The 63580-nt window shown below is 40.4% G+C and overlaps 1 protein-coding gene across 1 annotated transcript; it reads right to left on the bottom strand.

Moving 5' to 3' along the window:
- Nucleotides 1–44727: 44727 nt before the first annotated feature.
- LOC118595024 (glycerol kinase-like) lies at nt 44728–46637 on the bottom strand. The gene has a single exon (XM_036205286.1). The coding sequence runs from the start codon at nt 46598–46600 to the stop codon at nt 44951–44953; it is 1650 nt and encodes a 549-aa protein (XP_036061179.1). The 5' UTR covers nt 46601–46637; the 3' UTR covers nt 44728–44950.
- Between the last annotated feature and the right edge of the window lie 16943 nt (nt 46638–63580).

The following is a 63580-nucleotide window of genomic DNA, read 5'->3' as shown; positions in this document are numbered from 1 at the left end:
GACTTTATCTACACAGGAGGCCTGAATGTTGGATAGAGTAATTCTTCCTACCTTATTGCTTTTTGAAGATTGTTTTAGCTATGTTAAGAACTGATGCCTTGCTGGGCAGTGGTGGCGCATGCCTTTAATCCCATCACTCAGGAGGCAGAGGCAGGTGGATCTCTGCAAGTTCGAGGCCAGCCTGGGCTACAGAGTGAGTTCCAGGAAAGGCTCCAAAGCTACACAAAAAAACCCTGTCTTGAAAAACAAACAAACAAACAAACAAACAAACAAACAACAAAAAAAAGAACTGATGCCTTTCCCATAAGTGCCAGGATATGTTTGTCTTGTCTCGTCTTATAAAACAAAGCAAAATTAACTGAGATAAAAAAGAAAAACCTTACTGGAATTTTCATGAGATGGTACTAAGCTTATAGATGAACTTGGAAGAATGGGTGGTTTTCTTATGGTGGTCTTCCAGTTCATGGACGCAGTCTTTCCTGTTTGTTTAGGTCGTTACTGTCTTACACCAGCATCTTGGAGCTCTTAGCACACAGCTACTGTGCACAACTCCATGAAGTTTACGGCTATTTCATCTTGTTTGGAAAAACTGATGGTGGCAATGAGATTTTAATTTTGCTTTCTGTATAACCCTTCTTTGCATACAGAATATGATGGGTGTCTCTGTGTTGATCCTGCTTTCTATGGCACTGCTGAACTTACCCATCAGCTTTAGGAGTACTTTCCGTGGATTCCTCAGGATTGTCTACACAGACAAAGATGTCATCTATGATAGTAATTGTTTTGTTCATTGCATTCTAAATGTGCATGCACTTGATTTTCCTCTTTCTCTTCTTTGTTTTACTGAAATGGCTGTCCTTCAGATCATGTGTTGATCAAAAGGGGTAAGAATGATCTCCTGATCACTTTACCATTAAACATGATGATATTGACTAGAGGTGGTCCGTGGGCAGATTTTTTTTTTTTAAATCAAGTTGAAGAAGAGTTTCCTTTATTCCTAGATTACTAATCATAATGGCTAATCTTCATAATCAGCCTGCCTGGACCTACAATCACCATGGAAACACACCTCAGGGTATTTTTAGACAGAATTAAAAGGAGAAACTAGGTGGGCATCAGTGTACATTTTTCTCTACTTTCCGATGCAGTGGAAGCAGCGTGACCAAATGCCTCATATCCTGCTGCCATGCTTTCCCTACTATTGATGGGCTGTATCCCCTTGAACTGTGAGCCAAAATAACCCCTCAGCTCACTTCTTGCCAGGCATTTGACCTTATCAATGAGAAAGAAGTAATACACCAAGGGTTTCCACTATGACTAGACATTCACTTTTGTCAATTGCTTTCTCTACATCTATTTATGATAACTTTTTTTTTTAAGCTTAGGTATATGATGGATTCTATTGGTTCTTCTCTGTGGAACTGATTCTGCATACTTAAAATAAATACCATGTGGTCGTATTATATGTGTTAGTCCGAAAACCATCATTGTGCGAAAATGCCTGAGACAGATGAGCGTAAGGGAAGAAAGGAGTTTTTGGCGTCTGATTGCAGAGGCTCCAGCCCAGATGTGTTTGGCTCCATTGATTTTAAATTTGTGGGAAGGTAAATATCATGGCCAGGAGTGTGCGGTGGAGAAAAACTATTCACTGCATCTGGGAAACAAAAGGAAAGGAAGATGAACCGGATGCCCCAATATCTCACATTATCAATGACCCAACTTCCCCATGGTGCTCTTTCTTCTAAAGAGTCTATGACTTCTGAACAGTGCCACCAATCAGAGACCAAGCCTTTAGTAAGGGTCTTTGGGAATTATTTCAGATCCAAGCTATAGAAGTATATACATAGTTTGGTTTGCTACTGGATTTAATATGTTAATATTGTGTTGATTTTCCCCCACCTAAGTTCATGAGTGGTGCTAGTCTGCAGTTCTGTATTGCTTCATTTTCTCTGTCTGATCCTGTTACCATGTCAGCTCTGCCTCCAGATGAAGAGAGAGGAAGCCTGCTTTCCTCTATGTTCTTGTAGAGGCGGCATAAAATGGTTTTAATCCTTTAAATGTTTGGTTGAATTCTCTAATGAAATCATTTGTGCCTAGATATTCCCCCCCCCCGCCTTTTTTTAGGAGCTTTCAAATTATTAATTCGGTTCCACATTCAGAAGGCCATTTCATTGGCCTAATAATTCAGCTTGGCTCAGTTTAAGAAGGTGGATTTTCAAGCCAATTTCTTCAGAGTTGTCAACTTTATGAGCATTAAAAATTGTTTGTAATATTCTTGTCCTGTTTCTCTGATGTCTTCAGGTTGTATGGTTATAGCCTCTATTTTAGACTTGATATTAGGGAACTCTGTGTTTATTTTTTTTCTTCTCTTACTAGAGATTTATCAATGTTATTGATTTTTTTTCCCAGAGAACCAGCTTTTTGTTTCATTGATTTTCTTCTGTTGTTTTCCTGTTTCCAATTTCGTGGTTTAATGCTCTTATCTTTATTATTTCTTTTCTTTGTCTCTTGTGTGTTAAAAGTTTATTTTTTAACATTTACATTTGCCTTTTAAGAGGTGTTTGTTTATGAATGGGCACCGTGATTCATCAGCATAGTCTAAACTATTTTAAATACTGAATAGTACTTGCGTGGGTTAACAACATTTTGTTTTTAGCTGTATGTCATGCCCCCCCCCCCAAATAGTTAGATACAAAATGAGAATTACTTCATTGACACATAATAAATTAAAATCCCACTTAAAATTCCACATGAAGTAATTCTGGATATTTTTAGGTATTCATTCTTAACCAAAAAAGTTACAACTCCAAACAACAACAACAACAACAAAAATCAAACATACCTGTAAATCACTACACTTAAGTATGTTGAGAGCTAGGAACATTTTATAAGAAGGCTTTCTTCCAAGGAGACACAAAGACCCTCCGAGCAGAAAGCAAACTGGGGCGAAATGAATTACCCACACAGGAAAGAGGGGATCTTTCAGCTATAATACAGTTGGAAAATTTGGGTAGAGGTCATACACGGGAGAGGATGAAAGGCAGAAACGCTTGAGTCGGAGAAGGATTGCTCCCTGAAGAGGACCACGCTGCCAAGAAGAGCTGGGCTTTGCAGCAGAACCACAGCAAAAATAAATGCAGAGAGAAAAGAAGACCCTCCTTTGAAAATATACGTGTTTTTAAGGAGGTAAAGAACAATCTTGGGAGTAAAATACTCATTAAGTACTTGTTAGGAGTTTATTAGTTCAATGTAGTTCAGTTCTACCTTCTTGCAGCATGTAATTCAGCCACTTAATGACATTTGTTGGTTCTTTTTAAAGTACATTACATTTAAAGTGGATGTTCGTCTATTACTTTTATTTTGTTTACTTAAAAAGAGATAGCAACTTTAAAAAATCATTTTTTGAAATGATATAAACCCTCAAAATTTAGACAATGCAATATTTTGTCCCAAAGACTAAATATTGGGTCAGAAGTGTGTGCTCACTGTCCATGTTCTGCTCCCCTGCAAAAGCCATTGTTTAAATAGTCCAGTTTTCAAGGTAACTCCAGATGTTAGCATGGCTAAAGTTTCTGAAGATGCCCTGTCCACTTCCACTTTGATTTCTCCTCTTCCTTAATTTCTACAGATGTAAGACTTCTTGGATATTTTGTCTTCAGGCTGTTCCTTTCTTATTCTTAAATGCCATATCCCAGTCTAGAATGTCAAGACTTCCCTTTCCTCAGCCCCCCGAAAATCTGTCTAATTCTGTTGTGTACTTGCAGGTCTCATCCTTTGAAGAGGCCATTTTCCCTTCTAGAACCTTCTCACTGCTGTGTAAACAGTTTTCTTGTCATGAACACACTATGTTGTTTTACTGCCTTCCTAGGTAGACTTGTTGCAGAAGTTTTCATGATTTCAGCACAGAGAAAGTGCTTGATGATAAGTGATGTTGAATAGAATGTTATCTGGAAATAGAAAAAGTTATTTAACGACTTTTCATTAAAGTGGTTTAAATAACATCAAATTACTCAACATTTTCGGGTTGACTTTAAAAAGTAGGTTAAACTCAGAGTAATTCATGTTTCATGACATAGGTTCAGAGCTACCAGCAAAACTTCTTAACAAAAGAATAAAATCCTAAAAATGAAATTAAGGCCTTTGCTTAAAAAGAAAACAAAGAGGCTATTAAGTACTGTTATCCAAAATACTTAAAGACTAATTCAAACCTAATAATATGATAAAAATTCATCTGCTTTTTAAAATGGCATGTAGAGGGATAGATACCTCACAAAGAAAATATATAAATACCAAATAAACACATGACAAGACATACCACTTTATAAGTCATCAGGAAAATGCAAGCTGAAACAAGATGCCACTTTACAGTTACTAGAGTTGCAAAAATGTAAACCGCTGACAGCACTGAATGCTGGCAAGGAGAGCAGGCAAAAGAAGTTTTCGATCCTTGTAAGTGGGAATGCAAAACGGAACCCTCATTTTAGAATATGTTTGGCAGCGTTTCTTCTCTATTTTATTTTTTTCCCCCCACAAAAGTAAACACACTCTCCTTTTACAATCTACCAGTCGTGTCCTCTGGTATTTATCCAAATGGGTTAGAAACTTATGTTCTCACAAAATGCTGTGTCCAGATATTTACAGCAGCTTCGTTCATGACTGCCAAAACTTAAAAGCAAGATATCCTGCAGGAGATGAATGAATAAACCGTGATATAGCCAAACAATGGAATACTCAACAGCAAAGAGAAACGAGCTGTGGAGTGATTTGGAATACATAGAGGAACCTTAAAGGCACATTACCAAACCAAAGAAAGGAGTTTGAAAAGAGTGCATACTGTTTGATTATAATGATGTGACATTCTAGAAAAGATGAAATTATGAGCATGGGGACTAGATCAATGACTGCTAGGCTAGGGAGAGCAAAAAAGGATGAAGAACTTTCTTTTTTAAGGAAAATGAAAGTGCAATTCTTTCCTGTGCTGTTGCTATAGCAGAGGGTCCATCCATGCCATTATGAATTTGTTGAAAGACTTAGAATATACCTCTTAGTGCAAGCCATGGCATTTGGGTTAATAAGAATGAGTCAGTGCAGGCGCATCAATGATGATAAAAGGACAATGCTAGTGAGGAGTGTGGACAGTGGGGAGGGATGGGAAAACTGGGAATGAAGCTACGCCCAAGGATAGCCCACTGCTTTCCTTACCCCAATGACACTCACGTTGGTGTCATTGGGTTATGACATATCCCTGGAAGATTCATATACTGAAGCTTGATCCTCAGTGTAGTGGTATGCAGAGGTTATTGGGTCATGAAGGCTCTAAATTAATGAGCTGACAAACTCATACATAGCTGAATGGTCTACGAGAAGACACAGCTTAATTAAAGAATGTTGATCCTGGAAGAAGGGTATATTATATTCTCTCTGTCTCTGTCTCTGTCTGTCTCTGTCTATCTCTCTCTGTCTCTGTCTCTGTCTCTGTCTCTGTCTCTGTCTCTCTCTCTCCTCCCTTTCTTTCTCACTCTTCCTCTCTCTGTCACCTTGCTATCCTCCCTGACTACTATGGGCCATCTCCTTTATCTCACACTTCTGCCACCAAGATATTCGTCCTTGCCTGAAGCCCAAAGCCACAGACCCACCTGACCTTGCACTGAAACCCGTGAATCCATGACCCAAAACAAAGCTTCCCTCTTTTAAGTTATTACACTGGTTGTTTTTTCTGTGGTTGTGCTAAAACCGTGACTAAGGCAACTTACAGAAGAAACAGTGTATTTGGGCTTATGGTTTCAGAGAGATGAGAGTCCTGCACAGCTGTGGAAACAGGATACAGAGACTGTGTATCCTCATCTGAGTATGAAACAGGGGGGGAGGAACTTGAAGTGGTGTGAATATGTAAACACTCAAAACTGCTACCAATGACACACTTCCCCCCAAAAAGGCCATGTGGTGATATATTGTGTCCCCCAAAATATTGTGCACTGTAGCTGAAGTTTTCTCCAGTCTTGCCTGGCTCACGGTCAAGACAAATCTCTCTCACCTGTCAGTCCCACAGCTGCTCAGACCCAACCCAGTAAACACACTGAGACTTATATTGCTTATAAACTGTATGGCCATGGCAGGCTTCTTGTTATCTAGTTCTATCTAAAATGAACCCATTTCTATTAATCTATACTTTGCCACATGGCTCGTGGCTTACCAGTATCTTACATGTTGGTACTCATGGAGGTGGCTGGGAGCATCTCCTAACTCAGCCTTCCTGTTCCCAGAATTCTCTTCTCTGCTTGTCCTGCTTATACTTCCTGCCTGGCTACTGGCCAATCAGCATTTTATTTATACAGAGCAATATCCACAGCAGTGCGCCCTAATAAAGCTTCTCTGAGGATCAGAGGAAAAAGCCAAACATAGAAGTCAGGCAATAGTAGCACACACCTTTAATCCTAGCATTCTGGTGTGGGAGCCTGTTTTTCTGGTTCCTATAGGACCCAGCAGGTCCTCATAGGATTATTGGACCACAGGCCTGAGTGCAGCTGTCTGAAATGGTCTGCTCTTGGCTGTTCTGGGGGAGGAGGTCTTTCGCTCCACCCCTTGGCGTCTCTATAAATACCCTGGGACAGAGACAGTCAGGGCTGTTGGAATAGGTTCCAGGCCCTCTCGAGGCTATCCTTTATTTTCTATCTGTTTATCTCCGCACTATAAATCCTTCTATCTAATATTTCCTGCTGCTTGCACTCAAGAAAACTCTGGGGAACTGTGGGGTTGGTGGGTAAATGCCCTGCAATCAGGAGGCAGAGATCTGTCTGGATCTCTGTAAATTCAAGGCCACACTGGGGAACAGAGCCTGGCATGGTGACACATGCCTTTAATCTCAGCACTAACCACAGAGGTCTGGAGGTCTGTACAGACAGACAGAAAGTGATGTAGCTGGGTGGAGAAAGGAAGTGAGATGCAGAACAGAAAAGCATATAAGTGTGGGTATAGGACTCTGGCTGAGGATTTCCAAGTAGTAAGAATGTGCCTGGTTTCTTTCTGCTTTTCTGATCTCTCAGATTTTACCCCAATATCTGGCTCCAGGTCTTTAGAGAGTATCTGATAATCTCTAAAGACCTCTCAACATGAAGAGTATGTTTTCATTTGGAAAAATTCAATCTTCACGATATTGCAAGTATATATGTATAAGTGTGTGTGCTCCTGAGATCAAGAACTTACTTTAAATAGCTAACTGGAGTCCTTTTCCTTCTTGGGTCATATCCTTACCTACTTAAAGTATTATACATTTCAAAACACAAAATATATAAATATTTCTATGACACAATTCTCCATTGGTTATTTACAAGTATCAAAAGTAAAACACTTGCACACAAAGGGCAGAAGCAACTTGAAAATGACTGTAGACAAGCACCTCTGAGCCTGCCATGAAGGGATGAAGATTTCCACGCGAAAAAATAGCTGCCTCCCTTTTGTAATTAGCAAGCCACACGTATTTAAGTGCTAGGTGTCTAGTTATGGTTGTCTTCACTGCTACAGTCCCCATTGAATACGGACACTGGTTCTTTGATCCTATAGGAAACCTGTAAAAAGCAACTATCAACATTAATTTGGCTGTATCACCAATGGAAATGCCATTAACACACACTGAATTGTGGATCGGGAGACAGTGAACAAGATTCAGTAAGAAAACATGGATGTGATCTCTGTGGTGTAGCTCAAGCAGGATGAATTTGCTTTCCTTTGGAGAATGTGTCCGGAATAATCCCGTTAGGCACTGTTTTAATCCCTGCTTTTATCATAAGTCAATTCACAAGGTAAGAATCCAGCTGTTAGAATGCTGAAGGGGAGAAACCGTAGGTATGGAATCCAATATTCTACATGTCAGCAGATGTTGTTGGGGAAAACAAGTACATTCCACAATTGTGACTGTGTGAGGCCATGTTTACATTCTCTCCCATGAAGAAAGAGCCACAGCATAGCTCCAGGGGGCTTCTCCCCGTAATCTGACTGTGACTCTTTCCAAGTACAACAGAGGGGGGGGGGATGATGCATTTACATGCCTTGCTATAATTGACTTTTAACTATTTTATTTCTGTGCAGACACCCTGGTAGCCTTAAGTGCTGTCAGTTACTGCCTGTGCCTGGTCTCCTGAGGTAGGAGGTAGGAGCCTCAGCCCAGACGTACACTTGCTTTTTCTCCAAAAGTTCTTCATTTGGGGCTCTATTTTTATAAATAGAACAATTCCACAAACATTCTGGGCTAGAGTTGGAAAGGAACAGTGTTCACTGCTGTGCTGGTTAGCTTGGTCAACCTGACACAAACTGAGAGTCACTCAGGAAGAGGAATTGCCTCCATCAAAATGGGCATGTCTGTGGAGCATTTTCTTGATTTCTGGTTGACTCAGGGGTGCCTGTCCAACTGTGAGTAGTGATGCCCCCGGACACATGGACTATGTAAGAAAAGTAGCTGCTTAGCAAGCCACAGAGAGCAGGGTTCTTCAGTGGCCTCTGCTTCAGTTGCTGGGTCCAGGTTCCTGCCTTGTGTTCCTGCCTTGTGTTCCTGCCTTGTCTCCCCTCAGTGAGGAACTGTGGCCTGAGCGTTCTAAGATGAAATAAACTCTTTATTCCCTAAGTTGGTTTTGGTCAGTGTTTTACCACAGAACAGAAGCCAAACCAGAACAACTGCTACCAAGGCAAGTTGCTTTCTTGCTCTTACTTTCCAGACAACACATTACCGACTTTGAGCATAAATCACAGGGATAAAAAAAAAAAAAAAAGCAAAGCAAAGAGCAAAACCCTTTTAAATCCTTGTCTAAAGGGGCCACGTCAGCAGGATTTTTACCATCTGTAAGGTGTTTCTCTCTTTACCATTCAGCCCCATCAAAGGTGTGTATCTAATTAGAGTCAGCTTAGGCCAAGGATGAGGACTGTGGTACATACAGCCAGGGTGACAACAAGGAGAGTTGCTGACGTTGACTGTGGTCAAGAGGCTGAGAGAGGCACCCATCTCAAAGTATCCACCCCCAAAGAATCCCCAAGGAGCGCCCGTTGCACAGGAGAGTCAGGAGGATTAGAGAGCAGTAGGGTCTTGGGATAAAAGGGGTGTCAGGGAGGAAGAAACGGGGAGATGGAAGGAGATATAGAGAAACAGAAAAGAAATGTGTGAGCAACATGAAGTAACCACAAGGGAGAGAACAGAACTGGAGGTAGCAAGAGGAAGGAAGTGAAGGTGGAGAAGAGGCAGAGAAGAGGAAGTGGAAAGAGGGGGGACGGGCTGTGGAGTAGGTGTTTAGGGAGGGTCCTCAGCAACCTGGCTCTAGAGCTTTGTCAGTCTTCCTGTTCTTACCGTTTTTTCCTAGAGAAGAACACATTTCAAGATGGAATGTCTCTGCTGTAGTACTTGGAAGCTACTACTCAGTCAGCAGGAGAATTGCGTTCTGGTGCTGCCACATTCCAATTAGGCTAGAAGAACACCCAGCTTCCTGGGGGTGGTTTTCCCATTAGTCTTTCCACAGCAGACTTTCAGTTGTTGCTGGATGCTTGCTCACATCAGGATTCCCCCTGACTAGGATGATTCCCACCGTTGTGACCTGAAGATGCCCTTGAACCCTGTTCACACCCTCATGTTTTTTCTTTCTAAACTGACTGACCATTTTTTTTAAAATTTTTTACATATTTACTTGACAAATAACAATAGTGTGTATTCCTAGCACACAAGGTGGTAGCGTTTTTACTTATACATTGAACACGAGGAACATGATTAGCCTTGTGCTTTCTAGATGACATATGGGGACTGTCTTTTTCTAATATTTACTTTTAAGATGTAGGCCTACTGGGAAATTTTGGAAAAGAAGTGTCCAACTATTCCCTTAGTTTCACTTATGATGTCATAAAATTTAATTTGCTTCTGTTTAACCTGCTCATAAAGTTAGGGCATGTATTTATTAGGCTCCTTATGATGTTTGGACTGCATGTGAGTTTATTGAAAACAATGAGGTTTGCAATTAGTGTGTCTTGTGATATTATCAAATTTCGTTCCCAAGGTGTTTCATTCCTATTTTCCCAAGGGAAAGTTTTAAAAATATAATACAGCATCTACTGCCTAATGTGATAAGAAGTAAATATTTTATCAATGAAAATATACCTGCTGCCTTTTCTTGTGTTAATCCCTTAGCGACACTAAGGTAATATCACTAATTACTTTTTAAAAATAGATTTATTTTATGTGTGAGTATTTTATCTGCTTGTATGTCTATGTACCACATGCATGCCTCATGCACATGACAGCCAGAAGAGGGCATAGGATCCCCTGAAAACAGAGTTATAGACAGTTGTGAGCTGCCATGTTGGCGCTAGAAATCAAACCCAGGTCTGCAAGAGTAGCCAGTGCTCTTACTCACTGAGCCAATTCCCCAGCTCCATGATATCATCCTTAAGGGGTAAATATCCACAAAAGGTAGTTTTCCAGATGATGTCATACAAATTTGCATATCTAGTTACCACATCATTAAGGGGCAACCAAGTCTTTGTCCCTTGACATTTTTCCCTTCTAACATGTTTGCTTTGTCTTATTTTTCCCTTCCAGCTTCACCTAATGCTGGCAGAAACTGCCCCTTGAGGTCCAGGGTTAAAAGACCCACAGAATCAGATCTACGGTATATGGGACTGTAGCTCTTGGTTCTTGTCTTTGTCCTATCTCTACAAAATCCTGAAGTCTCTGCCTAAGGACACCATTTCTATAGCAAAAGCTCCTGTGTCTGTTCCGATCACTGAGCTTGGCTCCTTTGGTTCCAGTTAGATGGAGATTCTGAGCAGGCAGGTGGTAGCTCTTCTGATGTCAGCATCCTCAGCTCTTGAGTGACAGCATCAGGGCTGACAAACTAAGATGTCTTTTATTCTAGGTAGGCCCTGACTACCTTGGCCGGGCACATGGCGGTCAATGGAATCCTTCACTCTTAGCAGCAGCGAGCACCAGCTGTAGAGGTGCAGCTCTTCAGAGACCTTTAGACGTGACAGCTTCCCACCGCTCTTGCAGCAAGTGAGGGCCATGGGTCTCGTCTTTGTATCTTCCAGTCTTCTGCTTTGGCTCTCTATTTTTCCTATATATCCGCTATTCTTCATCTCTCAGCTAACGTTACTCCCCTCTCTGGAGCTCTCTAGCACACCTCCTGCTTCTATTGCTTTTAACACTGCTCCCCCATTACCATTACTCACATTACTACCCCCCCCCCGCTGGTACTGCCCAGTTATAGTGGTGCTGGCACCTCTTCTTATGTCTCCAGCTCAGTTCACTCTTCCCACGATAAAAAGCCACAAGCAGGCTAGAAAAGACCATTTATGTCAAGTCTTATATTTGGTTGAACATAGCAACACAGGAAACTACCCCACAGTGTGTCTGGAGAGATGCTCGGCCGGCCCATTTATAGAACCAGAAGAGGGAGAGTGGTGTGGGTGTGGCATGCAAATTTGGAGTTGCAGTTTGCACCAATCACAGCACACCTTCCAGGTATACCAGTCACAAGTGAAAATAACTGCAGATGAGCGAGGTCACCTAGAGTTCAGCAAGGCTTGCTGTGCTAGCTCATTCAGGTCCTCCGGAACATGGTGACCCAGCCAGCCCTCTTGCAACAGTCATGGCCAGGTAGTCAAGGTTACTCTGCTCCCTGCAGCTGTGGTAGGCTTTCCTCCAAGTGTTCCTGATGCATTCAAAATCAGTACACTGCCATAGAAGAGGAGTCCTATAGGCGATCTCCTGATGGCTTAGCTATCTGAGAGAAAATGAAACATACGTGGGTATTTAAGATTAAATATATGCTATTAACGTTAGCACACTATTTAACTGCTCAACTCCCAGCTGAAGGCCTTTGGGAGAGTTGAACCATTCTACCTGCCTCCTGGCTAAACAAAAAAGGTCCCCTTTTCTCACCACCACCACTCACTTGTCAGATTGGACTCCGGTGACAGTGCATGGCAGAGCATGGCTTGGTGAGACTTCCAGAGTCAGGCCTCGGGCCAGGACTCTTCTAATATTATCTTCATCAAGTACGTCTGAAAATAAGAAATTTCTAAATCTTATGCTGTTGCTTGTGCTGTCTACTCTGTTCTTTCACAGCTATCTGCCCATAAACAGGTTTATACACACGTACGGCTCATGTGTACCATCACCAGGCATTTTGCAGCTAGCTATAATCATCAGATTTTTGTGTGTGTGTGGTCATTTTCTTCTTAATACTCTGGCCAGTCCTTTCTTTTCTGTGCGATGTCTGTGGTCAAGCAATGTAATGTGATGAGGATTAGATAATTTCCATTTTTTTTCCTTTTAATTGTGTGTGCCTCCAGGATATCTCTCTCCACAGCTATGTTTTAGCGTCTCATTTGTTTTTCTTGTCCTTGTTTTACAAGTTGGAATGTATTAATTTTAGAGAAAATTTTATGCGCTCATATTGGGAGCTCAATGTTTGCAAATGGTGTAATTATGCTATATTTTAAATAAGACTTTATTATCATTGAACTGTGGGTGTAAGTTCCAAAATGTTACATTTTCCTACTTAAATTTTTGCTTGTATAAAGAAAAGACTTTATAAAAATATGATTTAATTAAGCTTCACTTATTAGCATCAAATAGTTTTATTTTGCTTCTTGAAGAACTTAAAAATTACTGATGCTATTTTAATTCTCACTCCCATTTTCTTAGCTGTAAGGTAAAACATAATGAATCCTATTTTAATAGTTTAAAACTTTTCAGCTATTCTGCTTGGAGCCTAGCGGTTCCATAACTCTGTAATGTTTTATTATTTTCCATATGAAAATAATGAGACTCTCAGTGGAGTAGAATAGAGAGTCCACAAATAAATCAAAACCTATATAGTCAGCTAATTTTTGACAAGAGGTACCAAAAAGACATAATAGAGAAAGGATGGTTTCTTGGCACATCACTGTTGGGAAAACAGGGAATCCAAATGGCAAAGAGTGAAATTGACTCTCAAGCTCACACAGTGCACAAACTCATCTCCAAAGGATTCAAAGCCCAAGATGGGGACCTTAACATATAAAACTAAAAGAAAACATGGAGGAACAGTTAGTTAACATTGGCCCTAGCAATGATTCCTTGGTGTTCACATCTGAAATGCAAACAACAAAAGCAATGTTAAGCTGAAAGTCTTCTGCACAGCAAAGGAAACAATAAAACACATCTACAGACCCAGAGCAAATGTGTACTCAGGAGTTAATCTCCAAAATCTGTAAGGGACTCACTCTCAGAAATCAATGGCAAAATGATCTTCTGAAAATAATATCTAAGTCAGCAAAGAATCTGAGTAAAAATGTTGCCAAGTAAGGCATAAAAATGGCTAGCAGACCCAGGAGAAGATCTGCAACCTCCCCCCTCACCACAAAACACAAAGCAAACCCAGATGAGTCCCCACCTCACAGCGGTCAGCATGGCTTTACTGTCAAAAGGACAAGACCAGTGATGAGGAGCAGAAGAAAAGGGAGCCCTTGGAGACTGTCTTTGGAAACAATATGGCACAGCCATTGTGGCAGACAGGTGGGATGTTCTTTTAAAAAGTTCAAAACATGGATGTGATGGTGATCTGGCTGCCTAGGCATCCCTCATGAAGCTGTTTCTATTGTTGGAGAGGACAAACTAGCTACTCTCACCTTCTAGAATCTCTGAAGAAACTGTCAAGAGTTTAAAACAAAACTAATATAGAGCTCGGGTGTTCTTCAGATTATACACCCAAAGAGCATGCAGTCACTACCTGGCAGAGTTCCTTCATAATCTTTCAGTGTTATTCCCAATTCCCAAGATATGGAGACACTGTAAATATCCATCAGCAGATGAAAGGATACGGACATACATGTATATTGAAATAGAAGTCGTCCTGAAAGAGAAAGAGATTCTGCCTTTTGAGGCCATGTGTATGACCCTGGAAAACATGACACAGTAAAATGAACCAGACACAGAAAGAAAACTACTAGAGGATCTCATGTGTGAACTATTTTTTAAAAAAAAGTCCAAATCACACAAGCAGAGCAGAACAATGGGTACCAGAGGCCTTCCAGGGCATCTCATACTTCTGAATCCTCCATAGTCCTGCAGTCCATGAAGATGCACCGATTTTGTGTCACAGGGTCTTGTTCCTTGGCATCTGACAAGTTCAGTATGAAATTAATTAAAAAAGGCCACTCCCTGTCAGTATGAAAATGAGGAAATATATTCAGTTTTGCATATTCAGTTTTGCAAAGAGCATAAGGTCCCCGCCCCTTCTCCCCTCCCATCCGGCTGGCTGTGTGCCTCTTACTCTCCAGCGCCCATTTCAAGTGGCACCTCCACACAGAGATTTTCCTAGCTCTCCCTCCTCAATTCCCTATCCCACCAGTGTTTGCTTAAAAATTCTAATCACCGTGTTAATGTTTTCAAAAGTATGTAAGACAAAATTGTATGTCTCAATAGACATCTGCAGTGGGTCCAGAAGTAGGACACTCTCAAAGGCTCCAGAGAGGATACAGCCACAATCCTGGCATCTCCACCATACACTAGTTGGCAGGTTTTTGAATTCTATAGAGTGGTGTGTGCCTTGGGGGTCTGACTTTCTTGTTTCATTTATTACGGTGGTGTTCCATGGGGCTTATTCCTTTTTTTTTTTTTTTTGGCTGGGCAACAGCAACAGCTTTCATCATATAAATATACTATAATATAATATTCTTACCATTAATGAATAATGTTTCCAATTTAAGACTATCGCAAGTAATCCTGCTAATGAACACTTTTGTTCCTGTGTTTCAATACATTATATGTGTATATATGCATTCCTCTGGGGCATATATCTAGGAATCAATTGCTAACTTACAGAATAAGAATTTTCATATTTAATATGCACAGCACACAACTGTTCCAAAATGGTCAAATTATTCCAATCTTTCATCCAGCTGTGAGAGTCCCACACCCACACTAACACCTAATAGTGAACATTTGACGTTAAAGCCATTATAGTGGGTGTGTTATTGCCGCTCTCTATGGTTTTGACTTGCATTGTCATAATGACTAGTAAATCTCAGTCTATTTTCATACTGATCTTCCATTTGGATGCTCTCTCTTTGAACTTGCTCAAATATTTTGCCCATTTTCCTTGTGTTATCTTTCTCCTTGATTTATAAAGCACCTTTACATAGTCTGAATATGTATCCTTAGAAGAAGACACACATACTGCAAACGTCTGCTACATCCTGGCTAATGTCTCATTATACACTTTTGATAAGCAGAACCTGATTTTATGCAATTCAATTTGTAACTATTTTCTTTGTGGTTGGTACTTTTATGTTCTGTTTTAAAAGTATAGATTTACTCCTCAAGATATGCTCTTGGTCTCTCATCTAGAAATATTCATACTTCGATGTGCAACATAACTGGAATTGATGTTTGAATTTGAAATGAGATGAAAATAACATTTTCCTCACCCTAGGTTGTTATCATGATTGAAAATGGGTGCTTTCTCTCCAGTTCTGAGCAATGCCATTTTTGTGATAAATCAAAGGTCCATTTGGATGTGGGCTTGTTTTCAACTCCTCTGCAATGTTGCCTTGGTTTCTTTCTCCATTCTTCCAACACTGTATTGTTTTAGTAACTGTAGATTTATGATGTATCTTGATATCCACTCATAAATTTCCCAACCATGATCTTCTGCAGTATCATCAGGGCTCCTCTTGTCTTTTCATGTTTCCATAAACATTTTAGACAGCTTCTTTGTTTTTGAACACACACACACACACACACACACACACACACACACACGACTATTTTGAAATTCTAAACCTGACAAGAGCATTAGGATAATAAAAACGTGATGTCATCTGTGAACACATTTAGAATGTATAATAGTATTTGAGTCCTCATTATACTCATCAGATTTGTGTTTAAAAACCACATCCATGAAGGCCAGATTTCATAGTACCAGAAGGTGCTGTGCAATCTACCAAGGGAAGAAAGCAGCCAACAGTCTTACTCACCTGTAATGCCTATGGTCCACAACAATAATGAGTATGGCAAGATTTCTGAGTAATAGTGGCACTCCTATCTTGATGGTAGCCAACTGCTATCTAATTGGATTTAAGACCCATTCTACAGGAGAGAAATCATGCCAAATACCATAAACTTCGCCAACTACCTGAGACTGGTTGTGGAGGCCCATAAAGGTTCCTAGTGAGATCTGGGCTTGCTTTACCCAGCAGGGCTGCATTAGAGGATTGCTTGACCACGTGCGTGGTTACCAGGTGTTTGAAAAGGTCTGCACTTGTCTGTGCTAGGGGGTGGTCTTTTGCTCCACCCCTTGGCATTCCTATAAAAAGCCATTTAGGTGAGTCAGAAGGGGCCAGTGGATAATGATCTAGACCCTCCCAAGGCTATCCTGTGCTTCTGTGTTTTTCTCTTTCCTCTATCCTTCTATCTCTCTTATCCCTCTCTCCTCAAGAGTACCCTGGGGAGAAAAAGTGGGAGCAGGTCCCCCACAACTAGTAACATCATGGATCTTAGAGGAAAGCCTACTGCTGCTACTTCACTAAACTAGTAAATTCATGGTAAACTGTTAACGCCTAACTGCATTCTAAATAGTTAATCTTATACTCATAGGTAAGTATAGTTCTCACCCCCCCACTGAAGAAGCTTCTCTTTAAAGCGAACCTAGACCCTCTGTTGTGTGAAAAAAATTTTCCTGGGGAAACGCTGCACGCCTACTCACCACAGATAGGGAGCCCACAACGGACTAAAGTATGGATACCACCAAAGTCCAATTTGACGAACCAATGACTTTAATTGGGGTTGCTTACAGGAATGCGACTGAGGGGTTACTTACAGGGGCAGAAATGGCTCAAATGGCTGCATCACCAATGCCCACCCCGGCATGGGTGACAGGTCACTAAAGCAGGGAGCCTACAGCACTCTACACAGCCTGCTGACAGCTCCACACGTTGTTAGAGAGAGTCCTTTCTAAGTCATTCTGGTCTGAAACCTCTTCCAAGCAGCTCAGCTGGTCTCTGCTTCTTCCCGGCAGCTTTGGCTTGGGACAGTCTTCTGTGCAGCTTGGATCCTCTGAGACTCTTTGTGGCTTGGTCTGTCTGAGAGTGACTCTCAGTGATGTATTGCTTATCCTGGGAGTGAGGGTCCAAGCAAATCTGGTCCGTTTCAGGGACTTCCGGAAACTATGTTTAGTTGTTTACCTCCCTTAGAGAGCATCCCCCGCCGGAAGGAATGTTTCAATCTCCAAGGAGACGGCTAGACACATCCTCAGAGAAAGCCACAGCTGTTTAAAGTCCGGGAACAAGTGAACATGAGATACCCAGCTCCAACTGAACCATCTACGACACAACCCCCATACCGGAGGTGCAGGGAATGAAGATCAGGGAATAATGTGCAAAATGGGTCAGAAAGTTTGCAAGAGCCAGAGGGTCAGGAAGGCTGTTGTGAGACTGTGTCTCCTAAAAATGGTGGGGAAGCTATACTTATAATAACTTAATAATACAGATTCCTAAGTAAGACCTAAACAATGACATACCAGTAGACACGCTAATGTGAGAGGGACGAATCTCCCAGGGCCCCAACCCTAGACAAAGAACTACAGTCAATTAAAGGGTGCCGAGAGAGGGAGAATTAATCTCTCCCAGGGATGACCACCTGCCTAGCTGTTTATTCAATACTGAGAGGTCAGTCCTGAAATCAAATACATAATAGCAACACTAAATAGACTTGGCAGATTATGTTTATGTATTTACACACACACACATATTATGTAACAATAATAACTAAACTAAAAGTGGCCATGGATTTGAGTGAGTGGGGATGTGGGGGATGGAGAGGGGGGGGAGAACTGATGTAATTATATTTTAATTAAAAAAACACCAAAACTGTTGTCTCTAACTGACATTCATGTATGGCAAGCTACTTAACATTTCTATGTCTCTAGTCTGTATTTTGTAACCCACCTGTTCTTAGTTTTGAGGGTAAATGAAATAACTTTTATATACAGCTCCAGGAAGAGTGGTTCATAGGAGGCAATGGACCTATGGCTGGGTATTTTTGTTGTTCTTCAACAATAGCACCCTTCCATTGAACTTCCTCTACAATTCACTATTATGTGTCTATTTCCCTCGCAGCATTACGAGCTCTGTGTGGGTACCACCCTTGGATTGGACTAAGGTCAACAGCGGTCCATCCCTACAGGATGCCGGCTTTAGTGATGGATCATGCATTTCACAAATAGCAAATGTTAGATTTATTGAGGAACCCGTGGTGCCAGACAGTCTAATCGGATATGCGCACAATATCTTATCACCCTGTCAGTGACTAAGCCGTTATATTCCTTATTCGTGTTTCTTGTCCTCTGTCCTCAAAACAAGATGACTACAGTTGAGGAGGGTGGTAGGCAGGCGGGGGCTAAGGTTTGTTGGCTACGCTCCTGTTCGTCTTAGAAGGAAATGCCCCTCTGAAATGAAGGAAGGCCTTTGGGCTGATGTAGAAGAAGATGTAGGAAGAAGCGCTATTGGGATGATGTACTGACCTAGCTTTGTTTCTGTTGCTGTGATCCAACATCCCACGTGAAAAGCAAACCAAAGAGAAAGGGTCCTCCACTGTAGCTCATAACTCCAGTGTACAATCCATCATAGTAAGGGAAGTCCAAGCAGCAGAGACTCAGACGTTCTGGTCACGTCACATCTGTAGTCAGAAGCACAGAGAAAGGAATTTGGGCGTGCTGAGTTCTCAGCCAGACCTCTCTAATTCTGTGCAATCGATCACCCCCAACCAAGGAACGCTGCTGCCACCTTTAGCCCTGGTCTTCCCACATCAGTAAAGGCAATCAAGACAATCCCCACCCTCTCCCAAGGCCAACCTGATCTAGAAGGCTCTTCCTGGAGACTATTTTTTCCAGCTGATTCTACGTTGTGCCAAGTTTACAATTAAAAGTAGCATAGGGGATAGAGAAGATAAAATTTAAATTTTGATAAAAATCTTCTTTTTCTATATCAGGACTGCACAAGGATCTTGCATGTCAATAGAACATTTCCTGTAGTACACAAAACCTTTTCTGTTCTTTGCCCCCCATTTTGTGTTCCTACCCACATCTCCAATGACCTGATTGTCACAACTGTTTCCTATAATAGTTGAAGCATACACTAATATTAAACAATTCATCTAAAACATGTAATTCTAGACATAATACATGTGGAATGTGCTACTAATCTTTACATTGACAATAAAAAACACTTAATGGTAGAAATGTAAAAAGTTTTATTTTATAAATATATTTTATGACATTGCATTGTTTTCAAATTTTAAACATCTTCAACTTCACTTAAATAAAATTTGCTTTTAAAAATAAATTTATAAGCTAGGCATGGTGGTACATGACTTTAATTCCAGCATTTGGGAGGCAGAGGCAGGCAGGATCTCTGAGTTACAGGGCAGCCTGGTCTACAGAGTGAATTCCAACACAGCCAGGGCTACACAGAGAAACTCTGTCTCAAAGAAAAATTAATTTGTAAGGCTATGGAGACATCTCAGTATGTAAAGTGTTTGCCACACGAGCATGAGGGCCTGAACTCAACTCCAGAACTCATGTTTCACGGTTGTTTGTTTTGTTTTTAAAGCCCAGTACGTTAGCACATGCTTGTAATCTCAGTGTTAGAGAGACCTGGATAGATGGACAACCCATCTACCTCATCAGCCAGCCTACCTTCAGTGAGCCCCAGGTCCAGGAACACAACTTGTTTAAAAAAAATGGTGAATGTCTCCTGAGGAACAGCACTTCAGGTTGTCTTCTGGACTCCACATGTATACACACATACATGTGCATATGTGCATGAACATATGTGCACCAACATGTACATTCATACACGCAGACTGATTTATTGACATCAAGTACAGTGGCCCACGCCTACAGTGATGGTACTTGAGAGGCTGACGCAGGACAATTGCCATGAATTCAAGTCTGGCCTAAGGCACACAGTGAGTTTCAGTTCAACCTAGACTATAGAGGGGGACGCTGACTCAAAACACCTATATCAACCAACCAGACAATGCAAAGTTAAGCTATAGCTTATAAATACTAAAAAATATATAGTATAAGGACTTCCATTCATACTCTTGACGGGACTTGGCAAAAGGGAGATGGATCTCTTAATAAAATCAGAGACCAGGTTCCACTCACTTGCTACCCTAGACAAAAATGCCCCTCCAAAGGCTCAGCTGGTATACTTTCCCTGTGAAGTGAATTTCTGCCAGGCTGTTGAGCGCTTCTGAGTTGATAAGCCTTTTGCCATTCTGAAATTATACTTTTAGATGTGGTAACAACGGGGCTCTGTGTACTCCAGCTTCCAGTAGAGCCACGGCCAGCACAGAGACACTCTGCCAAATGTGTGCTTCTTCCTTCCTGACCACTTCCTTCCCCCCACCACACTGGCGATCCTTCCCAACCCATCTCCTGGGACGATCAGATTCAACAGAGCAGGAAACCTGGTAGAAAGGTTAATGCGATCGGATCTCAAACCTGGAAAGGCTTAAATTTGAGGGTTTGGTTGCTAATTTTAGTCCCAGGGTAGGATATTCACAAAGTATACTATGCCTCTGTTTAAATAATCTTCCTTAATGATGATGGAAAGGAAAAGAAATTAGTTTAAAGATGTACTGGACAGACAAGAGTTTCGTCGTCAGCGTTTTGGTGTGTGCCTATTTAGCATGTACAGACAAACATAGCCACAGAACACTCCCAGCTTAGAGGGAGAAAGACCAACACAATTTTGGATTTCTTACAAGATGAAAAAAGTATGATATAGACCTCACACTGAGTTTCTCTGGATCGGTTTAAACCATCCCCCTACCCCCCCCCCCCCCCTCCCCCCCGCCCGCCTTAGTCATGGCATTTCTCTTAAAATTCTTTTTTGCTTCCACAGTTCTTCACCCAGAAAAAAGTTTAAAATGTAATGATAATACTGCTCATCAGTTTGGTTTGAAGCATCTTACTGGGTTTCAGGGCCTCAGCCAACATTTTTTGTTCAGGTTGAGCATGTTATTGGCATCCTGGCAGATGGGACAGCACCATGGTAGATCTGTTTCCCTTATTTAGCTAAACTCTTCCAAGCACATGCTTCTAAACCAGATCCTTTCTTTTCTGTAGGATCTTAGCATACTCTGCATGGCTTCCTCTCTCAAATGTCTCCACTTGAGGGTTGTAATGGCCTCTCTGTTTTTCAACACAGCACCTTGTGCTAAGCAAGATGTGCTCACAAAGCCAATAAATAAGAAAAACAATTGCATCTCTGTTTATCAACTCAAGCTCGTTGAGTCTTATTTGCATCTGCATTTTGCCACTTAAGGCAAAATCAAGGACTGGAAGCCTGCTTATATTTATCTCTTGCCTGCCAAATGGCACTCTGCTCTATTACTCCACAAACCAGGACCAGAAAAACGAGTTTAGGTTATGATTATTTGATGACTTTATTTGGTTCTTTCATATTTCCAAGGCTTTACTTTTCATCCATAAAATTAAAAATAGAAGTGGAAGTCTTATTTGTTTTCTGAATTGAACCTTTGCTTAATTAAATCGGATTTTTACGGGCAGCACTCAAATGCATAACCTCGGGCTTCTTATCAGAGTCCTCGGGGACTCTTGCTGTCTTCAGTCCCGAGGCAGATGACTGTGGTTTGCACTTCTGTTGTTTTTTAAATATATGTCTCTTACTGTTCTTTGGAAAGTGGCCATTGTTAACATGGGGTTTCTTTCTTACTTCCAAGTTTATGGTGGCCAGATGCTCTAGAATAAATGCTTATTCAAAGCCTACTTGATTGCATTTTCTTCCACAGCTAAAGCTTTATATCTGGAAATCAGTGAGCCTAAAAACATTGCTTTCTTCTTATGAATTAAAAAAAAATAGTAATCACATGGACACCTAGGAGTCCCCCCTCCTGTGTGTGTGTGTGTGTGTGTGTGTGTGTGTGTGTGTGTTTCTCTCTCTCTCTCTCTCTCTCTCTGTCCTTGAACTCACAGAGATCCACCCGGCTCTGCCTCCTGAGTGCTGCTGGGATTAAAGGCGTGCACCACCACTGCCCGGCCCACTTTTCTGTTTTTGATAAGTATCTGTTATTGATACCTCACTGTCTTCTTTGTGAGTGCCAGTCATGTTCAGAAGAACAGGCTAGCAACTGAGGGTGGAGAAAATACCCAGGCAGTGACCCCGATCAGGAGCCAAAGTCAGGACAGGTGGTTGTAGAAGCTGAGTACAGTGTAAGGCTCCAATCACACGTTGTCCATATACAAAGTGACCTGAGCATGTAGTCAGGAGAGCAACCAGAGGTGAAGAGAGACAGCGTCAGGGGCAGACAGGTCCCATCCACAGAAAAGCAGAAACTCAAGGTTAGTGTGAGAGCTGTACTAAGTAAAAATGAAATCAGAGCTAATATTTTGGAATTACCTGCTAGACTCCTTTAAAGCAAAGTTTGCTCTCAGGGCAAGCGGGAAGAAGAGCATTCAAACAATGAAGTATGAGTAACTGCTATGGAAAGATATTAACAGAAGAAGAGAGAGGGGTTGCAGGAAAAACTGTGAAAGGCAAGGGGGAATATGAAAGAGGAATGTTTCTCTCTCGCCTCTGTCTCCTTCATTCCCTCACTTGACACCCCCCAACCTTTCTTCTCACTTTAACTTCCCGCCTTCTCCTCTAGAACAAAGCAAAGTCCTGCTCACAACCTTGGCTTCCCAATTCTGCTTAGATTAGTATAACCAAATACATCTGGCAATGGGCCTGGAGTTACTGAGGGCATGTGAAGCGTAAAAACATAAAAATCACTTAAAATATCTGGAACACAAAGTGAATCCAGTGTTCAGCCACTAAAAGAGGCCTTCAGATGGTATCCGTGTTGAAAACGAAGGTCAGGCTGTCGGTTGCTTCAGTTCACGTAGACCCAAGAGGACAACGAGCCACCATTTTGCATAAGTGGGAATCTAAGTTTTAAGAAGCAATTTCCCTAGGGATCCTCATATCTTTGCTTTCTGGGATTATAGGTCTGGGCTACTGAGCCTGGCTTTTTTCCCCTCCCAGAATCAGGTCCTCATGCCTGAGAGCCAAGCTTTACCAACCGAGTCATCTGTCCAGTGTCCCCTCCAAGAGAAGCTTTCGGCCCTCCGCTCTTGACTGCAAACCATATTGGAGACAACAGGATGCCTTAAGGTTTTTTTGTTTGTTTGTTTTTGTTTTTGTTTTTTTTTTTCGAGACAGGGTTTCTCTGTGTAGCTTTGCGCCTTTCCTGGAACTCGCTTTGTAGACCAGGCTGGCCTCGAACTCACAGAGATCTGCCTGGCTCTGCCTCCTGAGTGCTGCTGGGATTACAGGCGTGCGCCACCACCGCCCGGCGCCTTAAGGTTTCTGTTGCTGTGATAAAACACCCTGACCAAAAGCAGCTTGGGGAGGAAAGGCTTTATTTCATTTTATGCTTCCATTTCACAGTCCGTAATTGAAGAAAGTCGGGGCAGAAGTGCAAGGCAGGAACTCATGGTAAGAAGCCAGAGGCAGGAACAGAAGCAGAAGGAGAAACACTGCCTACTGGCTTGCTCCTTGTGGCGTGCTCAGCCTAAATTCTTACTCAACTCAGCAACCCCTGCACGACGGTGGAATGCCACACCCACAGTGGGCTGGACTCTTCCACATCAATCACCAATCAAGAAAAAGCCCCACAAGCTTGCCTACCAGCCAATCAAATAAAGGTATTGTTCTCAGTTGAAGTTCCCTCTTCTCAGACGACGCTAGCATGTGTTAAGTTAACGCTAAAAACTAGCCATAGGAAAAAGCCTCTGGTTCAAGACTGTCCCTCATTAAATCTCAAACAGTAAGGGATTTACCACACAATGATTGTGTAAGTAAAAGGTGAATTGATGATTTTGTGGTTTCAAGGTGTCAAAACTGTCTCTGAGGTAGTGAAAAAGATTTTTTTTCCCCCATATGGGATACTATAAGAACAAATTTTGAATTCTGAATTACATTATGGAGAAGAAACTTGATATATTTACCTTTTGAAAGACTGGTAATATGGAAATAAATTTTGTAGGTTTCATACTTACTTAGCCCTAAAAAATAAAACCAAAAGCATATATGGATAAGCCAGGAAGGATTGAAAGTATATTTTGATATTTCCTATTTTATTGAGAATATTTAAAATACCCATGATTGACAGGAATATGCTACCGGAATCCGTGCTCTTTAAAGAACAGGCCATGAATTTACAGCATTAAAATCTCCTAGGAACTTGTGAGAAATGATGAAACTTGGGAACTGAACAAAGACAGAGCAGATCAGAATCTGCATTTTTAACAGGTCCCTAGTGACTCACAAGCACATGAAGATGTGCTAGGCCACAGTCACCAAAGTCAACATAAATTAGAACATGGAAATCACCCTTTTTTTCCCCACCAACCACATACAAACTTTCCTTCACAGCATGGATTGTTGGCACAGTAAATACAACTTCAACAGCAAACCTTCTGGAACCATCCCGTGTCCCTTTATTCCTACATTCTTTTTCTGTGATGCTACTGAGAGCAGAGGCCCTCATCCTGTACAGGTTCTTCACCTATGATTTTGGAAATCTGGAGAACGGCTGCGGAAAAATAACAGAAAGCATCGATGCTGAGTGGCTCATAGAGAAAACAGTGTGGATGGTAAGGAAGAAACAGAAGAAAAGTAGCATGGCAAGGAGAAGCAGATTCCTGTATGTTTATAGGAAAACAGATCATCTAAATATAAAAATGGTACGCAGTGATATTTTATCAAATCATCTACGGAGAAATTGTGGTCTATCGAATGAGTCCCCCAAATAAAGTCCAACAACAATATAGGAGACACACTGTCATGCCAGGATGTACTGGAGGATGCTGTGCAAGTTTTGACAGCCACGGGTGAATCCACTCTGGAAGATGAGTGCAGGATTTTGGGTGAGCACTAAGGAGTAGGATTTCTTGGTTCAATGGCGAGGAAACGTTTGCTTTCATTGAAAAAGAAATTGGAAAGACAGCTTTCAAAGTGTCTGTTTTGTTTTGTCCTCCTATCAGGAACAAACAAGAGCTTCTGTTCATTCCAATGCCTGATTCAGCGGCATGACTGTTTGTCTGGGCAATGTGAGCAAATGGACCTTCTCCCTAGATAGGGCACCAATGACAGACCAGAACCAATGATCGTACTGTACTTACTTACAGGAGCGTAGATAGGGGTTACTTACAGTGGTGTGGATGACTCAAAGGCAGTTGCCACTTGGCTTTCTGTTAATTTTTTCCCTAGGAATGTGAGTTGCATAAATATTGGCACATCTGTGCTTGAGGGACTAAGACAGGATCCCCCCTTTTTATCTGGATTCCTCTTTTCTGTTCCCCCTTGACTGCTTTAGCATTTTATGAACCTGACTCACATGCTAGTCTAAATCATTCAGATCTGCCTACCTGTTAAAGTCCATGTCCCACCAACAGGCTCAGGAAAGCTACTGAAGCCCCAAAGCTGTGTGAATGAACTCCTATCTTAAACTTCCTTGCATACAATCCTGCCTGACCCAGTGAACTGGACATCAAATCCCACCTCTTGCATGCTCATTTCTTTCAACAATGCACATCTCTGTTTAGCCTTCCAGTCCTTGATGTTCATGGGGACTTAAACCAGTGATAATCAAGTTCATGCAGGCCTTTATAAGGGACTTATTTCTGCTGGATTGCTGCAGATGATTGCAGCCTTTGTCTCCAGGAGGGATGGGTACTTATATTCCTCAGCTTTTCTGCTTCTCTGCTATGTAGACTGATCCCATCGATCCCAAGTTCCATTGCTTCCTGAACCAAGCTGTGAGAAACTGTTTCATTCACTTTAATGTCTTCCTCAATTCAAGTATTTCGGAGGCAGAGCAGTCACTAATTATCATAGTTTTCTTCACCAGGCCATCATTTGCATGGTGAATCATGGATTTTTCCCTTTCTCTGCTTTAAGTGTTGGCTAGAGAGCTATCTGTTACTTGTACTTTATCCTCTGCCTCTTCATTGTCCAACTCTTCCCCTACAATCTTGGAAGTGGATCTTTAGCACACATGTAACTTGTACTCTTTCCTTTACATCTTGCCAGCTGTAAAAATGGCAAGCCAATACCTCTGTTTCATTCTCTCATGTTTCTGCATTTCCTGCCAAAATGAGGTTAATGCAGAGGATAGCATCCACACTTTCCTTTCCCATTGAAATTCCTCTCTTACACACACACACACACACACACACACACACACACACACACACACACGTTCTTTCTGAGCAGACAGCTTAGCCTCCGTTGCTTATCTTACCATCCACAATAAAGCCATATGACAGCTGTCATATGGCCCACAATCCCATCTTACATGGGATGCAATATGTCGCTAGTCCATTGCCATTTTGATGTCCCTGTGTTTATGAGGCAGAGCCCATACCACCCCGGAAGTCTCCAGAAAGACATTTGTTTTTGTGGGTCTGTTTTATTTTACTTAGCATAATGTCCTCTGGTCTCACTCATGTTACAACAAATGGGAAGACACTGTTTTTCTTTACTGCTAATAATAATTGAATAACACACACAGATACAGACACACACACACACACACACACACACAGAGAGAGAGAGACAGAGAGACAGAGAGAGACAGAGAGACAGAGAGAGACACAGAGAGAGCGAGAGCATTCATCCAGTTGGACACTTATTTCCAGATCTTGGCAGCTGTGGACGCCTGGGAATTGCAGATAGTTATAATGGTATTTATATTTTCTGGGGGTAGATACCAAAAAGAAAGCATATAGTTTTAATTTCCTAAGAAACCTTCATACTTTACTCCATAATGGTTGTACCAGGCTGCTTTTCTACTCACAGCAGACATGAGCTGTCTTTTCTCTACTTCCTGGCCAACATTTATGATTTGATTTTAGGAAACAGGCACTCTAGTCCATGTCATGTGGGGGCTCCAGAAATCTTCATTTTGCATTTACCTATGGATTAATGATAAGTACATTTCAATGCCTGTTGGCAATTGTTATTTTTTTTTTCATTGAAGACATCTCTCTTTTGCTCATTTTTAACTGGATAATTCTTTACAGTCATGTGAGTTCTTATATCTTTTGGACATTGACTGCTTATTAAATGTTTGAATTACAAATATTTTTCTCAGCCTGAGGCTACAGTTTCATTTTGTTTATCATTTATTTTGCTATGCAGAAGTTTTATGGTTGGAGTCAGTTCCATTAATGTTATTTTTCCTTTTACAATGAGTATATTTTTGGTGTTATATACAAACATGTCATTGCCAAGGCCAACGGTTAGAAGGTTTTCCCCAGTGTTGTCTTCTAAGAGTTTTGTTCTTTCTGATCTTATATTTAGTTCTTTAATCCACTTTTGAGTTTTTATATAAAGATTCAATTTCATTATTTTTCATGGGATATCCAATTTTCTCAGCAATATTTATTGAAAAAAATAACCTTTCATCATTGTGTCCTTTTCAAAAAGAGTTGTCCCTGTAAATTTGTATTTATTTGGGGGATCTCTGTCCTATTCTAGTAGCTTCTAAGTATTGATGCAGCTACCCAATGGTTTTGATTATTATGATTTTACCATGTAATTTTAATGCAATTTATATAATGTGATGCCTCTAACTTTTCTCCCCTTGAGAATGACTTTTGCTAGTCAGGGTTGTCTCTGGTTCCATAAAATTTCTGCATTTTTTTTTTCTTTCTGTTTCTGTGAAGCATGCCATTTAGGAGTTTGATTGTGACTAATATATATTATGTAATGTACATAATATAGTTAAATATATAACTACATATATTTTTATGTGCTATGAATATTTTAACAGTCTAAATTTTTTGATTCATGAGCATCAAATGACTTTCTATTTATTTGTGTCTTCTTCAATATTTTGTATCTTTCAGTGTTTACTGGTGTTTCACAATCATGATTAAATTTATCCCCAAGTTATTGATTTTGATGCTGTTGTAAGTGCCATTGTTCAGCTTGGTCCTTGTTTGTGAGCTGACCTGCTATCAAATGCTGTGCAATGATTTATGTCCTGCAATCTTAAATTCATTTTTCACATCTAATAGCTGCTGCTACTGTTGGTTTTTGGCAGAGCTTTTACACTACTGTTCATCAAAGATAATGCTATCTGTACAGAGGGATTTTATTTCTTTCTTTTAAAGGTTTTTCACCTCTTGTTTAATCTTCTTGTTTAACTGCTTTTCACAGCATTTCGAGTACTATACTGGTGAAAGGTGGCAGAAGTCACCTCAGCCATATGCCAGCTCCGGGAGAGAAAGCTTGGCATTCCTCCCACTGACTGTGATGTGAGCTGTGAGCTTTTCATAAATTTCTTTATTATGTGGAGGAAATTTCTTTCATGCCTAAACTAAATAAACCAATAAAGAGTTTTATAAAGAAAGACATTGAGCTGTAAAAATGCTTTTTTACACCAACTGATATTATTCTACATGTTTTGCCATTCAGTCAGTATGCTCTTTCATATTGCTTTGTGCATATTAAACCAGTCTGCATGCCAGGGATAAATCCCACTTGCTCATAAAACGTGAATAATAAATGTATCATTTGACTTAACTTGATATTGTTTTTATTTTCCTGTTAACACTTGCCACACAAATTAGCTGTACATTTACTTTTTGTTAAGTCTTTGTCGAGGCATCAAGATGCTATAGAATGCATTTGGAAATTGTTCTTCTATTTATTTTGAGAAAGACCTTAAATATTGAAATTTATTCTTCTAATGGTTGGTAGAGTTCAGTTGTGACGTCATATGCTCCTGGATTTTTTTCTTTGATGAGCTGATTTAATTACTCTCCATTCTCTTTGTTTGTTAGTGATCTGTTCAGGCTTCTGTTTCTTCTTGATTCAATCAAACATTTTATAAAAAAGCAACTATTTCTTTTAGGTTATCTAATGTCAGCATGTGATCATTCATAGTAATCCACCTTGATCTTTTTATTTCATAATTTGCTCACTTTCGTTTTTTATTTTTGTGTGTGTCCTTGTTTTTTAGGGTAACCACGGGCTCATGATTTTCATTTACTTTAAGAGTCCCTTGCTCTTTTTATGATTCTTTAGTCTCCATATGATTTCTCTTTTGATTATTAATCTTCCTTTCTTCTGGCAGTCTTGGGTTTACTTTGTTACATTCATTAGTTCCTTGAGGGAAACTGTCAGACTAATTATTTGGAATCTCTCTTTAATGGAGTCATTTATTACTGTAAACATGTTTTAGGACTGGTTCTGTTGTGTGCGTAAGTTCTAGCATGTATGTCATTTGCCATTTGTCACAAGAATGCTTGTATTTCCTTATGACTCATTGGTTATACAGGGGCATGTTTTACAATTACTACATTATATTAATCACTCCACATCTTGACAAAACAACTTTAAAGGAGAAAAGATTTATTTTAGCTCACAGTTTTGAGTCCACTGTGAGGAGAAGGTTATGGCCCTTTATGGTGGCCAGGAGTAGAGAGAGAAGAAATGGCTGAGTCCTGGTTTTGTTCTTCCTTCCTCTTATTCCATTGGATCTTACAGCCTATCACACTCCGGGCAAGTCTTCTTTCCTTAGTTAATTCTGTCAAGAAACACACACACCTGGAAGGATGCTTCTCTAAGTGCCTAGGTCTCTTAGTTATGATTATTGTCTCTCAATTATGATTAAACCTTATAGATGTATCTGGGGCTTTCCCAAAAATTCCTAATAGTATTGATGTCTAGTTTCATATCATCATGGTCTGAGATAATGCTATGAATGGTTTTAATCCTTGTGAATTTGTTAAGGCTTGCCTTGTGACTTTGAACAGGGTACTCCATGTGTGCTAGAGCAAAATGTACATTCTGCTATTAGTGGAGACAGTATTGTATAGACCTGTCAGGTTCATTTAATATAAACTGAAATTTCTCTAGTATTTTCTCTCTGGATTATCTAGCTATTAGAATGGTAGGTATTAGATATTAGATATTTGATATTTCAATCACTTGCTTATTGTATCACTATGCATCTTTGCCTTTATATCTGTTAGTTTCTATTATATAATTAAGTGCTCTAACTTGGCTATCAATGTATTTATTATGAAGTTTCCTTGTTATCATTGAAAATAATATTTTGACTTATTATTATTATAATTATTATTATTATTGGTGTGTGTGTGTGTGTGTGTGTGTGCGCGCGCGCACGCGCGCGCGCGCACGTCACACATGTGGATACCCATGGAAGCTAAAAAAAAAAAAAATCAGACCGCCCCTTAGATCTGGAGTTACAGGCCATTTCAAGCCAGCTGGCATGGATGTTGGGATCTGAACTCAGGGCTCCTGCTAGAGCATTACATGCTCTTAACCACTGAGACTTCTCTCTAGACCCTAAATAACAAGCTTATTTGATTTTTGTGACTTTTTAAGGAATTTTAAGCCTATGTCATAGGACACGGGTATATCCACCCCAGTCTGTTACCATCTTCATGGACACTCTTTTTCCATCCTTTCACTTTTACCTGGCACATGTCCATGAGCCATAAGTGGATGTTTTGTAGGTTATAGTTGGATCTCTATTTGCTTTGAATCCATTAAGGGGCTCTCTATACCTTAATTTCAGAATTTAATACAGCTACTGTCTTGATTATGGAGGAAGACAAACTTCACACTATCTTTGCTGTTTTGCAGTTGCTCGGTAGCTTATGTCTTTCTTGTTTGCTGTGTTGTGTGCCCGTGTGACCTGACAATTGTCCACAGCTCTGTTTTCCTCCTTTTTTTCCACCATTCATACATCTGTTGTACATCTTGTGTTGTGGTTTTCTTGTTTACATCTTATAATCTGTGATTTTAGGCTGATAACAAGTCTGCTTCTGTTTCATGCAAAAACTCTAGAATTGTATTACCCCAACATAATTTGTGTTGATGATGACACAATCTCATATATTTCTATTGAATATTTCTTAACAAGTCGGCATAGTTTTAGTTGTTTTTGACTCTTTGAGCTATCACCTCTATGCTAGAGATATATGTGACTTATGTGCTATCATTATAGTTTGGGTAGTCTTTCATCACCTGATAAATGCTCAAAAGAAATAACACAAAAGGAGAGAAGGTTTATTTGTGCCTCTTGGGTTAGTTGGATTTTGTTGCTATAGCCCTTAGGTGAGGCCAAATATCACAGTGGTTGGACTATTCACCTGCGAACCTCACAAAAGTAAGAAAAATCTTTGTGTGTGTGTGTGTGTGTGTGTGTGTGTGTCCCTTTAAGGGCAACCTTCTTCCTTCAATTAGTCCTCACCTACCACAGTTGGAGCATATGTTAGCCATCTGTTCAGATCTTTGCATTCATTGATGGATTAGTAAATTGTTAAAGACAGGGCTCTCATGATCCACACAGTTCTCAAGAGCCTCAGCTCTGAGCACTGCTTACAATCCACAAGCCTTCTCAAGACAAGTGTGGTGGACGGACACATAAACGTAAGCTGTATTCATTAGGGTGTTCTGGATTTAACTATGTGCTCAACTCTACTTATCGTATTTATCTATAATTGTATTTATTTTAACGGCAATAGCTACCACCCTTAAAACCTCACTTAGGTTTCTATTATAAGGCATGTCTAGTTGTAATGAACTCCTTTAACATTTCTGTGAAAAGTTTTAAATGTCTTTATTCCCCTTCCATTTTTGAAGGGCCATTTTTCAGGATATAGAATTTTCTAATTGGTACCTTTTCTTCTCCAGCACTTTGGGTATAGTGTCTCATTCTCTTTCTATCTTCAAGATTTCTGCTAGGAAACCTGAAGGCAGAGCTTTGCTTATTATTTGACAATTTTCAATTGATGCTTTTAGAATTATTAGACTTAGAGGGTTTTTTTTTTATATAGCTTTTGTTTGAATTTTTGCTTGTTTGTTTTGTTTTTAGGACAGGATCTTAGAGTGTAGCCTAGGATGACTTGGAACTCACTATGCAGGCCAGGATGGTTATCTCCAGGCTTTATGTCAATCTATCTGTTTCTGTATGCCCTGTTTACAGACATGAGCCACGATGCCCAGCTGTCTGACCTTTGAGAACTTAATTGCACTGTGTCTCAAAGAGGGACCTTTAAAAACAGAATCTACTTGGAACTTTATGGATCTAGTAGCTCACATCTCTCCTAAGTCTTCCGAACACTTAAATTACTTCAAGGCTGTCTATTTCATTTCCTTTTCATTTGACTCAATCATAGCAAGAGGTGTGGCTTCAAGTTCACAGATTATGAGTTCCGCTTTATCTAGACTTTTGGTAGAGTTCTGTGATTTTTTTTTTTATTTCATTCATTTATTGATTCGTCAACTCTATTATTTCTGTTTGTTTCTTATAACTATGCTTTTATGTGTTTTCTGTTGTAGATCATCGTTTTCCTCGTTTCAGGGTCTCATCTATTTTTATTCTGTTGTGTCTCATTCGGTTTCTTTAAGATCCTATTTTGAGCTCTTGCAGGCAGGCTATGACTTGTATGCCTTGGGGTTAATTGCTGGACTTTTGAGCTCCATTGGCGGATTCATAACCCTAGCTTTTTCACATTTCTTTTGTCCCTGTGTTGATGCCTGTGCATCTAGTAGGTCAGTCACCTCCTCCAAACTTTATAAAGTGGCCACTGTAGAGGAACACTCCCACCTACACTCCAGCTGAGCAGGGTGTAATGGCTGTACTTCTGTGGGGTCACATTGGTGTGGGTGACATGCGGCCACTTCAGCTGTGATCAGCGTTAGTGATGGTGGCTCCAGGTACCTCTGTGTTCTGAGTTGTTGGAGTTCCTGGTAGAGACTAATTTGCATAGATGACTAGATGAAAGGCTTAGGGATCCTGCTGTGTAGCAGGAATCTTAAAATGTCTTAATAAAGTCAAACCTGAAGCCAGGTATTAGGGTGAATGCCGGAAGATCAGAGAAGCAGAGCAAGCCACAGCCACCTCACAGTTCCTCAGCTGATCCTGTTTCCTCAGACTGGAAGCCTCTGAGTCCTTATCCAAATGAATCTCAGCTGAACTGCTGCTCCAAAGCCTGAATGCTTAACCAACCAAAAGCTTCTAGTTTCTGGTCTTCACGACTTATATACCTTTCTGCTTTCTGCCATCACTCCCTGGGATTGAAGTCTCACTTTCTGGGATTAAAGGCTTGAGTCACCATGCTTGGCTCTGTCCTTGAACACACAGAGATCCAGGTAGATCTCTGCCTCTGGAATGCTAGGATTAAAGGCGTGTGCTACCATTGTCTATCGTCTATGTTTAATATTGTGGCTCTTCTGTCTCTGACCCCAGATAAGTTTATTAGCGTGCACAATATTTCGGGGAACACAGTACCACCACACTGCTGTTACTTTGCTTCTTTCAGGTGGAAGTCTTATGTGATGGATCTGCTATGGCCCATGGTCAGTCACAGAGGCACTGAAATCTAAGAGCACAAATTCTTAACCTGGCTATAAAGCTGGACGTCTGCACTCAGGGTCTTACAAAACTACCGTACCATGTGAGGCTTGAGGCATAGGTTCAGTTTTTGAGCTATTAGTAGATGTATTCTTTCACTAAGCTGGGACATACTATTCTGTGGTACATCCCAGTAGTTTAAACCTAGAAAGTTGGGGTGTGACTGTGGTTCCGATAGTGGTGGGTCAGGAAACAGCCTGAACACAGCTGTGGGAAAGAAGGTGTCCAAGTTCCAGAAGCTAGAATCCCAGAGAGCAGAGCACATTGCAACTTCAGGAACTGGAACCAACAGAGCCCAGCAGCAGTGCAAGTCTGGGAAGGATGGGACATCACTGGACAGTGCCTGTGGACCCCAAGATGGAGGAACACGGCAGGAAGTTGGGGTGTTTAAGATGACATTTGTCAGTTGGAAGGATTGTGGAGTGGCAAGGTGATGATCTGGACCTTGGAGAATGAGGAATGGCATGGCATCGACTAAGGGGGGGTGGGGGTACCTCAGCATTGTGAACTGCGAATGTCCAGTGCAGTTCCTGACAGATAAGGCAATGAATGACTGATTGCTCAGTGAAGCTCAGCCAAGGCTGATTTCTGGGACTTGAAGGACTGCATCTGCTGGACTGTGTGGATCATCCTAACCTATCACTGATGGAGTAGAGCCATATCAGCTGCGGAGTTGGACATATAACTACTAAGACATGCCCCCCCACCTCCACCCCCACCGCCGCCACCACTGGGAGCAGGATGTTGCATCAGTTCCTAGCAGGTGGGTAGCACCTCCAGTAGTTTAAGGTTTTAGGCTCCTAAGGGTGTGTCATCACCTCAGTTTGGTTTTAAGGGGCAGGGTGTATTATCAGCTCTGCCAGTGGCCATGGACCAACCACTGGGATAGATGAGGGTATGTCATGGTTCCAAGATGGTATAGCATAGGCTATAGGGGTATGAGGAGGCTTGCCAGAGTGTTGGCTCCTTCTCTCCTGGGAGCACAGCATGTGGACTATGGAGAGTTCCCTCAGCCAGGCTCAGAGCCTTTGATGACAAGGATCTTGGAGGTTGCTGGGATCTTTTTGTTACTTTTCTCCTGCAGATCCCTCCTGCTTCAGAGCTGATCTTCACTCAGGGGAGGGAAGGAAGAGGCAAGGCCTTCCTGGGTTTCAGCAGCTAGGCTGCTACTTTTTCCAATGCTTTCTGCTGAACATCGAGATTAGATTCAGAGGTTTTGTTTAAAAAAAAAAAGAAAGATAAAAGAGAATATAGATATGAGGTAGATCAATGAATCTACTCTGAGAAAAAAGATGAAGAAATAATAGGATAAGTGGATAGATCACTGAATCTACTGTAAAAAGAAAAAGAAGAAGATATAAAAATGACAAAAGGTAGATTACTGAATCTATTATGAAAAGAAAAAATACTTTTAAAATGGAACTACTTGTTTTACATAGGAGAAGTAACAAAAATTTTTTTGTCTGAGTTTATCAAATGTTACTGGACTGGACATTGTTAATATATATAATAGAGATTTTTGTCTGAATCTGTCAAATGTTAATGGACTAGACATCATTAATGTAATCTTGACTATGTATATTGTATATACTTATTGGATATGATTTTTCTTATATTAGTTATAAGCTTTTTTAATTTTAGACAAAAACCAGGAGAAATGTGGTATTGTGTTCTCAAAAATATTGTGCAGGTAATAAATTCATCTGGGGTTAGAGAACAGACAGCCACTAGATACAGAGCCACAAATGGTGGCTAGAAAATGGGAAGAGCAAGTTATAGCAGAAGTTGGGCGGTGGTGGTGCACGCCTTTCATCCCAGCAATCACCTCTATCCCAGTATCTAATACAGGTTTTGTTTCTCTCTGAAGCCTAATGAGTCAGACCTCCACTCTGTGAATTACTTTCAGTGGTGCTGACAAAGGAAGCCAAGAGAGGAGAAGCAGAAAATGACACACTTGCTCCATTAGAACTTCACCTCATTAAAGTTTCCATACCTCAAGTTTTCAAACACATGAGTCTGGGGTGAGGGTTTTGTCATGTAAACAAACATAGTAAAGTAATTACATATCATAGATACACAGCTAAGCTGCTTCTCACAATGGTGAACAAAGGTACCCTCCACCCCTTCTATTAATCCCAGCACTTGGGAACATTGGAAACAGCCAGGCATGGTGACACACGCCTTTAATCCCAGAAAGCCAGCCTTTAATACCAGGGAGTGGAGGCAGAAAAGGAAAGATTATATAAGGTGCGAAGACCAGAACTAGAAGCATTTGGCTGGTTAAGATTTTAGGCTTTGGAGCAGCACAGTTCAGCTGAGATTCATTTGGAAGAGGACTCAGAAGCTTGCAGTCTGAGGAAACAAAACCAGCTGAGGAACTGGCAAGGTGAGGAAGCTGTGGCTTGTTCTGTCTCTCTGATCTTCCAGTATTCACCCCAATACCTGGCTCTGGGTTTGATTTTATTAATAAGAACTTTTAAGATTCCTGCTACATTCCTTTCCTTGTTTTGCTTGAAATGCAATTGTTATTTACTGTGCGTGGGAGGTTTAAAGCTTGCAATTCTCCAGACCACTGTATTTCTTTATCTTGTTTGACAATAGTGGGAATTCATTGAGGTTCTCAAAAAAGCAAAAATAGTATTATCAAATGATCTAGCTGTGTCTTTCTGGCAAACCCAAAGGATTCCAAGTCATCTTAACACTGAGACGTCTGCCCTTCATGTTTATTGCTGCATTATTCACAATAGTTAAGTAATGGACTCAACTTAGAAGTACACCATCAGAGGAAAAGGTAAAGAAATGCAGGAGAAATGCACAACAGAGACTTACTCAGCTATGAAGAATAACAAAATTATGTCATTTTCAGGAAAATGAATGAGACTGTAGGTCACTGAGTAGCAAAACAAGGCAGGTTCAGAAGACTACCACTGCATATTTTCTCTTACGTGTGGAGCCTAGATTGTACACTGAGCCATGTAAGTACACACATGGCATGAAAGTGCAGGAGTAGAAAGGGGGGGACCATTTCAGAAGAAGAAGTGGAATGAACCAGTAGAAGAGAAGAAAAGCGAGGGAAAAATGTGACCAATATGAGCAAAGCATATATCTATGTGTGGATACGTTAAATGCAATCCATTTTCTGAAATGAATATATGCTGATTTGTAAAAACTTGAAAAAGATTAAAATGCAAGAACCACTTTTTGCTCTACCTCAGCAAATTTGCTTTTCAGTGACTTCAGCTACTATGGTACTTAATTTTTTTTTTTTAATGATTCCATTTTCATTAAATGCAAAGGAAAGAACAGATAAGGCCAGTCTAGTTCTTGTATCAGCAACGGGAGAACAACTAGTGGTTGATGGTCCAATTCAACAGTGGAAATTTGTCAACATTGACCAAGCAATTGCATAACTTCATTCCTTTCTTATTTGTTGAGTGATAACATTCCTTATGACATTGCATTAAAAATTAGCCCACGGCAAGGAAATGAGGGGGGGGAGGTTGGGGGGGAGAAAGGGAACAGAGTGTTTTTCCCTCCTGCCTGAATTCTGACCAACTGGCAGAAAATACCAAGAATGTCAGCATGTTGCCCTACTCTGGCTAAAAAGCAGAATAATAACTTCCATTCTCATCTAGTCTTCAAACACCAACATAAATTATGAGAATCACACATTTTCTCTAAAAGCTTACCTTTTGTCCACCCCCTCTGCTCTGCCCACTGTGTGTGTGTGGGGGGGTGGGGGGTGGGGTTGGAGAGTGTGGTGTGTTCAAATGGTCCTTAATCATGCGCACAAGCTTCTGGAAATGAACTGTTTAAAATCACTTTTCTAACATAATTGTCACTCCACACTCCTATAATGGATTTTGGACAGTGAGCCTCCACAGTATCCCAAGCCTGCCCTAATTAGCCAGAGCCTGAAGATCAGGAGGATCTACTGTTGCCAAAGCAATAGGTGTTGCAAAGGTGTTCCTCAGGGTGGTATACAAAGAGATTTTCATGGCAACATGGTAGATTAATAATTGACTTTTCTCTCAGCTTTGGAAACAAAAAGGATTGTTTTTTCTTAATTTTTTTCTGTTACTGTTAAACTGTATTATATACATATATAATATAATGTACACACACACACACACACACACATATATATATATATGTATATATATATATGTATATATATATATATATACATATATATATATATAGAGAGAGAGAGAGAGAGAGAGCATTAGAACTCTTTTGGATCTGATTATGATTTGGATTTAGAAAATTTGTAATCCCCAAATGAAGACTATATTAAAAGAGTCAGTGCCTTCCAAAACAGCATTAATCAGATGCCTGTGTATGAATAGTTTTTTGGCTTTGCTAAGAAACTTGCTCTTACCCCATCTTTTTTAAACTTAAGCTGCACATTTTAAGAATCTTTTTTTTTTTTTTTTATCAGTCAGGGTCCTTGCAACAGACAGCTAGCACAGTCATATTGGATAGTTTGAGCATTGGTTAAGAAAAGAGAGTACTTACAAAGGTGTGGGCAGCATGTTGAGAAGTGCAATGGACAGTGCATAGGGATTCACTCCATCCTAAGCTTGAGAAGGAAGGAAAGGGCACTGTTCCTGGAACGGAGAGACTTGACTAAGGAGCCACAGTCTTCAGTGAAGGTGTATGCCTGACCTGCAGGAATTAGCCAAGAGAAAATGGAAGGAGTAGTGTTCCAACCTTATGTTTCTGTTGGGCCAGCCTCCCCAGGCCTCAGAACTCAGGGGAACCAGGGGATGCTGAAGGTAAGAGGGTCTCTTGCTCTGAAAGGGACAGCTGGACAGATCAAGCATGTCTGTAATAAATCAATGAATGTTGATTCAGTGGCGATTTTTGAAGAATCCAGCATTTCCAAAAGTTCTCTGTATGTGTAAACTGGAACCCAGGGAGAATTTACCCACAGACAATAACTCTGGGTTGGGGAAATCATGAAGTGTGAATGAATTGAAAGTTGCTGTCCTAAGATACATGCTTCACCTTCTGATCCTTGGCAGTCAGAGTCATCTACCAGAATGGTGATGACAGCCATTCACTTCTGTCATTGATTGTTGCTATTATAAAATTTATTTAGTGCATGTGAAAATATTCTGAGAACTATAATACATTTTAATTTTAATTTGCTTTGGAAAAAGTCTTTGAAGCTATGACATTTTCAACAGCTTTACAAATCAAATTTTTTTTTAACTGAAAAGAGAAGTGTGGTTGTCAAAGTCATTTGCTCATTTGATTGTTTACAAAATTTTATCTCATGCAAGAAAATAAATGCCCAGAATATATTCAAAGATTTTCCCTAGGGAATTAACAATTTCTTTCATCAGATTAAGTGCATCTTAAAAATGATGTCATATATAAAGACACTGCTTTGCTTATTAATTACAGGTATTTACCCTCAGAGAGTCTAGCCAAATCTGATGATCTGGCTTTATCTACAAAAATGCAACACAACAGATATAGAATTAGGATCTTCAGGTACTTCCAGCTCTCACACTCTAGATCTCTGAGCTAGATATGAAAAATCATGGTAGGTACCCTGGTGAGACTTGGTGACATGTACTTAGGAGACAGAACAACAGAAAAGGATTGCAGTTTAGGAGATGTTAATACAACACTCTCAGAAATGCAAGTGATTAGAAAACTGGCATGGATATGTGGATCTAGTAAAAATACTTGAAAATGTAGGTGTGAATCTGCAACAACAACAAAAAAAGAATTTTCTCAAACATACAATTCACTGGCAATAATAGACTATTTAGCTAAAAATAAACTCATAACAAATTCTACAAATCAGAAGCCATAATATCATATTCTCCAGCTAAAATTCAGTCAATTAAAATTTGAAAAACTCCCAATGGAAAGATAAAGAGAGCAAGATCAAGAAAAGGTAATCTGTCCACTTGAAAATGCAAAACCACAGAAGATGATTAAAAAGCCAGACTTCATTACTTTTTAATAAAGTAAAAATTAAATATAAATGAACCTAACTAATATGTTAGTAAAAGAAGGAAAAATATATCTAAGAAAAGAAAGAGAGACCCCACAACTCTAGGGAAGACCCCACCACAGATATCCAGTGCTTCCTCAGAGCCCTCTAGCTTCCCAACAGCACCCATCCCCTCATCTCCATATCTTGCCCCACAACTCCAACAGAAGCCCATTGCTCTACTGGAAGCCATGCTGGTACCTGGAACCCCAGAGGTCATGCCAGCATCCAAAACACCAGAGGTCACAGAGGCTGTCAAAACCCCAGGGGAGATACCATATTGGACCCAATAACTTACCAGTCACCAGGATCATGGGCCACTCAGGCCAGATGAATAGAAAAGAAATGGAAACATTTTTTTTCCAATGGAAAAAATGTCATTGGACAAAGATAAACTCAGAAATTGGCACTAAAACCTATTAATTGCTCCAAACCCAGATGCCTGGAGGACAGCATAAGAACTCCATCAACAACAGCCAGGACAGTATGGCACCACCAGAGCCCAGCTATCCTTCTATAGCAAACCCTGGATATTTCAATACAGCTGAAGCTCAAGAGAATGACCTCAGAACCAATTTTATGAAAATGATAGAGGCCCTTAAAGAGGAAATGAATAAATCCCTTAAGGAAATCCAGGAAAACAAAAACAAACATTTGGAGGAAATGAATAAAAACCTTTAATGAAAGCTAAGAGAGCCAAGAAAAAACAAACAGATGAAGGAAATGTATAAAACTGTTCAAGACCTGAAAATGGAAATAGAAGCAATAAAGAAAACACAAACTTAGGGAATCCCAGAGATGGGAAATCTAGCTAAGCAAACAGGGACTACATATGCAAGCATTATTAAGAGAATACAAGAGATGGAAGAGAGAATCTCAGACACAGAAGATACTATAGAAGAAATTGATATGCTGGTCAAAGAAAATGCTAAATCTAAAAAATTCCTGACACAAAATATCAAGGAAATCTGCGACACCATGAAAAGACTAAATCTAAGAATAATATGTATAGAAGAGGGAGAGGAATCCCAGCTCAAAGACCCAGAAAATACTTTTAATAAAAACCATAGAAGAAAATGTTTTTAACCTAAAGAGGGACATGCCTATAAAGGTACAAGAAGCTAACAGAGCACTAAAAATATTGGACCAGAAAATAAAACCCTCCGGCTACATAATCAAAATAATAAACATATAGAACAGAGAAAGAATATGAAAAGCTGCAAGGGCAAAAGGTCAAGTAACATGTAAAGGCAGACCTACTAGAATTCCACCCAACTTCTCAATGGAGACTGAAGGGGCTGGACAAATGTCTTACAGATGCTAAAAGACCAAAGATGCCGTGGAAATGGAACAGTTCTCTACTGAATGACTACTAGGTTGAGGCAGAAATAAAGAAATTAAAGACTTCCTAGAATCCAAACAAAGTGATTGCACAACATACCCAAACTTATGGGACACAACAAAAGTAGAGTTAGGAGGAAAGTTCATAGCACTGAGTGCCTACGTAAAGAACTTAGAGAAATCTCATATTAGCAACTTAACAGCACCTCTGAAAGCTCTAGAACAAAAAGAAGCAGACATACTCAAGAGGAGTAGTTGGCAGGAAATAATCAAACTCAGGGCTGAAATCAATAAAACAGAAACAAAGAGAACAACACAAAGAATCAATGAAACAAAGAGTTGGTTCTTTGAGAGAATCAATAAGATAGACAAATCCCTTATCCAAAGTAACTGAAAGGCAGAGAGAGAGCATCCAAATTAACAAAATGAGAAATGAAAAGGGAGATAGAACAACAGACACCCAGGAAATTCCAAGAATCATTAGGTCATACTTTAAAAACCTGTACTCTACAAAATTGGAAAAATCTCAAAGAAATAGACAATTTTCTTGATAGATACCACTTACTAAAGTTAAATCAAGATTAAATAGACCTATAACCCCCAAGGAAATAGAAGCAGTTATTAAGTCCCAACAACAACAACAACAACAAAGCCCAGGGTCAGACTTCTACCAGACTTTCAAAGAACAGCCAATACTAATACTTCTCAAATTATTCCACAAAATAGAAATATAAGGAACACTGCCAAATTTATTTTATGATACACAGTCACCCTGATACCCAAACCACACAAAGATTATCCAAGAAAGAGTATTACAGACCATTTCACTCCTGAACATTGATGTAAAAATGCTCAATAAAATACTTGCAAACTAAATCCTAGGACACATCAACAAAATCATCCTCCATGATCAAGGAGGCTTCATCCCAGAGATGCAGGGATGGTTCAACACATAAAAATGAATCAGTATAATCTACCATATAAACCAACTGAAAGAAAAAAATCCCTACATGATCACTCATTAGATGCTGAAAAAGCCTTTGACAAAATCCAAAGTCTTAGATCAGGAATACAAGGAACACACATAAACACAACAAAAGCAATATCCAGCAGGCCCACAGCCAACATCAAAATTAAATGGAGAGAAAGTTTAGAGAATTGTCAAAACAATTCTACTAAAATTAGGAACAAGACAAAGCTGTCCTCTCTCTTCATATCTGTTCAATATATTACTTGAAGTTCCAGGTAGAGCAATAAGACAACGAAAGGATATCAAGAGGCTACAAATTAGGAAGGAAGAAGTCAAAGTATCGATATTTGCCAATATGATGGTATACATAAGTGACCCTAAAAATTCTACCAGGAAACTCCTACAGCTGATAAACACCTTCAGTCTTCAGTGAGGTGGCTAGATAAGGATTAACTAAAAAACAACAACAACAACAACAACAAAAAAACAAGACACACACACAAAAAAACATCAGTAGCCCTCCTATACACAAATGATAAGTGGTCTGAGAAAGAAATCAGAAAAATAATACCCTTCACAATAGCTACAAATAATATAAAATATCTTGGGGGTAACTCTAACCAAGCAAGTGAAAGACCTGTATGACAAGAACTTCAAGTCCTTGAAGAAAGAAATTGAAGAAGACATCAGAAGATGAGATTTCTCACGCTCATGGATCGGTAGGATTAATGTAGTAAAAATGGTCATCTTACTATAAATAAGCAATCTACAAATTCAGTGCAATCCCCATCAAAATTCCAATACAATTCTTTACAGATCTTGACAGAACAATACCAACTTCACATGGAAAAAACAAAAAACCCAGGAAAACTAAAACAATCCTGTACAATAAATGAACTTCTGGAGGCATCACCATCCCTGACCTCAAGCTCTATTACAGAGCTACTGTAGCAGAGGCAGGAAAATCTCTGTGAGTTTGAGGCCAGCCTGGGTTACAGAGTGAGTTCCAAGACAGGCTCCAAAGCTACACAGAGAAACCCTGTCTTGAAAAACCAAAAACCAAACCAAACCAAAACAAAAACCACATGATATTGTCATAAAACAGACAGGTAGATGAATGAGATTGAACTGAAGACCCAGTTGATAAAAAAAATCTTTTCCAATCTGTAGGCTGACATTTTGTCCTATTGAAGGTGTCCTTTGCCTTATAGAAGCTTTTCAGTTTCATGAGGTCCCATTTACTAATTGTTGATCTTAGTGCTTATGCTATTGGTGTTGTCTCCTGTGCCAATATGTTCAACTCCACATCTGAAAGAGGGCTAATTTCCAAAATATAGAAAGAACTTGAGAAACTAGACATCAGCAAAACAAATAACCCAATTAAAAATGGAATACACAGACCCAGAAAGACAAAACGGTATGCAGTCACTTATAAGTGGATATTAGCCGTAAAGGATTACCATGTTACAATTCACACAGAGAGACTAAGTAACAAGGGAGGCACTTGGATTTCCCTGGGGAGTGGAAATAGGGATTTCATGGGTAGATTAGGGGTGAGGGACACAGTACTGAAATAGCCAACTGGAAAAGGGGGGCATTTCAGGGTCAGGTGGAAACCTGGTGCAAGGGAAATTCTCGGGAATCTACAAGGATTATCCCAGCTAAGACTCCTAGCAATTGTGGATATGTAGCCTGAACTGACCATCTCCTGTGACCAGGTAAGACTTCCAGTGGGGGGATTGGGACACCAGACCAGCCACATAGCCTTCAACCTACAGTCTGTCCTGCCTATGGGACAATGCTGGGGTAAGGGGTGGCACAGAAATTGTGGGAGTGGCCAGCCAGTGACTGGTCCAACCTCGGACCCATGTCACAAGAGTGAGCCCACCCCTGACACTGCCTGGAGCATCAGGACCCAGAGGCTGGATGGCCCAGAGACCTACGATATAACCAAACATGACTAGAGGGGGAAAAAAAAAGAGTCCATGTAATGATGCCTAACAATATCCTGGTATACTCATAGATTGGTGCCTAGCCCAATAGTCATCAGAAAGGCTTCATCTAGCAACTGGTGGAAACAAATGCAGAGACCCATAGTCAAACATTAGGCTGATCTTGGGGAATCCTGCTGAAGAGATGGAGGAAGGATTATAAGAGCCAGAGGAACCAAGGACATCACAAGAAAATCCACAGAATCAACTAACGTGGGCTCTCAGAGACTGAGCTGACAACCAGGGAGCCTACATGGGACTGACCTAGGCCCCCTGCATATAGTTAAGAGTTGTGTAGCTTGGTCCTCTTGTGGGACTCCTAACAGAGGGAGCAGGGCCTGCCTCTGACTCTTTTGCCAGCTTTTGGGACTCTTTTTCTCTTACTGGGTCATCCTGTCCAGCCTTAATATGAGGGGAGGTGCCTAATCTTATTGCAACTTGATATGCGTGTTTGGTTGATATTTTCCGGGAGGCTTTGCCCTTTCCTGAAGGGAGAGGAAGAGGAACGGGTGGGAGGAGGTGGGGGGAGGGACTGTAAGAAGAGGAGGGAGGAGAAGCTGAGGTTGGGATGTAATATATGAGAGAAGAATAACTAAAAATAAAAACAGAAAAAAAGACAAAATTTAAAACAATTAAGTAGATCGTAAAAACTCAATAGGATATATAATCAAATGAGGCCTCTTTGGAAATGCCTTCTGATGGGTAGAAGAGATTTTAGAGGCTGTATTATAAACAAAAATGTCAATCACTTTTAGTAGGCTAGTAAAACCCATAATTAGGCCTGTGTAGGCAGAGACAGAAACCCTGGACCATCCGGGCCTCAGTGTGGTCAAAGATCGCAATGGACAAGAGATGAATAAGAAGTGGGCAGGCTGTTAGAACCCTGGAGGGTTCTACTCGGTGGTAGTCACCCCAGTGGAAATGGTTAATGTTAAGAATAAGAAAAAGAAACCAATATTGCTGTAGCATTTCCTTTTCTGCTGCTATTCTTTATTTCAAATCCCGGCTCTTCTTTGAGATACATACACGTGGCACATAAATTCGGAGTCTGGATAGTGGCACTGCAGTGAGACATCTGCTGGGTTCTCTGGTGAGGTAAAAAGCTCTCAACTGGGGGATCCACAAGGTGGCACGATTTGTGGGACACCTTAGATGTACCTTGCTCCAATTAATATCATCATGCTACTCACTATATAGAAGCCCAAAGTCAGGCTGCTGAACATACCGGGCTCACCACTTTCAGGAGTCTGAGTCAAAACCCAACCCATTGACTTCATCACAGCTTTCTTCCATGTGGCATAACGAACTTCACTTTCCTCAATGTTGATCTTAGGATCAAACTTCTCCATCTGGACGACTGACAAGTCCTTGGGGTCCAGGCTCCACACCCTAACTCCTTCTGCTGCCCCTGCTGCCATGGCGGCTCCCAGGGCAGTTGTTTCTCGCATGGAAGGTCTCATCACTGGAATGCACAGAATGTCTGCTTGCAGTTGCATAAGGATTTTGTTCTCGGTCATTCCTCCATCTACCTGCAAATGTTTCATTGGTGTTCCACTATCAGTATTCATGGCCTCTAAAATCTCTTTGGTTTGGAAACAAACAGCTTCTAACGCAGCAAATGCAATGTGGCATTTATTGGTGAACTGAGTGAGTCCACAGATGATCCCTCTTGCACTAGGGTCCCAATAAGGTGCATATAACCCTGAAAAAGCTGGAACAAAGTAGCAGCCATAAGAAGTGCCTACTTCTCTAGCTAAATTTTCAATTTCCCTTGATGCCTTAATAATTTTAATATTGTTTTTTAGCCAGCTAACAACAGCACCAGCTATACCTATGGAACCTTCCAGTGCATAATAGACAGGTTCATCTCTGCCAAGCTTGTAAGCCACTGTGGTCAGAAGGCCATGTTCAGAAGCTACACACTTTTGCCCTGTGTTGCATAGTAAGAAACAGCCTGTTCCGTATGTGTTTTTGGCTTGCCCATCCTGGAAGCATAGTTGTCCCACCAAAGCAGCAGACTGGTCCCCCAGACACCCAGATATTGGCACACCTTCCAACACGCCAGTTTTCATTAGGCCATAGATCTCAGAAGAGCTCCGGATTCTGGGAAGGATGCTCATTGGAATTTTAAAAAAATTGCAGAGCTCTTCATCCCATTGCAAAGAATGGATATTGAAAAGCATGGTCCTGCTTGCGTTAGTTACATCGGTACAGTGGACACCTCCGTTGACGCCTCCAGTCATATTCCAGATAAGCCACGTGTCAACCGTCCCAAAAAGAGCTCTTCCGTCTTCGATAGCCTTTTTTACTTTTGTTACATTGTCAATGAGCCAGCAGAGTTTCACCGCACTGAAGTAAGTGCTGATTGGGAGGCCTGTCTTGGTCTTGATAAAGTTATTGCCCTCTGAAATGCTTTTGTTGAGGGCCTCCACAGTGGACTGCGTCCTTAGGTCAAGCCACACCAACGCGTTGTAGAGAGGTTCTCCAGTTACCTTGTCCCAGACTATAGTCGTTTCTCGCTGATTGGTGACACCGATAGCTTTTATGTTGGAAATCTCAATGCTCTGCTGTCCAAGTTTCTCACATGTTTTCTCTATACAGTGGTACACAGACTGCAGGATTTCCTTTGGGTCTTCTTCTACCCATCCTTCTCTGGGCAACTCCTGATTTACTTCCACTTGATGATAATCAAGGACTTCAGCTGTTTTGGGATTGAAAACCAAAAAACGTGTTGAGCTGGTACCTTGGTCCACTGCCCCCACCAACGGCCCCAAAACCGCTTTCTTAGCGTCTGCCATGAATCCAGCTTGGGTGGCAGGTTATCGCGTCTGGTTTCCTTGGTGATGACAGTGGGCGGGGGAGGGGCAGACACGAGCCCGGAGGCGATTGGTTGAACCTCCGACTTCCTGGTGACCACCTCATCCGCGGGCCTTTCCTGCTCTCCAGATGCGTATGACCAACCTTGGATATAAAACAGGCATCTTAAACTTAATTTGTCCAAAATTTAACCTGGGATATTCCCTCAGCTGACCTGTGTTATCAACTTAGTAAACAAACTTTCTTTTAATTCACCCAGTTGCTCTGCCAGTATCCTAGCAGATTAAGTCTATTCTCTTCAGTCTCACAATCCACCAGCTCCTTGTCTAAATGACTACTGCTTACAAATTCACTCACGTCGTCTTGGTACATACAACAGTGTCCTCCTGGCTGCTCATCCCCTATCCTTCTGTTCCAAAAACGGTTTCTATTCAAGTTTTAGGATGGAAAGAGTTCCTGAAAATGAAAATAGGATCATGCCCTTCATTGTCCAAATTCTCCTCATTGGTTCCCATACATTTACAAGAAAATTCAGTGTTTTTCTGATTGTCTGGAGGGTTCTAATTAGTGAGGTTCTCGGGCATATCTTCTGCTTCATTTCCTTCTAGACCTTTTGGATATACTGGATGGCCTGTCTTTACTTCAGACCACATGTGTTCTTGCCTTAGGACATCAGCAGTTGCCTTTCTGTCTCAAAGGACCTCCTCCATCACCACACACACACACACACACACACATCTCCTCCCAAGACACATCTCTGCCCATCATGTCTGAATTAAAGTCCCAACATTTCGGCACACTTCCTTTCTGGTCTGTTTTGTTTTTCTTCAAGGAAAAGTATTTATCTACCCCCTCCAATTTCATTCCTTCAGTGAGGGCTCCAAGAGTTCATGGAGTTTGTGCGTTTCAATGGACTGCCACATTCCCAGTGGCAGACAGGGTCTGCAGCATGGTGGGTACTGAAGAAATGTGTGTCTTCTCAAGTTTAACGTTTTCGCCATTTATTTCTAGAGAATCATGTGGCACACTCTCTCAAATATTTGACATCTTTCCCCATGACATAATTAGACATATAACTCATGAATTCAGGCACAGCTGTGTGTCTGTCGCAGACGAACACACAAAGAGCCTGTCTACAGTGTCTTCTCTGCCCCTCTACTAGAGAACCAATAATCCCGTCAATAAAGGCTGCCCTCTCAGCCTGGGACCTAGAGAAAACGTTGTGGAGGAAAACTGCAGTCCAACCAAACATAAATAAACATTGTAAATAAATAAGCATTGCTGATAAATAAATGTTGCTGTGTTAAATCATTGAGATTTGGGGACTATTTCTACAGTTGTAACCTAATTTGTCCTGACTGGTATAAATACTTGGGCAACCACAGGCAAAGGGAGGGCTTGGCAGTTCCTAACAATCTGACCCATTACAAAGGTTGCTTTAGCTGGCTTTTCCTAGTAGCTTAGCACTTTATAACTTCAACATTTGATTTTTAGAAATTAAAAAATATCAAAGCACCAGGATATTTGTTTTAGCACAACCAGAGACCATTATTTTATTTTCCCATGTTTTCAGGAAAAAAAAAAAAAAAAGCATTCTGAGAGAAAGTAACTGAGTATCTTATGGATTCAAAAACTGTTTGCCAAGTATGGCATATCTGGGCTGGAGAGATGGCTTAGCAGCTAAAGTTCAGAGCACCAGCAACTCTTCCAGAGGGCCCAGGTTCAATTCCCAGCAACCATATCTGTAACTCTAATTCTAGAGGATCCACTGCCCTCTTCGGGCCTCTGTTGCTACTGCATGTGTGGTGCATAGGTATACAGAGAGACAAAACACTCATTTAAAACAAAAATGAATCTTTTAAAACAGGAGGAATTCTGTTGCTAAAAGAATAAAATTTTAAAAAAATGAGAGACTTGTAAATAATATCAATTCTCCAGACTGACTGAATCTGATGAATCTCTGGGATGAGTAATTCACACACACACACACACACACACACACACACACACACACACACACAGGTATGTGTGTATTAATATATATATTAATATATTCAAACTTTATTATGAAGTACCGACAAAGACACCACTCAATGAAATTAATGAGATTCAAAGTCTGTATCTCAATGAACTTCTGTATAGTTAGAGCAGCCAATCTGAAGCTGTGGAACTTCATGTTGGATTTTACATTTATACTACCAAATGTATTTTTATGCACTTATCCATCAGTACTCTGTAGCAGAGTTAAAACTAGAAGAACAATTACCTTATTTTTTCAAAGTACCCAACTGAGTCTAACAGCTAAAAAACAAAACAAAACAAAACAAAAAACCCACGCAGTACTCAGAGTAAAAGTCGTTTTATAACAAAGAACCATCTGGAATTGTTGTACACCACTCCATTAAAATGCACACAAACCACAAAACTTGTACAGTTGGTTCACAACACTTAATCTTGTCAGTGGAAAAATTTAAGTATATCTAGGTTAATTCTCTAAAATAAAGATACTTGATTTAGTTTCACCTGCCATCAAGTGGAAATAACTTACTCTAACATTCTCCAGGAAGTATACCTTAGATCCAGTCTTTTAGAGATAGATAAGAAAGCCATCTTAATGTAATATTAGGAGACAGGAGACTGACTGGGACCCAGCAAGAGAAGTTCTTTCATTATTACAATATAAGACAGTTGCCTCCATTATTTTACAAGAGGTAGTTCAGGGGAAAAAGAAGCAGTCTTCAAGAATCCTACAGGAAAACCAAGGTCTTGTTAAGTGGCAGAAGAACCCAGTGTTGGATGGGAAGACAGAAACTGAACGCCATGTAGATTTTCCCAAATGCTGGTAATACAATAAAAGTGTACTTCTTATATGAAAAGTCCTTTTAAAGCATTGTGCCCATGGTGCTCTCCCTTACAAGGATGGAAAAGCAGATAAAAAAAAAAAATCTTAACCTTTCATTTGAACTTGATGACAGGATTGAAGGCCTCTTAAAATGAAAATGCTTAAGGAAATTCGGGTCAGAGAGTTAGAGAAAATAATATTCATCTCATGGTGCTTGGAACGGAAAGCAGGGATCTTACACTTAGGTGCACTGTAGTCACTTTTAGCAGCAAGAAATTTATATTGACCTATCACTGTTCAAAGTGAGCTACGGAGTGAGGGTCATCAAACCAGAAGCAATAGCTGCAAGCAATGTGGTTTTCTGGCTAACCAAGGATCAGCTCTGTCCACTTGGCAGAAAGCCTTGGCCTCTTCCAGATGTGCACGAAGTGATCAAGGAGAAGCAGATGAACATCTACTACTGATGACTGATGAAGAGAACTGGTCCACTCATTCTTTGCCTTCATTTCTAGTAACACAAACACTAGTGAGGGTTTTTCTTTCCCATGAAGTAACTAATTACCAGGTAAGTTATTTTAAATCCTAGCATTACTACAAAGAAAAAATAAATTCCTTTCTGGCACTACCTTCAAAGAAAAACTTCAACAGGATTAAGTTCCTTTAATCTGCATTCACTTAATAACAGCCTCTAAAAACGTCCTCGTCAAATCCCTCTCTCTCTCATCTTTTCTTCATCCACACTCAAAAACAGCCCTTTATACCCAGATTTTTATGGCAAAGCCTTTCCAAGGTACAGATTTTGGCAACTTATGGGCATAATTTAGAATAGTCCAAACACAAATAAATTAATTACATAGAAAACCAAGGGGACAAACACACTGCTTCAGGAACATTCAGAAAAAGTAAAGTCAGGCAGATCTGATTATCAGAATAATTCTAGTAGTTCCAAAACACCAGATAATCCTGGTCAGCAAGTTTTCTGCTCAAGTAGTATATATGCATTCTCAAGAAATTGAATTATGGAGGAAGTTTGGTAGGTTCCTGCTCTTCTGATTTTTTTTAATTGACTAAGTTAGAATCAACTGTTGTTGTTTTACTTTTTCAAAATGATTCATGTTTGTGTGGACTTGTTTTTAATTAATATGTTAAACACTTGTCATTGCAGGCTTCCGTCATCTGAATATGGTCCAAACATTGCTAGGGAAAGTGAAAGAATCTTCCGTGTTTAAATCTACTTTGGTGCTTTGGGATACAAAGTGCCTGCTCATTTTCTCAGACTCTCCAGCTTCTAATTCCCAGGTAGCAACCAACAAACTGTAAGTTCTTCCCCAAGACTGTCCGCAGAACAACGTTTTCTTTCTTTGGATAAAGCTTCACGAATCCTTCCCCAAACCCACTTTACTCAAGGGAAGTGTTATTTTAGTTGGGTAAATTTATGAAGAACATATATTTTAGTACTTTTCCCCCGCTTTCTTTTGCAACTTTCTTTTTTGAGTCAAGGTCCCATTTGTCCCTAGGCTGGCCTCAGACTCCTTATGTAGTCAAGGATGTCCTTGATCTCCAGGCCCTCCTGATTCTAACTCCCCAGTGCTGGGGTTACAGGCATGTGTCACTACTCTCAGATATAATTTTTATTTCCTGTTTGGTTGCTGGATACATACACACACACATTGGTACACACACAAACATGTGGAGGAAAAATGCTTTGTAGTCATGTTAACATATGAAACTTTTGGTATTTGAGACAAAAAATAAAATTACTTACCCTCTAATATCATGTTTCTACAGTATTTCTGAGTGTTTATTTTCTCCATAGTTTTCTAGTATTCATAATTGGTATTTTCTGTAGTGGTTTTTAATATGTTACTTTCCATTAGCAGGCAACTTACCTAATATCAAGAAACACACCTGTTTTATTCATATCTGTGAAAAATATTTTTAATGTTAGCACATGAGCTGATCTGAATAAATGAATGAGTCAGATTGGGCACATCCATTTCATGTTCTTGCTAAACACAAATAGCCTTAGTCATTTATAGGGGTTTAATCCTTGGTGTATGACAACATTTAGAAAGTGGTTTAAGGGTTGAATTCTTTATTGGCAGTTTTTAAGAAGGTTTCATAATAATGATTCAAGGGAGCATAATTATGTGAAGCTCTTTTTATGCACTAGTATCAAGGTGGTTTCTGAAAAATTGAGAGACAGTGTGCCATCCTATTTGCTTTGGTAAAGCATAATCTTGGTCAATGTGTGAAGATTACTTGCCATGGCTTTTGTACATCAGCAGATACTTTGGGATCATACATCAAAAAGTGGAGAAAATCTAAGATTTTAGCCTACATGTATGTCTGTTGAATATCACAGTGCTACTGGAAAAAGACGTAGGTTCCTAATCACACACACTAATAAGAAACATATTTCTGTGCTGGTGGCAGAGTCCCAGTCCTCCATTCAGTGCAAGGAGAACCATGGTGCTCCTGAAGCTATGGTGTGTTGTTACAGAACAGAGATTCTGAGCTCAGGGAACCTCAGTCTTTCACAACAGCAGTATTTCCCCGATGTCTGCTCAGGTGGGCAATGGCATATCTTCCAAGCTACTCACCATGCAAACATCCTTAAATACATGATCTGGACAACAGAGCCATAGGACTGTTATTTGTAAGATGTACAGAAACATGACACACATAGAGAATTATCTCATGTCATGTGATGGGAAATCAAGGGGCATTATTATGTTAACTGGTCATAGATATAAAACTAAAACCCAAAATGGCCTTCAGTAGTTCACATGACTCACATATGCTATATCAGGAGGATGGGACAATGTTATGAAGACCTAGAGCCTAAAGGCCAGATGAGAAGAAAGGAGGAAGAGGGCGAATACCTCTTCTATCAACTGCTATGTCTGATGAAAAATAAGGATTGATGCAGAAAATAGAACAAGATGAGTAAATGGATAGAGGTGTGTGTCTCTCCTGTCACACTATACTGTCATTTGGAGCAAGTTAAATGATTTCTCATTCATTCATTCATTCATCCATTCATTTATTTATTTATTTATTTATTTATTTATTTATCTATCTATCTATCTATCTATCTATTTATTTATTTATTTATTTTGGTTTTTCGAGACAGGGTTTCTCTGTGTAGCTTTGCGCCTTTCCTGGATCTCGATCTGTAGCCCAGGCTGGCCTCGAACTCACAGAGATCTGCCTGCCTCTGCCTCCCAAGTGCTGGCATTACAGGCGTGTGTCATCACCGCCAGGCAACTTTCATTTATTCTTAACTAGATCAAATAAAAACCAAACAGCACTTTCATAGGCTGCCTGATCTCTGCTTAATACACAGCTACGTTATTATTTTCATAGGCCAGAGAAGGACCAAAAGGAAGAGGCCAGACGTGTCATGAATTGCAAGGGAAAGAAAGGGCAAAGAAAAGCCATTTTTCATCATTTATGTAGGGGCCTTGCAATGCCAACAAGGAAAGCATATGAATGGGGCTCATACTTGTTCTTGTATTTGTATCTATACTAAAAGTAAACAGTAGTTTTAACATTTGGAGTAAAAGAGAGTGTTAGTCATGCAGGAAGATTGTGTCTGATTTTTTAAAAAAGAAATCATAAGTTGCTATTGTTGTTTAGACTGAGGACTCTTCCCACACATCAGCCACTCCTGTACACACACACACACACAAATGTGAAGGTCCTTTTCTCAAGGAATGCTATAAAGCTCTTGGGGAATTATAAACTGTTTCATTCATCATTTGTTCATTCATTTATTCAGATTTGTCATGTCCCACAAATTCTTACTAATCAAAAATTAAGATAATTGCATAAGTTTCATTAGAAGGTAGCGGCAGTGTTCCAGCATAAGTTTCATTAGAAGGTAGCAGCAGTGTTTCAGACACTGGGAAACTCATGAACTGCACATCCCAGAGGACAGAAACTGTACTGATGTGAATGTTTGCTGTGAGGTGAAGTGGTCCAGAGAGAATGGATCCCAGCTACTTCTGTTGGGTGCTTTTCCATTTTCATCCACTGGAGAACTAAGGGATGTAGCTTGTGCAAAGATTAGATTCCAAGGACAAGTGTTCCTTTACTTCTCCAGTGCTAACCCCCCCATACTAGTTCCTTCGTCATACACTATATATGAATATACTCAATGATTTTTCTAGAATGCCGTTTGCTGTGTGCCACACTTCACATGAGTTTTGTCATTAACTTCCAGCAACAGTTCCTGGAAGTGGCATTACTAATCTCATTGTGCAGTTGTAAAAATGGCTGGAGGCATTAAAGAACTAATGCAAACCCCGGGTTGTAGAGATAGATATGGGATGTACATGCAGCATCCACATTTGCGACAGATGGATTCTTCTAGCCATTCTGCAATGTCTCAAGTGCTTCTGCTCAAAGAAATTATGAGAGCACCTGATGTAGCTGCTGAGTCTAGGAACTTGATTGTTTCTCACAATGGACACAAAGTCCCTCTTCAGCTCTCCTTCCTTTCCTAATGACAAATTTCAGTTTTCCCTACCTTTTCCCATATTTCTGAGTTCTAATATTATGAGGTCTAATTTTTTGTAAATTTTCCAAGTGTGCCCTCCTGCAGGGCTTCACACATGTCAGAGATCTTAAAAGATGCTTGTTGATCAGGCTTGTAACTTAGATGATTCCCATCTCAGTGGGCTCAGTAATGTCCAAGCACTCATTGCCTACCTACATCTTGCCTTAGGATCTCCCTTCTGTTTTTTCCTTTGGCTAAGTAAGGTCCCATCTCTATAAATTATAAGATCTGCCACATCTATACATTGGTCACTAATAAACCATGCCAATCTCATCAAACTCACTTGAACTAATAGCTCTGTTATAAGAACATTTTGGAAAATTCACCCCCCCACACACACACCAAGTTTTAATGTACATTGTAAACCAGTACTCTTAGAATTGTTCAAACTACCCTCATCTTTGCCAAGACCCATTAAAAGTATTCATTAGATTTGCAAGTGATTTTTGTCAAATTAGCACCATTATCATAACAATGGGCATGTAATAGGTGATACTCTATTACTTTGAGTGCCAGGCCATTAGAAACACCTTTGTGACAACAGATAAGAAATCAAAAGAATGTTGGGAAGAAGAAATGTCTCATTACAAGTTTAGAGAAAAATTCATGTATGATATGTAAGTTGTTCCTTGGAATCACATCAGACATTAATAATATCCAGTGATTAATCATCACTACAGTTCTCACATCTATTTAGCCATCTATATGCTTGGCTCTCTTGACTTCTGTTTCTCCTACTACCTCCTCTTCCTCTTGTTCTCCTACTTTTTCTACCTCTTCTCCTCCTGTTTTTCCTCCTCCCTCAACAGAACATGTTTGTCAGCTCCTATTCAAGTCTGCCACCACTAGTGTCCTTGAATGCAAGGACCTGACTGGTAGAAATGGATTACTTGTTGTCTGCTTGTCCTAAGAAAATGAGGCCTTATTTCCAATCCTCCTTCCTTCAGAGACTTGGTGCTCTTGTGTAAAAGACTGCAAGATACTGAGATTGTCTTCATGATCCCATGAGTTTACTCTTGACTTTGCCTCTCGATCAAATTCATCTCCAACCAAATGACCCCACTTGCAGTAGAGTCAAGGAAGGAATTTCACCTTTTATGCATGGCACTAGTAGTTCAGAGTCCTAAGTGGACTTTTAGAGAGTAAACACATTCCAGACAGAAATACTGGAGTATAGAATGTGGGACAGCATTGATGTGCTCTACACATAAATAGAAGTTTTTCTTTTTCCTACTATGTTTCTGGTCCTATTGCATTCCAAGACAGGAAGCAGTGAGAAGGCAAGAAGTAGAGCTGTAAGACTGCAAGGCCCACCCCAGTGACCCACTTCCTCTAGTAAGACTCCATCTCTGTAAGGTTCCAGAACTTCCACCATGGTGCCATCAGCTGGGAACCAAGTGATCAAGCACGTGAACTTGTAGGCGAAATTTCACACTCAAACTGCAACTGGACCTGTCTTGTGAATGAAGATTCCTAAAAATAAGCTGTCACTGAAGAGACTGAATGACTAGAACTTCAGGATGGTGGAGAGGCTGGAATGTTGCAGGTCTAGAAGATTACTTCATCTTACACTAGCTTCAGATTCTAGAACAGCCATTCCTTGACCGTGTGTGTCAGAACTAACATCCTGTGACTAACTGATCAAAACCTAATTGATGGGAATCTATTGACTTAGCAGACCCCCTGGCTTCCTCCAACCCCCCAAAATAAGAATGCCATAAGAGAGAATGTTAGGCCTGTAGAAAAGCTTCCCCCATCTTCCTGCAACCACCTCTCTGATGTACCCACCAATATATTTTAAGCTTGCCTTGATTTGTGACTTTCTTTTTTCTGGAAAACTATGAAATTTCATGAGACTGCTTCCACATCAGAACATGGAATTGGGGGTAACCTAAATCTATGATCCCAGGCCATGGTCACTCAAAATGGCTCCAGGATAAGTTACTCCTATTCTCTATAAGATGAGGGCTGTATTTGTGTGTGTGTGCTGACACTCAAGAAAATTCATACCTGCACACTTATTATTTTTTTATTATAGAGTTAGCAAGGTAGCTCAATAGGTAAACCACTTGCTGTCAAGCACGATGACCTAAGTGATACCTGGGACCCACACAGTGGAGCTGGAAATGAACCAGCTCGTGCAAGGTGTCCTCTGGCTTCTAAACAGCAGTCATAGCACACTTGCCCACACAGAAGAAAAAAAGACAAATAGACAGACAGACAGATAGACAGAAATAAAGAAAGGAAGAAAAAGGGAAGGAAGGAGAGAGAAGATGGAAGAATATAGTGAAAAAAACGAATGTAAGATGTTGTCATTATAGTCCTTTCACTAACCTCTCCATGGAACTAACTGCTGACCTGGGTTTCTCTTTTCCAATCTACTGAGCTATCCTTTCTCTCCCGGGTGTTTATAGTCTTCACAGAGCACTCTGTCATTTGGATATGCATAAATTCTGTTTCATAAATTAGCAATTAAATATAACATTTCTTGGTTGGGGCATTAATGCGATTGATGTGCATGCCTCACGGGTGGGAGCTGCTGAAGGAAGACACTGGAGTCCTTGTCTTTTTCCTTTGGCTTGAGGGCCAAGACCATGTTTGGATTTTCTAGTACGCTCTGCAATATATGCAGATTGTTGTGCATCTTGAAAATGTACAGGACCCTCAAAAACGTTCTTAAGCAAGTATTCTGTGCCAAGATGTGTTTTTGGCACTGAGGTTTCAATGGCAAGACAACGGGCCCCACTCTGAAAGCGTTCTCGTTACAAGAACTAGAAGTTGTTCTGCTGTTCGTCTGGACATTTTATTGGTCACTATCTAGCAACAACAGTACTCAGAAAAGTTCAAATAAATAATCAACGCCCACATCCTCCTTCACAGTTGTGCTGTGTTGTGGTAAAGGGAAAGCCCTATGATGTCAGTGACTTGACACGAATTTCGATCACACTCCCCACACTCTGATGTAGGTAGGATGGCTCCTCCTCTCCACCTACCACCTGAACATGCATCCTCCCAGTCAAGCAGGGAGGGTAGTGTATACTGTTTCAGTTTCCAGTTCAGTTCATTGTTATGTTCATTATATGTACATGGCTATGTCAGGCACATGGACTTAAATGGACTATTAAGGGTCCTGGGAAATGTATGATAGATAAATAAGCAGGAACACTAGTATTCTTTTCAATAATACTCAATATTAATTGAGGATTTCTTTGCAAAAAAAACATTGTTCTGAGCACTTGACACTGGCTACAACCTTGTGAGGCAAATCCTGCCGCCAATTCACTTTATGGACCCAGAAACCGAGCCCCAGAAAGGATGCGTCACCTCTTAAAGACACCACACATAATCATGGATGGGCCTGGGGTTTTTAATCTCAGGCTTTAATTCCCAAAACTTGTTTTGTTTCCACTGTGTTTTAAAAAGTAAAAGGGAACAAAAACTAAAACCCCTAGATGAAATGCCTGCCTTTTCTCGGGCCAAATTCAGGGAAACATCCTGGAGGATAATCTCTTCTTTCACGTTGGGTGACCAGAGACTCCACTCTGTCCTATCATAGCAGCTTCCCACCTCCAAATCTGTTCCCTGAGCAGCCTCTCTGTGTTCACTCCCTCTCTTCTTTCAACGAAAACACTTGTTGTTGTTTATAACGAAGTAGCCAAACATTTCAAGGAGCTCCCTTTGAAGTAACAAGCTGAAAACAACAATTAAGCTGAAGGCCATTTCTACTTAAATTTTACTGTTCTCTCTCAACAAAAAAAAAAAAAAAAGAAAGAAAGAAAAGAAAAAAAAAAAGTGTTTCCAATGGCTAGCCTGCACAGAGGCTACTGAAATACCCATGTGGCTTATGCAAAGGTGTGTTCAGTGACTCAGGAAAGTGAAGTACTCCTGGGCTTACGTTTTATGTATTGCATTCTTCCTGTCCAACTTCGACTCCTTTCAACCTTTTTTCCATGAGAACCAAGAGGCCACAGAACATTATATGTGCCTTAGTGATGGCTTAAGCAGCTGAATGACTGGAAAGCTGGACAGGAAGGGAAGCAAAGAGCCTCTATCGCCACCTGCTGGGCCCTGTTCATCTCATCCGTCTAACTGCTGGACCATCTCTGGTTCCACATTTCTGCCTCCAGCTTCTTTTGTCAGCTAACTTTAGCTTGCTGACGCTTGTCAGTGTTTCGGTTTCAATTTGGATGGAAAAATCCTGATGGAAAAGAAACAAAGACTTTAGCCTTCAGCATCAACTACTCTTTAAACCCACCCTACTTCATAAACAAGAATAATAGCTAACCACTTCTCCACAATGCTTTGTGATCGCCAAGTGTTTTCCATTAAACCTAAGTGGAAACACTTCCCAGGATGCAATTTTAAGGCAGTGACATATTATTAATCATATGCTTTGATTAGCCGAGGACAGTAAATACATGAACTGTTTAAAACCTTTTTAAAGGGCCTATCTTTATTTTACAGACAGATATTGTTGGGGACGTTAGTTTTCTGGTTTTTTCTTTTAAGAAAGGAGGTACATTTCCAACTACATATCAATTTACAATGACATTTACCACCAATTTCATATGCCTTTATACCTTACCCTTATATGGAGGGGAGACTACATTCATGGTCTAAAGTGAAGCTTTGCAAGTATTTCGTAAAGCATTTGAAAGAATAAATAATTCAATAACATGCAATATGAGTTTGAAAACTGAACACAGGCTCTCAGTATTCGGAAATTGTCTAAATGTGAAGCTTTTACTATCCTCAAACTCTTACTGAGGTAGTCAACAACAGCCATGGCTAAAGCAAATGAGCACGGTAGAGCAGAGAGAGTTTAAGGTTGAAGATGTATGATTTTTAAACACAAATCCCATGCTGTATCTCCAAAAGGAAGGGTTCCTCTTGCAGAGAAGCTGGAAAGTTCTTGAGTAGTTGATCAGTTGGAGTCAACAGAAGTCAATATCCCAGCAGAATTATTCATATCATTTGACAAAATTGACTCTAAATTTTGGCTAGAAGAAGAAATGACTAAGAAAACTCAGGAAAGCATTTAAAATAGAATCTTCTCAGAGTATATTTTAAGGATATGACCCTGTATGTACAGAGAAAAAGATTAGAGGAGAGTAGAACATTCCAGGTGGAGCCATTTATATAAAGGATAATTAAAATTATAATTGTAAACTTCACTGGATATAAAAGTTATATTCCTACTGTGTATGGTAATTAAAATCCTATGTGAATTAAGAATTAAGTATAAAAATAAAATTGTTAAAAGAAACTTAAATAACTATACAGTTTGGGGACAGAGGTTGGTAAAGCTCGGTTATCACACTCCTGAGACAGAAAACAAGGATCTACTATATTTTACTGTGTTGAATGTTGGACTGGCATGTGACCTCTAATTAGGCAATGTTTTTCACCCATAGTATGCTTACAGAGGGATTTAAGGGAGACCCAGAAGGTTCTCTTTAATCCTCCACCACACTTTACACCAGAGTTTAGAAATAGAGTGAATGATACCAAGTGGCCTGAACCTAAATGAGGACCTTCATGCTCTAGATTGTGCCTCATCCCCTCTCCTCATTCCACATCCACCGAGCTGCTTCCCTCCTCCCAGCACCTCTGCCTTGTCATAGAAGAAACTTTTAATCAGGAATTATGAACTACTGTTCACTAACAGACCACCAGGTACATACTTCCCCGGAAGTGTACTTTTTTTTTTTTTTTTTAAGATTTATTTATTTTTAAGTGCACTGGTGTTTCCCCTGCATGCATGTCTCTGTAAGGGTATTGGATTCCCTGGAACTGGAGTTACAAACAGTTGTGAGCTGCCATGTGGGTGCTGGGAATTGAACCTGGGTCCTCTGGAAGAGCAGCCAGTGCTCTTAACCCCCGAGCCATCTCTCCAGCCCCCCGGAAGTATACTTTAAGCATAACTAGAAATTCAAAATTCTCAGGCCATCACGGTCACTTTTACCCACTCATAGATATAAAAATCCCCTAGGTTTTATGTATCTCAAACTCAACGAATCCCAGCCATGCTGTGTGTCTCCCCATTGTCTTGCTAGCATTTATTCTCAATAACTATGTGTTGGGAAAACTCATAAATTGCTTATACTTAAGAAAAAAAGAGGGGTGGGTGGGGAATACTAATTCATATGCCCAACCGCCTAAAAGCAGGCACACTTGAAGGAAAATATTTTTGCCTGAATTGCTATGTTCTTTCTGCTCAGTGTATCTAGATAGTTACATTTTATGTTGTGTGTACATTTTGTTAGAACACTGGCCAAAACATTGTCTGTCATGAAGCCAAATTGAAATCTATACGCTAAATATTTATGGTTATTCCTTCAGAAAGTTGGCAGGGAAGGAAGAGATGAAAGGGTCACATTTTATGACTTCAGAAGTAAATGCAAGTCCCTTTTATAGTTCACTATCACTAAACAAACAAACAAACAAACAAATAAAGAGAGAAAGAACCAAATCTTGGCCTGGCGTTGCTGTGCCTGGGTCAATGATTTGTGTTGATTGCTTCTAAATGCTGCCCTCTTCTGGGCAGAAAGTGCCTGAGGCCTTATTAGCAAATCTGGAAATTAGGAAAGACAGAAATAAAACCAGAAAGGCAGACATACCCTTGTGGGCCTTTCCATTCATTCTCCCACACTTTTTCTGCTGTAGTAATTTTGTCAAATACTCTCCAGAAAGGAAACTGGCAAGTCATACAATTTGTCCAACTTGTGTAAGTACCTAAAGAAAGCCGGGTCCTCCGGAGACACCAAATTACAACTGATATTCCTGTTGCCAATGCTCCTCTCCTTTCTGTACACGTTTTATACTACCATTCATCCCTGGCCCTCGCTGTCCCGATTTACTGTCTTCTGCTGGTCTCACAGGTAACTGCCATACTTAGCATGCCTCCTAGTAGATGCCTCAGAACCCTTCCTGTTATCCCATTATATATGGATTTTCTTTCCTCTTTGTTAGAAGGCGTATGGATTTTGTCTCCTTCTGCATCTAAATACTCCTACAGTCTGAAAAGGTGTTTGTACTAGTAGTTGGGTAGGACTGACATTAAAAACTGATTTGAACAGACATAGTATCTTGAACCAGAGCAGATAACTTTTATTCATTACTTTTCTTGCTTCTGTGACAGAAACCATTTAAAGGAACAAGAATATATTTTGGCTCACTGTTTCTGGGAACAGCAGTTCATTACTGCAAGGAAGCATGGTGGCTGAGGCAGCTCAGTCTATAACAGTGGAGGACTTAGAGCATGGTTTGCAGCACCTTGGTGGACCAAGAACTGGAAGGAGATGTCATACCTTTAGGGCCTGACCCCAGAGACTCACTTTAGGTAGCCAGGCCACAGTCCCAAAGGTTCCCCAACCTACCAAAGCAGTGTCGCTAGCTGGAGATCATGAGTGTATGAGAGAGAGTTCAGCTTTAAGACATAACTGCAGCATTAACTCTGATAACCTGCTTTAAGATGACCTGACAGTCTAGAACATCGGTGGTCCTCGTCTCTGACCAAAATAGATTCTAGACAGCTTCCCACTGTAGTTCCCTCACAGCTATCTACTGGTCCTGTACACTAGGGTTCACTAACTAAACTGTCTTGAGTCAAGAGATGAGCACAATTGGGAGATGGCCTGGAGGACCAAAGGACTGATGTGTTAGCACCCCAGTGACAGGCACTTTCTGCTGAACTGTGTTTTAGAAAACACAGCCATGAGTTAAGTTGTCAAATGATCAGGAAGTTCTATGAAAACACCAAAGAGACCCACAAAACCAGGACAATTAAAGTGGAAACAAAACACAGCCAAGTCTGCAACCCTTGGAACAGCCCAGGTTCCTATGGGTTTCCTCTAGGGCTGTCCTGCAGTCTACCTATAAGACTGAAAGACCAATTCCAACTCACGCTGTTCTGTGAGATCCCATCATGAGTTGTTCTTTCCACCAGCATAAACTACAAGATTTAGAACCCATGCAGCATGTTTTGACACACACACACTCAGCCTTGTGCTATTTGCCAGTGTTTTATTTGAACATATTTAGCCACATGCCTATGTTTTCTGGAAAGCATATATCCTGGTGGGTCAGGAACCCAAAGCAGATGTCACCTTCAGGACCTGTTGTAACTGTTACGGCTCTGAAGGGAAAGTTATCCCAATAGAAGTGTTACAGCTTTGTTCTGGTGAGGGACAGTTTCCCTAGCAAAGTGGGTACATCCCTTGCTTCTGGAAGGGGTTCCCTAATGCAAGGGTAACAACTCTGCTCCAGCAGAGGAGGATTTCCCCATCAAGGAGACTGTCACAGCTCTGCTTGGCTCTGCTCTGGAGAAATGTTACAGCTCTGCTCAGCTTCCTCCCAGCAAGGGAAAGTTTCCCCAGCCGACGTGTTACAGTTCTCCTCTCCTGCAAGAACCATTATAACTCTGCTTAGAGCAGAATGCAGGAAAGCAACACTGAAAACTTGGTAACTGACTGGTGCTCTTGCCTTATTCCAATGGACAGAGTCTCTCCCCTGCCCCCAGCCCCCAGTCTGGCTTGCTGACAAGCTCCTGTGGCCCCAGTCTCTTCTCATATAATGATAGGTCCTGTAGACCTAGTGTGGATTAAAAAATTCCAATTTATTTCTTGTCACGTGCTGGTCAGAGGATGAGGAATCCATTTGTTTCATAATAATTGTTCAGAATTAGAGCTCTACTTATAGACTTTTAAAAAATGGGCTCTAGCGTTTGCCCAAGGAGACTAAACTCAGAACCAATGTTTGCATATCAAAAATACCTATAAAGCACTTCTTTAAGCAAGTAACAAAAGTTTCTTTCCTCTGAAAACTGACTGATGTTAGGATCCTAATGCGTGAAAAGGGTAGCAAACTTTAAACTTTACCATTTTTATCCTTCTTTACCAGTTATCCACCTGTAGGCCAAGAACAATATCCTATCTCCCTTGCTTGTTTTTGCAATAGTGTTGATTTACATGTAAATACACCGCAGATCTTCTCTCCCTGAGGTCTCAGTTATAACTTGATCCCCAGCCTTCTTGCACTTAGATACAGTTATAGGACTGAGGTTTGATTTTTTTTTTTTTTTTTTTTTTTTTTTTTGTGAGTGAATACGAGGAATGGTTACCATTATTCTAGACCTGGCATAAAATGATTCGATTAGTCTTTTCTTCTTTGGGCAGGCAAAGAGAAGAGGCTCCTACACCAGAGTAACTTCTGATACCTAGATGTTAAATGCAGAAAACAGAGGGCATTCATCAGCCTGGGGGCTATGAGTCCATGAAAGAGACATACCTCAGTAAACTGCTTTCTTGCTCAGTGCTGTTTAGAACAAGAAATAAGCCCTGGTCTTATTTGAAGACTCTGTTTTGGGTCTGTTTGTTATGCTAAATACCTTACTTCAATCCAAGCTGTAATGGAAAGCCTAATAGTCAGAGATGTCTTTACCCTGGAATGGGCAGAAGTCTATGTGTGTGTGGTGTGTGTGTGTGTGGGTGAGTGGGGGGGGGGCACTAATGGTTAAGGAGAGCACTAGTTTCACACATCCATCTCAATATTTGT

This window comes from Onychomys torridus, chromosome 13 (assembly GCF_903995425.1).
Source record: "Onychomys torridus chromosome 13, mOncTor1.1, whole genome shotgun sequence".
NCBI lineage: Eukaryota > Metazoa > Chordata > Mammalia > Rodentia > Cricetidae > Onychomys > Onychomys torridus.
Note: the sequence above shows the minus strand (reverse complement) of the source record. Positions and strands in the feature narration are given on the sequence as shown.

What these genes read in the sequence shown, in the direction of transcription:
- LOC118595024 (XM_036205286.1), bottom strand. Translation starts at nt 46,600, where the DNA reads ATGGCAGACGCTAAGAAAGCGGTTTTGGGGCCGTTGGTGGGGGCAGTG.